This window comes from Harpia harpyja, unplaced genomic scaffold (assembly GCF_026419915.1).
Source record: "Harpia harpyja isolate bHarHar1 unplaced genomic scaffold, bHarHar1 primary haplotype scaffold_241, whole genome shotgun sequence".
NCBI classification, from domain to species: domain Eukaryota; kingdom Metazoa; phylum Chordata; class Aves; order Accipitriformes; family Accipitridae; genus Harpia; species Harpia harpyja.
The window spans coordinates 62,177-132,274 of NW_026293231.1; the positions used below are offsets into that span (position 1 = coordinate 62,177).

The 70,098-nt window shown below is 50.5% G+C and overlaps 2 protein-coding genes and 1 long non-coding RNA gene across 3 annotated transcripts; 1 reads left to right on the forward strand and 2 right to left on the reverse strand.

Moving 5' to 3' along the window:
• Positions 1–17,453: 17,453 nt before the first annotated feature.
• LOC128138284 (adenylate cyclase type 10-like) lies at positions 17,454–35,225 on the reverse strand (the record flags this gene model as incomplete). The annotated part of the gene is made up of 23 exons (XM_052779580.1): positions 17,454–17,631; positions 18,313–18,491; positions 18,649–18,756; positions 19,143–19,357; positions 20,155–20,493; positions 21,191–21,445; positions 22,481–22,606; positions 23,478–23,608; positions 24,232–24,515; positions 24,963–25,049; positions 25,578–25,770; positions 26,491–26,644; positions 28,074–28,126; positions 29,038–29,227; positions 29,531–29,607; positions 30,245–30,366; positions 30,481–30,672; positions 31,259–31,347; positions 31,665–31,758; positions 32,196–32,401; positions 33,124–33,267; positions 33,915–33,953; positions 35,099–35,225. Coding segments are annotated over 23 exons (3,582 nt in total), but the record flags the coding sequence as incomplete, so codon positions are not given.
• Positions 35,226–37,801: 2,576 nt separating this feature from the next.
• Positions 37,802–39,207, reverse strand: LOC128138288 (uncharacterized). Its single transcript, XR_008233985.1, has 3 exons — positions 39,100–39,207; positions 38,450–38,580; positions 37,802–37,882 (listed from the first exon to the last, which is right to left on the reverse strand). It is a non-coding gene; the product is annotated as an uncharacterized LOC128138288 (long non-coding RNA).
• Positions 39,208–48,417: 9,210 nt separating this feature from the next.
• LOC128138285 (uncharacterized) lies at positions 48,418–58,985 on the forward strand. Its single transcript, XM_052779581.1, is given in 8 exon segments — positions 48,418–48,475; positions 49,419–49,450; positions 51,433–51,539; positions 53,915–53,972; positions 57,983–58,055; positions 58,456–58,600; positions 58,779–58,938; positions 58,941–58,985. Coding segments are annotated over 8 exon segments (678 nt in total).
• Positions 58,986–70,098: the final 11,113 nt, after the last annotated feature.

Here is a 70,098-nt window from a genome sequence, read left to right on the forward strand (position 1 = left end):
GGTGAAGGAGGTAAGTAATACTTGAAATGGTGCTTCCCACTGCGGCTCCAGAGTTTTTTCTGTAAGAGACTTCATATACACATAATCTCCTGGTTGTATATTATGTACAGGCCCATCCAAACCTCTCCCTCGAGTCCCTACCACATGCTTCCTGATTTTATTGAGTTGTTTACCTAATGCTACCATGTAAGAAGTCATAATTTCATCCCCCGCTTGTACAGACACCCCTCTCTGTATCCCATAGGGTTGTCCGTACAGAATTTCAAAGGGGCTCAGTCCTTCCCTCACCCTTGGTCTTGTTCGTATACGCAGAAGGGCTAAAGGGAGAGACTGAGGCCATGTCAAATTTGCTTCTTGTCCTAATTTCACAATTTGCTGTTTGATTAAGTGGTTCATTTTTTCCACTTGACCACTCGACTGGGGGTGATATGGAGTATGAAGCTGCCAATCTATACCCAAATAGCGGCTAATTTGTTGTACTATTTTTGAGACAAAATGTGGTCCTCTGTCAGAGGATATGGTTGCTGGAACCCCAAAACGTGGTATTATCTCTTGCACCAGTATTTTAGTTACCTCCCGAGCTTTAGCCGTTCTTGTTGGGAATGCTTCTGGCCAACCTGAAAAGGTATCCGTTAATACCAATAAATATTGATACCCCCCTTTTCTTGGAAGTTCTGTAAAATCAATTTGCCATTGTTGTCCAGGCCCATTGCCTTTTCCAATCTGGCCCATTTCCAGCTTTGGGGTATTTTTAGGATTAGTCTGGAGGCAAAGGTCACACTATTGAGTCACCTGTCTCACCGTGGGGTATAAATTTCTAGCCACAATTTCTCTTATCAAATGATTATACAGAGCCTCTGTTCCCCAACGTCTTTTCCTATGTTCCTCCCGTATCAAATGCCATAATAAGCAAGAGGGAACGATTAGCTTTACTTGTGGGGTATGAGCCCACCCCTCTTCATTATATGACCCTTCTAAATCTGTAATGAGCTTCTGATCTTCCTTGGTGTATTCTGGCTTACCTTCTAGGGAAATCTGCCTATCAGGAATTAAGGCCCCTTCTGTTTTCACCTTTGTTTTGGCCACTTGTTCTGCCTCCCTGTCCGCCAGCTCATTCCCTCTTTCCAAATCTGAGCTCACTTTCTGGTGTGCCTTAATATGCATAATTGCTACTTTCTTAGGGAGCTGGACAGCTTCCAGTAACTTCAGAATTTCTTCTGCGTATTTGATATTTTTCCCTTGAGAACTCAATAGTCCTCTCTCCTTCCAAACTGCTCCATGTGCGTGTACAACTCCAAAGGCATATTTTGAGTCTGTATAAATGTTCACAACTTTGCCTTGGGCCAATTCCAGGGCGCTGGTTAGAGCAATTATTTCTGCCTTCTGTACAGAGGTGTTCATAGGCAAAGCCCCTGATTCTATTACCTCTTGGCTGGTGGTGACGGCGTATCCCACATGTCGATTACCATTTAGGACGTAACTGCTTCCGTCTGTGAACCAAGTTTCCCCGTTTTCCATGGGGCTGTCTTTCAGGTCTGGGCGGCTTGCGTATGTTGCTTCGATGGTTTCCAAACAGTCATGATGTACCGGTTCTCCTGTGTTCCCGCTGAGAAAAGAAGCGGGGTTGACAATGTTAGTGACTACAACCTCCACATCATCCTGCTCTACCAATATAGCTGGATATCTAAGGAATCTTTGCGGAGAGAGCCAGTGTCCACCTTTCGCTTCCAGTACTGCTGATACTGTGTGAGACACCAAAACAGTCATTTTCTGGCCCAGAGTAAACTTTCGGGCTTCCTGTATATTCAATATCACAGCCGCAACCGCCCGCAGGCATCCAGGCCAACCTTTTGCAGTCGTGTCTAACTGCTTAGAAAGGTAGGCAACTGCCCGTCGATACGGACCCAGGTTTTGTGCTAATATTCCCAGGGCAATGCCCTGCTTCTCGTGGGAGTAAAGAAGAAACGGCTTACTCACATCTGGGAGTCCTAAGGCCGGGGCCGACATCAAAGCCTTTTTCAGTAGCTCAAAGGCTCGTTCGGTCTCCTTGTCCCACTCAAGGTGTTTCTGCTCAGTGGCTGTCAATGCATACAGTGGTTTAGCAAGCAATCCATAATTATAGATCCACAATCGGCACCACCCCATCATTCCAAGAAAAGTCCGTAACTCTTTTACTGTCTGAGGTCTCCGAGTTTGGCATATTGCCTCTTTACGGGCCTGTCCCAAAGTTCTTTGTCCCGCACTAATTTCATAGCCCAAATAATTCACTTTGCGTTGCATTACCTGTGCCTTTTTCTTGGATACCTGGTACCCCTGGAGTCCCAGGAAATTCAACAGACTCACTGTCCATGTCATACAGTCTTTCTCTGTTTTGGTGGCGATCAGGATATCATCCACATACTGCAACAGCTTCCCTTCCTCAGACGGGGCTTCCCAGGATTCTAAGTCTTTTGCAAGCTGATTGCCAAAAATGGTAGGACTATTCTTAAATCCTTGTGGCAACACTGTCCAAGTGAGCTGGGTCTTTCGACCACTCTTGGGGTTTTCCCATTCAAATGCAAATAATTTTTGGCTGGCTTCATGGAGAGGGAGGCAAAAGAAAGCATCCTTCAAATCTAAAACAGTAAACTAAGTCAATTCAGCTGTTAATACAGTCAACAGGGTATATGGGTTCACCACTACCGGGTAAAGATCTTCAGTTATCTTATTCACCGCCTGTAAGTCTTGGACCACCCGCTATGACCCATCGGGCTTCCGAACAGGTAATATAGGGGTATTGAATTCAGACTCACACTCTTTTAATAATCCCAACTGCAAAAATTTTTCTATCACCACCCAGATTCCTTCTCTGTCTTCCTTCTGTAGGGGATATTGTTTAATTCTTACTGGCTTTTGGCCTTCCTTGATCCTAACTTCAACAGGTGGAGCACTTTTCGCTCTTCCAGGTGCATCGGTAGCCCATACCCCCAGGTACACTTGGTTTAAGGTGTCCTCGTTAATGCTTCCTTCTAGGGGGAGACTGGTTAAGGTTAGGCTCAATATTTGAATATATTGCTGATCTTTTACCTCCAGAGTAATTTCTCCCTTTTTGAATACAATTTTTGCTCCCAATTGTTCCAACAAGTCCCTTCCCAAAAGTGCCTTTGGGGAGTTGGGCATATATAAAAATTTATGAATGTCCCACTGTTTTCCTAATTTATATTCTAAAGGTTTACAAAAATATGCCTTTTCACTTTGGCCAGTCGCTCCTTTCACCATGACATAATCATCTCCCAGGGGCATCAAAGCTTGATTCAGAACCGAGTATGTTGCTCCTATATCTACCAAAAATTCTACCTCTTGCTGTGTTTTCCCTAGCTTAATTATAACCAGTGGATCCGCTAGGGTAGATTCCCCAGGTTCCCGTCAATCTCCCTTCACATGGGCTACCGTTCCTCCTGTTTGAGCCCTCTGATCCTCCGTCTTCCTTGGGCATTCCTTTTTCCAATGACCGAATTTCTTACACAAAGCGCATTGATCCTTGCCCAGTCGGGGCAAGTCTCGTCTAGGCCCTCTTCCTCTTTCTTCCTGGATAACAGCCATTAATTTCCTTTGCCCTTGACTATATCCTTCCTCTCTGTCACTAAATACTCTCCATGCTTCATCCAACAATATTTCTAAATTCCTACTCTCTGTAGGCCATAATTTCTGAAGTTTGCGCATTATATCCCCTGTAGATTGCCCCCAAAACAGGGAGACTAATTGTTGTATTCCTACCTCTGACCCAGGATCCAGCGGTGTGCTGCGGTGCATTACATCCCTCAATCGATCCAGGAATTCAGATGGAGACTCGGAAGGACTCTGTTTAATTGCATATAAAGCTGACCAGTTTATAGTTTTGGGGATTGCTCTCTCTGTTCCTTTTGTAATCCACTCCTGATACCCCTGCAATCTTTCCATATATGCAGATCTATTAACATCCCACTTTGGGTCTTGGAGAAGGAAATATTCCTTAATGTCCCCTCCTGTAATCTTATAATGATCTTCAGCACTGTTCCCTGCCGTTTTTAAAATTAGCTGTTTCTCCGTCTCAGTCATATATTCCAATAATAGCTGTATATCCTTCCAATCAGGGTTATGCTGTTTTACAATAAATTGGAAATGCTTAGTTACACCTATCGGATCTCTCCTATAATGTTTTGCAACCTTTTTCCATTCCCCTAGGTCAGCAGTAGAAAAGGGTACTTTGATTAACATCGTCCCACCATCCGGCCCCACCGCCTCTCGGAGAGGTACTTGTAAAGCTGTTGAGGTAGTTTTCTTCCTAGTACGGGAAGATACAGGGCTGTCCGGGGGGGTCGGAGTTCTATCCGAGTCTGCATCCTGTTCCTGTGGTCGAGGGGGAGGCTTAAACAAATCAGTTAGATCTTGTTCTGGTGCCTGATGGATTTTATTTGTCTTTGTACATCTTTGTCCAATACTACATGCCGAACAACATCGCCTCAGTTTACCTCTAAGCTCCTTGTTGTTCTCTCGCTCAAGTGCAAACACCATGGGGTCCTGTGGGGGTACCATTCCACAGTCCCTTTGCCACTCCGGGTGGTTTTGGAGGGTGAGAAACATGTCTGCGTATGAAACCTCATCCCATTTTCCTTCTCTCCTTAAAAACAGCATTAGTTGTAATAGAGTATTATAATCTATTGACCCATTAAGTGGCCACTTAGCATCACCTTCTAACTTATACAACGGCCACCATTGATTGCAATATTTAATAAGGTTCTTTTTACTTTCCGTACCTCCGGTCCCAACAATATCTTTCCAGTGGGCAATTACACAACCCAGAGGACTCTTCCTCAATACTCCTCCTTGATTGTTTCCCATTTTAATACTCTTCCTAATGATTCTTAAGTTTGATTGTGGCTTCTCCTTTTAATAAGCTTCTATGCAAATTGTTCCTTACACTTCTTTATAGTCTTCCCCCAGTTTCCCTCCCACATGTCCCAAATTTCTGGAATTAAATTTTCCTTTACACACCAATCTCACTATTTCGGATTCTTAGTGAACTCTTTCCCAATCATAAAAGTGTGGAATTTGGGGAAAACACTCAAGGCAGTCTGTTTTCCGTCTGCTACAGTACCACCTTCTCCCACAAGAGTTACACTTCAACAAAACCCAAGCCGGATGCTAATTACTATATAGTGCAGTTACAAGCCCACATACAAAGCAGGGAATCACCCCTATTAATACGTAAAGACATTCACACATTAACAAACATACATACACCTATAAATTTCAACATATCATTTCCACACACCCACACAAAATCTTTAACCTAAATTTCCAAACATTCACATCATACAATCATCGCTCCGGTTGACAACCTTTCAGCAGCTGCAAAAATAAACCAAGCGCAATTGCGAGGGGGTGCGCCTGCCCTTCTCCTGCCTCTTATATACCAGTCATCGACAGGTCCGTCCTGGCTCCCGACACTGGGATGCAGCGGTCACCCCGGATTTGCTCGATCTACCCCCAAGATCGCTAGCGGCCGCTCTATCGGTCAGCAAATCCCCCCTTGTTACCGTCCAGGGTACCCTCCTCCCATACGGGGACTACGCTGCACACCAGACGTCTCTGCGCGATTTACCAGCTGCCCCGGCCCGTACAATTTACAGGCTCCCTCTGAGACACATACCGTTTGGTCCGCAGCTTCAGGAGGTTGTTGTCTGCTCCCGCGGTGAGCGGCTGGCAGCGGAGGCTCCTCCGAGGAAAGCGCTCGGGGCGCGCCGAGGGGCGTCCGCTCCGCAGTCGGTCCCGCAGCCGAGCAGAGAGTCTCCTGGCTGGCTCGCCAAACTGACGTGCGGAAAACAGACTCCACAGTCGGTGAGATTGTAAAGTAGGTATGTTCATTCAGCGCTGGGCAGCGCGGGGGTAGTCCCACCAAAGTCGTGCGCGCCTGACTCGGCAACTTACTTCAAATTTAAACAGTCAAGTGTTACATATACATAGAGTTTTGCAATGCGCCTATACATAGGCATGATCTATCCCCGCTTCCTATTAAAATTAGTTCCAAGAAGTCACAAGGCCGGTCTTGGCTGCTTCTTGGGGTCGACTGCTGCTTCTTATCAGGGCCTATCTCCTGCCCCAGCCAGCCTCAACAATGCAAACGTTAAGCATCACTTCTCATCCCCTTGGGCCATGTCTACCTCTATTGAAATTTCTTTAACTTCATTATAAGCTAGATAATTATTAAACAGTTCTTATCTACATCCATATATCTACTGTTGAAAATATTTTGATAAAGAAATTAAAATCTAATTATATAAGAGAGTTTGGTTTGATTAAGAATTAGAAAATTGTGAAGCATAGGTAGGGGAGTGTTAAGTTTGAAATGTAGTCATAGGAACTTAGGAACTTTAGAAAATGTACTATGTGTGACTATAAGAATTCAAGTATTGTCTAAAATCAGTTAACCACAGAAACTTTGGCAAAGATTTGTTGGTTTGTAGTGTTTTGTTTTAGGAAACTAGGGAAACTGTTATGGACGCCAGTTTGCTGCCTGGAAACCCCTTACCCTTCCCACCTCGATCTAATTATCGAGGATTCCAATCAGTAGAGTTAAGTGAGATTAACCAAAGATTGTTTTAACATAAGACTATTAATAAGATGGTGTGACTGAAGGACCAATTATTAGAAAGGTTAAATTTAAGAATAGGCATAGTATGCATTTTTATGTAAACTAATATAGATGATGGTGAGAATCGTACTGCGCAGAATCACCGAAGAGAGGTCAAGAAGCGGACAAGTGAGGAAGACTATGGAAGACCACCAGAGACCAGAGACCTTCACTGCGCTTGCGTAAAGGACATTTACATATGTTAATAGTTTCCCGGAAAACTAATGATTATGTATAACATTTCTCAGAAATGTAGTGAATATGTATAACAGGTGTGCATTTAACCTGCATAGTTAAACCAGACAGATGCACACGATAGGTGGAGCGATCCCCCGTGTGCCCAGCGCTGCAAGAAAGGAGTGCCTGCTTCTTAACTTCTCATTGCTGTTAAGGAGTTTTATTCCGGATTTCGGCAACAGTTTTGGCGACCCAGATGGGACCTTGCGAGTGAGACTGGACGAGATCGAGTGGTGATGGAACTCCAGCCGGCACCGAGGGATTCTCGGGGGGGAACCATCGCTCTCGACTCACAAAGCTCCTCGCAACGTTCCCTGGAGAAAGGGTAAGGCACTTCTTCTTTGAAATTTGTTTGGATAGCCTGCCCGTAAGGCGCGGCAAAAGCTTCGCAGGGTTGGGGCTCAGAGGGTACCCGTTTGTGTAGAAGCCTAGGCGTCTGCCCGTAAGTCATAAGCGAAAGCTATTGCTGGGTTGGACATTTGTGTATTTGGGACAATTGTCATTTGCATTTGTTTGGTGTTTGGTGTTTGGTATTTGATACTTGATACTTGATATTTGGCATTTGATATTTGGTTATTAATATTTGGAACTTTGATATTTGATATTTGGTGCATTTGGTATTTGATATATAAGTATAATGGCATTAGCCAAATTATTTAAGAGTAAGAGTATGGGAAATATAACCACTGATGAAAAGATACCAAAAACATCACCATTGGGATGTTTATTGGCACACTGGAGTGAATTACATGATGATTTACGTAAAAGTCAAATGATTGAATATTGTAATCATTGGTGGCCTTTGTATGTTTTGGAAGATCAGGAAAAATGACCAACAAGTGGAACTTTAAGTTATAATCCTATATTATAGTTAATGTTATTTTGTAGGAGAGAGGGTAAATGGAGTGAATTGCCATATGTGGATCTGTTCTTTTATTTGAGGCAGAGAACGGATTGGCAAAAAGAATGCAAGTTAATTAGTCGAGACAATTTGGTGATGACATTAACTTCAGAAAATAAGAAAGCTAAGAGTTGTTGTTCAGCTTGTGATATTGGAAGGAGGTGCATTAGATGTACGGTACCAAAAGAAGATGAAATGGAACTAGAATTAGAAATAGCCCCACCAAGGGAGGAGCAGGATCTCTCTCCCTCACATTCACGGGAGAGGAGTATTGAGTCAGGGAGAATAATTTATTGGATAGTACTGAAAAACAGATGGTAATAAAAACTGGAAAAGCACAAGCAGAGGCAGCACTTATGAATGAAAGGCTCTCTGGAACTTTGGAACAGAGTTTTCCTTCGGGAGATCCCCAGTGGGATCCAAATGACCCTGTACACAGGAGAAGGTTAACTCGATATCAAAAATAGGTATTGTATGGAGTAAAGCATGCAATGCCGAAAGCTTCGAATTGGTCTAAATTATATGAGATAAAGCAAGATAAAAATGAACCTCCCTCTGTGTTTTTGGAAAAATTGAAGGAAACTGCTAGAAAATATACTGATTTGAAATTGGAAACAGAGGCAGAACAACAACAATTGGCTTCGATTTTTTATGGGGCAGTCAGCACCTGATATAAGGCAAAACCTCCAAAAATTGGAGGGAGAGGATTCAAGAAATTTAAATAAAATGTTAGAAACAGCATGGAAAGTCTATAATAATCGAGAGAAGGAAGAAAAGAAAAGAAAAGAAAAGAAAAGAAAAGAAAAGAAAAGAAAAGAAAAGAAAAGAAAAGAAAAGAAAAGAAAAGAGAAAAGAAAAGAAAAGAAAAGAAAAGAAAAGAAAAGAAAAGAAAAGAAAAGAAAAGAAAAGAAAAGAAAAGAAAAGAAAAGAAAAGAAAAGAAAAGAAAAGAAAAGAAAAGAAAAGAAAAGAAAAAAGAAAAGATCAGAGACAGTAGATTAATAGCTGTCTTAACAGGGAATGCAGCAAGAGGAAGAGGATGAGCTCGGGGAAGAGGAGGTTTTAGAAACTTAGGTAACCGGGAACCTAATGCACCTCTAGGAATGAATCAGTGTGCATATTGTAAGGAGGATGGCCATTGGAAAAAGGATTGCCCTAAATTGCAAACAAGCCAGCAAGAGGCTGCAAAAATGATGACTTTAAATGAATGAAGGGGGCCGGAGGGGAACCCAGCTGAACCTCTGGTTACAATTAAGCTGGGAAATGATAAAGTTGAATTTTTAGTTGATACGGGAGCAGTATATTCTGTTTTGAATACTTATAAAGGGAAATTGGGAAATAAAACAGCTTAACATAATTGGAGCGACTGGGAAACAGGAAAATAGACCATTCTTTCAACCCCTTGATTTAAAATTTGGAAATAAGGCAATTATTACACATGAACTTTTGTATGTGCCAGGATGTCCAATACCCTTGTTGGGTCGAGATTTGTTACCCAAATTAAATGCACAGATAGCTTTTGCGGGAGGAGAAATTCTTTTAAAAATACCAGAATCAAAGACAGGAGAAATATTGATGATACAGGAGAAGGTTAAGATTCAGGAGATGCCACAAGAAGTTGATGATGCTGTGAACCCTACAGTTTGGAACACAGAGATACTTGGAGAATCTAAAATGACACAGCCTGTAAAGGTAGAACTGAAGAAAAATGTGAAGCCAGTGAGATTAAAGCAGTATCCAGTTAAACCTGAGGCTAGATTGGGAATCAAGAAATTAATTGATAAATTTTTGGAATATGGAATTTGAGAGGAGTGTGAATCTGAATATAATACTCCAATTTTACCAGTGAAAAAGCCATCAGGAGAATATAGATTAGTACAGGATCTGAGGGCGATAAATCAGATAGTGAAAGATATACATCCTGTAGTGGCCAATCCATATACACTTTTAACAGCTCTAGGGGAGAATCACCAGTGGTTTACAGTGCTTGCTTTGAAGGATGCTTTCTTTTGTATACCCGTGGAAGAAGGAAGTCGAAAATTATTTGCTTTCGAGTGAGAAAAGCCAAAAAGAGGATGAAAAACACAATTGACAGGGACAAGATTGCCGCAAGGATTCAAGAACAGTCCAACAATTTTGGGGAGCCAATTAGCAAAAGAACTTGAGATGTGGAAACGAGATGGTCCCAAACCTGGACATTTGCTCCTACAGTATGTAGACGACATATTGATAGTGACAGAAGAGAGATCAGCGTGTATAAAGGTAACAATTGATCTTTTAAACTTTTGGGGGCTAAGCGGATACAAAGTCTCTAGAACTAAGACCCAGCTAGCAAAACAGACTGTGATATATCTGGGTTTTGAAATCTCACAAGGGCAAAGACAGTTGGGAACAGACCGCAAAGAAGCAATTTGTAGTATCCCGGAGCCGAGAAATACCCACGAATTGAGAACCTTTTTAGGAATGACTGGGTGGTGTCGGCTATGGATAATGAACTATGGTCTGTTGGCTAAACCATTATATGAAGCTCTTAAAGGTCCACCATTTGAATGAGGTCCAGATCAGCAGAGAGCTTTCAAGAATCTAAAACAGGCCCTGATGACAGCACCAGCCCTGGGACTTCCGCATCTGACTAAAGACTTCCAGTTATTTGTACATGAGAAACAACACATTGCACTGGGAGTGCTGACTCAGAAGATGGGAAGTTGGAAGGGACCAGTTGGATATTTTTCCAAACAATTGGACTTTGTAAGTAAGGGCTGGCCTGCTTGTTTGAGAGCAGTAGCAGCCACTGTGATGATAATACAGGAGGCTCGAAAATTGACTTTGAGAAGAATGATGGTGGCATATGTGCCACATAGGGTGATATCAGTGCTGGAGCAAAAGGGGGGCCATTGGCTATCCCCGAGCAGAATGCTGAAATATCAGGTAATTTTAATGGAACAAGATAATGTGATTTTGAAAACCACTAACTTAACTAATCCTGTAGTTTTTCTGAGTTCTATACAGGAAGAAGGACAACTGGAACATGATTGCCCGACTACCATTGAGTATGTATATTCCAGTCGAGAGGATCTGAAGGATGTACCTATGGACAATCCGGACTGGGAATTGTACACAGATGGTAGCAGTTTCGTCGAAAATGGAATCCGCTATGCAGGCTATGCGGTGACAACTGAAAAATCAGTTAGAGAAGCCAATGCTTTGCCAAGCACAACTTCAGCTCAGAAGGCGGAATTAGTGGCTTTGACAAGGGCTCTAGAATTGAGTGAAGAAAAGAAAGTGAATATCTGGACTGATTCGAAATATGCATTTGGTGTGGTCCATGTCCATGGGATTTTATGGAAGGAGAGAGGATTATTATCCTCTCAGGGGTCCAACATTAAATATAAAGAGGAGATTTTGCATTTATTACAAGCAGTTCGGAAACCAACTGCAGCAGCAATCATGCACTGCAAAGCACATCAATCAGGGAATACAAAAGAGATTGTAGGGAACAGATTAGCAGATAAATCAGCTAGGGAAGCAGCCAAAAGGAATGCCTTACAAATGGCATTAATTCCTACAAAAATTATTGCATTACCAAAGGAAAAACCTAAGTATTCAGAGGAGGGTGAGAAACTGGGGAGATTATTAAATGCAAGGAAGATCTGAAAGGATGGTGGGTGACATCAAAGGTCAAGTAGTAATCCCACCATTTGTAATGAGGGAAACAGTACAGACAAAACATAAGGAATGTCATTGGGGGGCAGAAGCATTAGTAACTCTTTTGAAAAGGCAAGTGGTATCAATAAAAATGCTAGAAATAGCTAAAATGACAACTGCGAAATGTGAGATATGTTTAAAAAAAAAAAACAAAAAAACAACAAACCAATGCAGTTGTAAAGAAGAAGGTTCAAATGGGAATATTGAAATCAGGAATGGAACCAGGGGATTATTGGCAAATAGATTTTTCAGAGTTACCTCGACAAAATGGGTATCGATACATTCTGGTGGGGGTTGATACTTTTACAGGATGGCCAGAAGCCTTTCCCTGTCGCACCAATCAAGCAAAGGAGGTCATTAAATGGTTATTACAAGAAATTATCCCGACATTTGGAGTACCAATTGGAATCTCTTCTGATAGAGGTTCCCATTTTGTTGCAGAAGTGGTCCAGGGTGTTAGTAGAATTTTGAGAATTACATGGGACTTACATACACCTTGGAGACCACAATCTAGTGGGAAGGTGGAAAGAATGAATCAAACATTAAAAAGACAAATTAGTAAAATATGTCAGGAAACTAATTTGAAATGGTCTCAGGCACTCCCACTGGCCCTTATAGGAATTTGGGTTCAGCCAAAGAGTGGGACATTAATCAGTCCCTATGAGCTACTATATGGTAAACCTTATGAATCTCTTGAACCAAATCTGAGCATACATTTAAAAGGAAAACAAGATGTATATAACTATCTGCTTCCTTTAGGAAAAACTTTAACTGCACTTCGGAGTGCGGTTGTTTGGAACAGACCTCTATCTTTGGAAAATCCAGTACGTGATTTCCAACCAGGTGATTATGTCTATGTGAAGACATGGACTTCTGAACCTCTTCAGGAACGCTGGAAAGGACCCTTTCAAATATTGTTGACTACTTTCACCACTGTCAAGATTGCTGAATCAGATGCATGGATCCACTATACTCGGGTGAAGAAAGCTCCATCATCTTGGAAAGTTGTATATAGAGACCCTAGAACCTTAAAACTGACTTTGAAGCATGTCTAATCTTCCACATCGTTTTGGAATCTGGGGGAAATGGATTTTGATTTGGAAAATAATATTGGTGGGGTTCCGGTCTGAGATTGTGGCTAAACAACAAGTAACACTGAACTATGGAGGTACTTTGGGATTGGGATGTAATTTTACTCAGATTCCAGAATTTAATCCTGACAAATTAGAAATTAGTTAGATGAGAGACAAAGGAAAAGGCGAGTATCTACCAGGACAAATTGAACTAAAGAAAAAGACAAGAAATAAGAGACAAGCTGAACAATTAATTTACCTCCCAAAGAATTCCACCTTTAGCAGCAGCCGTGAAGTATGGCTGCTTGTGTAGAGGACTTAAAAATGGTCTCCAACTGACTGAAATCTTTAAACCTAAAACAGGAACAATATTTAGTTGTAGAAAAACTATGATTCAGAGTCCAGGACACTTAGTCTGGGCAATGAGTGATGGAACCTGGACAACCCATCTGCCTCTTGATGGGAAGGTAAAACTAATCACTTTGGGAATGCCAACATTATGCCCAATTTGGAAAAAGTCTCCTTTTAGAGGATCATTAGAAAATTTGAAATTGGAACGGGCGAAAAGGTCAGAAATAGATGATGAATAGAATGAACCCTCCACCGGAGTTAGAATTAGGTAAACCCTAGAACCTCTACTAACCCCTTTGGCAATATATAGGAATCGAGACTGGCTGTACCAACTAACAAGACAGGTACAGAAACTGGCCAATATGACCAGAAAAGGATTTAGAGATCTAAATATACAATTACAGGCCACTTCCAAAATGACTCTACAAAATCAAATGGCTTCAGATATATTTTTATTCAAAGAACACGGAGTGTGTGGATATTTAAAAGACAGAATAGACCATTGTTATATACACATTCCGAATGTAACTCAGAATGTAGAACATGATTTGGAATTATTGGGAAAAAAATTGAGAAAGACACACATGAGTTGCAACAAGATATACAAGAGAGTTGGATAGACAGGATCTTTAAGGGATTGGGTTGGAATCTAAGTTCTTGGATCAAATCATTGATTAGTACAGTATTAACTTTGTTGATAATTTTTGTCATGATCATTTTATTATTTTTTGAAAAAGCAAATTACTTGTAAAACTTTTAATCGCATGATCATCCAAGCTGTTGCAAGACAGCAAGATGAACAAACAATCCCAGAGTTTCCTCCAGCATATAAGGAATGATTAGTAAAATTATAGTGAAAGTATTGAAATGATTTTCAAAACGTTCAAAGGGGGGAATGTTGAAAATATTTTGATAAAGAAATTAAAATCTAATTATATAAAAGAGTTTGGTTTGATTAAGAATTAGAAAATTGTGAAGCATAGGTAGGGGAGTGTTAAGTTTGAAATGTAGTCATAGGAACTTAGGAAGTTTAGAAAATGTACTATGTGTGACTATAAGAATTCAAGTATTGTCTAAAATCAGTTAACCACAGAAACTTTGGCAAAGATTTGTTGGTTTGTAGTGTTTTGTTTTAGGAAACTAGGGAAACCGTTATGGACGCCAGTTTGCTGCCTGGAAACCCCTTACCCTTCCCACCTCGATCTAATTATCGAGGATTCCAATCAGTAGAGTTAAGTGAGATTAACCAATGATTGTTTTAACATAAGAATATTCATAAGATGGTGTGACTGAAGGACCAATTATTAGAAAGGTTAAATTTAAGGATAGACATAGTATGCATTTTTATGTAAACTAATATAGATGATGGTGAGAATCGTACTGCGCAGAATCACCGAAGAGAGGTCAAGAAGCGGACAAGTGAGGAAGACTATGGAAGACCACCAGAGGGCTTCTGAAGACCACCAGAGACCTTCACTGCGCTTGCGTAAAGGACATTTACATATGTTAATAGTTTCCCGGAAAACTAATGATTATGTATAACATTTCTCAGAAATGTAGTGAATATGTATAACAGGTGTGCATTTAACCTGCATAGTTAAACCAGACAGATGCACACGATAGGTGGAGCGATCCCCCGTGTGCCCAGCGCTGCAAGAAAGGAGTGCCTGCTTCTTAACTTCTCATTGCTGTTAAGGAGTTTTATTCCGGATTTCGGCAACACTACTATATCTACTAAGGTTCCTTTGGCTCCCCGTTTCAACAGGAAGAACAGCAACTGGAGGAGCAAAGTGAGGAAATGACAAAGCAATTCAAGGGCTGGCAATGGATCAGAGTGGGGTACAAGCAGGTGAAAGCCCTGCAGGATATATGTCCTGTTGCTGCTTCTGAGAATACCTTAATTTGGAAACTTGTCGTAGGAAAACGAGGTTGAAGATGCAGGGTGGAAGTGTGAGGGTCTAATGCTTCAGCATTGTGTGTTTCCGAGTTCTTTACCTTCTCAGCCCACTTAGTTTACAGTTTAGCTAAAGGAGTTTTGCATTAGAGTAAGTCTTTATTGGCCTCGTGTCAAACAGATGTATGACAGTGGTGTCAGACTGGAGAATGTGAAAGGTTTTTAATTTCAGTCCTCATAGCTGTTGAGATACTCTTGGATGTGTGAATCTCTTACAGCTCAGCTGAAGCATGATTTTCCTGAGGCTGTGGACATCCTGAGGTGTGCCTGTGTCTTCCTAATGAGCACTTCTGGTGCCAGCTTTAGGACCTGCAGGTGACACCTGCAAGTCTTTGTCTTAGGTACTTAAGTGTTGCTTTTGTGGGCATGGGGCCCTGAAAATCAGGTTCGGACCCTCAAAATTTGAGATTAGAGACAAGGTTGTGGACCCCGAAATGAGGCTCTGGAGCTTCTAAATAAAGCTTTGGACCATCAAAATGAGGATTTCTTAACAAAAATAAGAGTTGGGACCCTAAAATGAGTATTTGGACACTCAAAATGAGGCTTTGGGACTGAAAAATGTGTATTCGGGCCTTATAAACGAAGCTTTGAACTCTACAAAGTGGCTTTCAGTCCTAAAAATGAGGCATACTACCCTAAAAGAGAGATTAAAACCCTAAAAATGAGTCCCTGGGCCCAAAAAGTGAGGCTTTGGACCATAAGAAGGAGGTTTTCAACCCTGGAATCGAAGTTTTGGACTCTAAAACTGAGGCTTTGGGCCCTAAAAGAGGGGTTTGGAGCCTAAAAATGAGGGCTTGGAAACTCAGGATGCAGCTTGGACCCTCAAAGCAACGGGCTGGATCATACAAATGAGGCCTTGGAGCTTGAAAAGGCGGCTTTGGAAACTAAGAGGGAGACTTTGCCAACTGCAGCAGAGCCTTCAGACCACCAAAATGAGGCTTTGGAAGCCAAATCTAAGACTTCCGTGGATCCTTAACGTGGTGACCCCCAAGCCTGGGACCTCCCAAACCCGGGCCTTCCAAACCCCAGCAACCCCCAACCAAGGAACCCCCAAAACCAGGATGCCCAAACATGGGAGCCCCCAAATCTGGCAACCCCCCCAACCCTGCAACTCCCCCAACCCAGCATCCCCAAACACTGGGGACCCCCAAACCCCAGGCACTCCCCCAAGCTTGAGACCCCCAAACCTGGGACCCCCAGACCCCTGGAGCCCCCAGATCCCAGAGCCCCCAAGCCCTGGGGATCCCTCAACCCTGGAAACCCCCAAACCTGGGACCCTCAAACCCTGGGGACCCCAAACCTGGGACCCCTGTGAGGGACTGAAAAAGTTAACGTCTCAAACATTGTGGTGGGGCAAGTTCTGCGGGGACATAACAAGGAACTCTGCCCAGCAAGGAACCACAGGTGAAAAGCAGCCCATCAGCACCCCAACAGGAGGGGGAGGAGAGGGCATGCTGGAGGGTGCACAGCTCCCTGTTCTGATACGCTGCTCTTGATGTGCTGAGCAGGGCAGCTCACCATGCATGGCAAAAGGTCACATCTGCAGGCAAGGGGAAGTTACTCCCCAAACAACCCCCAAGCCCACAGACCTGTTTCCCAAAGGCTACCTAATTAGTGTAAGGAGTTTGAGTGCCCGCCCAAAGGAGGGGCAAGGATGACAAAAGGACGCACAAACTGAAGCCCCAGGTGTGCAAGCCCACTGCAACGGGACCCCTCAGCTGCCTGGACCCCTCGGCTGACTGAACCAATGCTGGACCCAGGACTGGTGAAATCTTCTTCTCTCTTCCTCTCCCGCCCCCTCTCCTTTTCCATAATGCCTACATCTTATCCCTTTAGGCATAAACGGTTGACCAGGTCTGGGACTAAGAGTGCATCCAGCCGCCCCTAGGCTCCTCTCTGAGAAGGAGCCTAGAAAGCAAGGGGGTCTGCTCTGAACCTCGTGACTCAACGGGAGGGCTCTCCTCATTGTCTTCCCCGAACTGATTCCCAAATGAGCAAGGCCTGTAGTGTATGTTTGGTGATGTACGGTTATCACATGTTAGTTTACCAACATAGTTTCATGCCAATTTTTGTTGGGAGCATGCGAATTCTTGCGGTGAGCATGCCAATTCTTGTTGTGAGCGAATAAAAGTTGAGTTTTGTGAGTTAAAGGATTCCTGGTGTTGTTTCACCTTAATCCTGACCTGGGAATCGGCAAACCTGAGTCATTGTCCTGAGAAATTGGGACGCGACACCCCCAAACCCTGGGAAGCCCTCCCCTTTAGCGGGGGAAAGACAGGGAGCAGCAGTAGCCAGCTGACCGTACGTAGGTGGTGAGGAGCAAGAACAACAGAGAGGGCTAGGGTTTGAGAGGTCTCTGGTTTTAATGTGACCTCAAATCAGAAGCGTCTTCCATCAGGAGTCTGCACCAGGGCCTGCGAGAGAGCTGTAGCCATCGCTGATGGAGCCGCAGTAGCCATCAACAGAAATGATAAGACAGTGTATCACTCCGTGCCTCAGAAAGAAAGAAAGGCCCGCCAGCAAAGGTCATAATAACGGAGCTGCTAATGAGGTAACTTCATTGCCACCCTTCTGTTGTAAGTCTATCTGTGGCAGGAGTCTGCTGCTTGGTAGGAGTCCACTGTCCTGTCCGTGTTGGCCTTCATGCGCGCTGCCAGGAGGGAGAACGTCTGTCCGCTGGAAGTGCCCTCCAGGCTGAAGAGGTGCTCCAGTAAGGAAAGACAGCAGCTCTGCCGCAGCAGCCAGGCTAGCCTCTTCCTCCTGCCACACGAGAGAAACTGCTTGGCCCGGAGGCTCTAGCTGTGCAGTGCTAAATGGGACAGGGCCGGGGGAAAGCAGGGCGGCGGACAAGCCAGGTGCACCTCCTCGGAGGAAAGGGAGCTGACGGAGGGGCGGCTGCTGGAGCGGAAGGGGGCAAACAACGAAGCGGTGTCAGGGGAAGCTGACCGCCTGAGAGGGCGTGTTGGCACTGCAGTGCCAGGGGGGCCAAGCAAAGCTGGGAACCGGCAGGAAAAGGGGTATCACCCTCTGAGCTTCCTCATCCTCACACCTCACCTCCACCTACTGCTCCTTCCCCACGTCCTGGTCCTGCCTCCAGACCCCCTGCCCCTCTTCAGCCTCTACTCCCCGTTTACAGCTCTCTGTTGCCAGCCACCACCAACCCCCTGCCACAGCCGCCACGTGCCGGCAGACACACCCCCAGCTGCAAGCTGCTTTTGACCCAAGGGCGTGCTTTGTTCCCGTGACTGCGCAAGGAGGGAGGGAGTGTGGGGCTCTGGCGTCCCCCGGTCTACCCGCACGTGGCTCCTTACTGCCTCGGTCCTGCTAAGGCCTATGTGTCAGGTTCAGGGTGGCCTCAAGCCTAGGCAGGTTGGGCCGGGATGCCTGGGACCAGGTGGGAAATGGCTCTTCCTCCCCTGGCTTCTCAGTTCTGCTTCTTACCGGGCCTCCTGCGGAAGGGAGGATGCTCTTCTGGCAACACAAGTGGCACACGGCAACTTTTCCACCTGAGACCTGACAAAGGTTCCAGTGGAGGTCTGGGGGAATTGTCTTCCGAGCAGGCTCAAAGCCTTCCTGAGCAGTTTCTCTGCCAGCTTCATGTGCCCCATATGCCAGCAGACCTGCAGAGGAAAAGGGAAACATCCCGATATGGACTAGTTGCCCAGGAGACTGCAGGAACCTCCAAGTGGCTGGAGATGCCAGGGATATCCCCTGCAACCGGGGAAGGCATCCAGCTCCGTCCCCCAGGAGATCCCTCCAGACCTGCCCGTCTCTTACCTCCCCTTTGAGGCTGAAGAAGGTGGCCTCTTCAAAGCAGGCGATCACATTTGCTTTCTTCTCCAGCGAGTTCCTCAGGACCTCCGCTTCGTTCAGCTTCATGAGGGCCTTTGCGCAAGCACACAGAGAGCAGGTGAGCGTGGGTGCAGAGCCCATGGCCAGCCTTGTCCTCCCTCATCATTGCCTCTGGCATCTGTCTTAGGAGGGCCTGTTTCTCCCCCTGGTGATGCCCGCCCAAACACAGTCACACTGTCTCAGAGCACAGACAGGCACCAGTGATCCTTCAGACTGCCTCCCTGCTAATGCCCCTCGTGCTAAGGGCACAGTGCCTTGTGTCTCTTGCCACAGAAGAGGCAAACCAGAGGAAAAAGTCAGGGTCTGACCCCAGCATTTCCTTTCCGAGGTCCCGCGAAGGCACGCCCTAGTGCAATGGCCAGGCAGGCAGGCAGGCAGGACTCTGTGCACAGTGGGTGCTGGCAAGCAGGGCAACTCACCATGTAGCTGTTGGAGACATGCAGGTAGGCAGCCGCAGACTCCAGAAGGTAGTAGAAGGCTCTGGCAGCATCGCCCATCGCCACGTAGTGGCGAGCCAAAGGCACAAGCACCGATTCCACGATGGCTTTGCATTCACAGGAGCATGTACCGCTGTGCTTCCTGTTGGTCTTGCTGGGCAGCTCAGCTGTCTGTTCGCTCTTTGCCAGAAACCATCCTGCCACACTAGTCAGAGGACGGTTCCCAGGAGAAGAAGAGAGCAAAGAATACACGGGCATCACCTGTACTGCTCTTTCTCCCCACAGAGACGGCATCAGAAGCCCTTTGTTCAAAGCAGAGCACGAGGCCATGGGCACGTATGACCCGTACAGGTGCTTTGTAGGCAGGGAGAAAGAGACAAGCTTGGGCTTTCTGTCACCTCTTCCCACAGGCAAACCACTCGAGTCCCCGGGGCAGGTTTTCCCCTGCAGATTTTGCAGTGCTACTCTGTAGGAACCGGAAAGCAAGGGCTGCTCCAGTGTAGTGTGATGATGGCTCTGAGCCCACGGGCTTCCTCAAGCACTCCCTCATCTCCATGGCCATCTCCTCCCAGCTCCCACCCCACAGAAAGCCTCTTCCCTAAGCTGCAGTCACAACCGGCAGCCAAATGGCGGCGCTTCCTTTGTCTCCTCTGGACACCCTGAGCTCACTGCCTTCCAAAATCATCAAAATCGTGTCTGCTCACCCAAAATCCTCCTCCAGGAAAGCCTGCTGCTGCTGCAGAGCACCTGCAGCATCAGGAAAGAAAACAGGCGGTTAGACACCTCCTCACATACCACAGGGGAAGAGCTACTCTCCCTCTCCCAGCGGGCTCGCAAGGATCCTTGCAAGGGTCCCGACACACTGCCGAAAGTCTGCAGTGGCCATCCTCACCTCCTGGGCTCGTCCCTAGCAGATGTCCTCCCACCCCATCCCCAGCACAGCCCCCCTGGGGTCCTGGAGGGCCCAGGCTGCGGAGCATGGTGCACAGCATACCCTCAGGGCCGTGGGTCCTATCCCTCTTCAGCTGTTCTCCTGCCAGCACCAAGGCCTCCCAGCTGTGAGGGTCGCCCTGCTCAGCAGGGCCCTGACTGCTCCCTCCCTCCCGGGTGCTGGTGACGGTGAAGCGGTGGAAGGCAACAAAGTCCCCTCGGCCGCAGCTCTTGCATTTGTGCGCGTGCCGCTCCAGGAAGGCGGCGCACTTGCGGTGCAAGGCGACCCGCTGTCTCTCGGGCCACAGCTCGTAGGCAGCCTCCCGCAGCAGTGGGACACGGAAGACCAGCACGCCAGACTGCCGCTCCGTGGTCTTCTTGCTCGGAGAGGGTCTCTCCACACCTGCAGGGCAAAGGGCCTTTGCATCAGCCTGAGCTGGGGCCAGGCCTCAGGGCCGTCCCAGCCGGGGCATGAAAGTCGTGCCTTGGTGAGCATCCTTAGCAGCAAACCGGCGCTGCTGCACACCGAGCCTTGCAGGACGAGGCGAAAGGGCCCGCCTTGCCTTGCTGATGCTAGCACAGCCCTGGGGACACAGCGCTCAGCTGTGCTCCAGACAGGAGCTGGGGATGTTGCCGCCAGCCGAAGCAAGCCCCGGCCAGTGCTTTCTCTCCGCTCTTGGCAAGGCAGTCCCCAGCCTCCTGAGCTTCCCCTGCTGCACCACAGGGGAATCAAAGCTGAACAAAAGCCTCTCAAAGGCCCTGGGGCACTTTGGAGGGCATCTTTGATCTGGATGCCGCAGGCAACTGGGAGAGGATATCGGTGATTCCAGATGCCCTCCCGTGCCTGCGCTACGAGCAGCACTTGAAGGCAGAGGAGCAGAGGCACTTGGGACGGCTGGTGGGAACTTCCCTCCAGCGCAAAGCTAGTCTTCTTTGAGATTGACTTGTAAGATCTTTGAACAAGCCATCCCGAACCCCCATGCCTGCCTGAGCTCCACCCAGCCATTACTGGGGCAGAGGGGGGAAGTGCACCATGCCCTGGGGAGCCCCACCAGGACACAGCTGGGAGCTCCCTTGGCCTCTTTACTGCTACCACTTACCACTCCCTGCCTGCCGAGAGGTGCCTGGCCCCTTGGTAGGATCTCGGACATCTTCTGGCACCTCTGTGGTTTTCAGCCACTTAAGGATGCTGTCGCTCACCAGCATGTCCAACAAGCAATTCGTCTTGTGCCTCATGCCGTCAGGAAGGATGTGCGACAGCAGCTGGGTGGTAAACACTGGCCCGATGACAGCTGCAAACTTCAAAACCATCTGCTTCAGTGGCTTTATCCGGTCCAGCTGGGCCAGCACAATCTCTGTCAAAAAGAAGCAACACCTCTTTCTCTCTTGCCTGTTTCCCATGCTGAGGCTGGAGAGGCTGGAAAGTCTCAACACATGAAACGGGGTCGACTTTGGCCTCTTCTCCTCGGCACCGCACCTGCTGGGCAATTGCAACCCAGGGCAGGCATCTTCAAAATGGCTCCGCACCTGTTGGAATCGCAGGCCACAAGGCCTGGGGAAGAGCGAGACGCTCAAACAAACACTCGCCCACCTGGGGTGAGGAGGGCAGGATCCAGCAGGTACATGCATCCATGATGCGCCCTACCGCAGCTGGAGTAGGCTTTTGCCCAACAGCGCACACAGAAAACAGAGAACCTTCCCCAGCGCAGAGGTGGACGCAGAACTCCCCACAGTGGCTCTCTTAACTTGGCCAGACAATACTATGCCTTTCGTTTGGTTTTCATTGTTTTGGGGGACAGGACGGGACGGGACAAAACAACTTAATAGCAGGAACGCTTTAGCATGACGTTTCTTCAAGGGTCATACAAATGGCTACGGCTAGAGAGGAGGGACAGTCGTTGACGGCTCCCCCATCCAGCTCCCCTGGCTATGGGGGGATTTCCGTGCCAATCCACAGAAAAAAACCAATGGATTTGGTTTGGATTAAGTGCCTCGAGAGCACCGTTAGCTGGGGAGCTTAAGAAGAGAATAGCGAGGGCAAAGCCGCGATCACAGCTGAGTCAGCGGCAAGTCAAAGACTTTTCCCAGCAAAGCATTTGTTTCTGTGAGAAAAGGGAGCCATCCTAGTGTTGCACCAATAGCCTTTTCTCTCCTACCTGCTGCTGGAAAGCAGCCAGCAGGCTCACAGCTGGTCCACGCCCAGGAGGGGAAAATGGCTGCCCGCAACCCCAGGCCTGTTTCTGGTTGCACTGGAGCCACCTTCCCAGCAGAGCCCCCAAGCTGAGAGGGTGACTCTGCAGCACACAAACGCCCAGCCTCCCTCTAGCCAATGCCCCGCCAAGGGGCCCCAGCACAGCCGCGAGCCGGCAGAGCGGCTCTCGGTCCCTCACCTTTCAAGGTGGTGGGCAGCACCGTGTTCTCCGGGTTCACGTCTGGTCTGATGATGCAGACCCTGCCATCATTCCCCGCGCTGGAGCTCGAGGTTGCTGCGAGGGGTGAAGCCTCAACTGCAGAAGCTGGGTGGAGCAAGAGAACACGAATAAGGCAATGTGCAAAGTAACTTGCGGCTTGCAAATGTTTCAAAATTCGCCTGAGAGGGGACAAGTCCCACTTGACGTGGCCCAGTGCAAGCGCAGGGACCTGCATGTGCTGAACGTGGTCATTAAGCACAGCAAAACAGTTCCCACTGCAAGCATTTCTTTGCATAGCCCTCCCAGGACAGACAGGTGTTCTGCCTTCAGACCAGCTTTCCCAAACAGCCCCTCAGTCAAAGCTTCTGGAGTGCCTAGGGGGCAACTGAATGCCCCGCGACAGAAAGCAGCAGCATTGCTGCCTTCGACAGGGCTACCTCCACAGCCAGGGAAATTGCCAGGGATCATGCAAAATGCAGCATCAGCCCTGGCTGTTCCCAAGGCCACAGCACTCCGGCTGGCATGGCGTGCTCGGTGGCATTGCCACCGTTTTCTTCCGTTACCAGTACCCTTGTGGGGATTTATGGTTTTGAATTCAAGTTTCCCGGGCCCGTCCCTCGCCTCAAGCTGGGGTTTGTTCTCAAGTGAGCTGGCGTTGGGCCAGGGTAAATTCCGTGCCCATTAGAACGCCTAAGAAACACTAGAAACACATGTGCTCTGGAACCATTTCCCCTGTTGTTTTAGCCCCCCAGCCCCCGCCCCAAGAATTTAGGCCCCTCCAAGCCACCAGAACTCGCTAGCCCCTGCTTTGGCTGTCCCAACAGCAAGGCACGCAGGAGCCCACGCCTCCGCCAGACCACGTTCTGCACCGCTGCAAGATCTGACTCTGCCCAGACCCGCGGGGGAATGATGGGGCAAGACTGTGCTGCGGAGAATGCGCCGCAGCAACTCGCTAGTCAGCAGCAAAGGTGCTTACTGATCAGGCTCTCCCAGTTGTCCTCTGCTTTTTCAGCCCGCCTCTGGGTGCGGAGCATGTCGTTGCAAAGAAGGCAGCCCAGCAGCTCCTTGCAGTAATACGGGATCCCCGAGCTTCTTTGGATCAGGAACCTGGACAGGAGCAGACGCGGCAGTGACCACCACAAGGGGAGTAAGGTGAAACACGGTTCAGGTGGGCAGCGAGTCACTTGGGCAATACAGGGTAGCCAGCATCTTTGTCACAGCTGCACCTCGCCTTTGAATGGGACAGTCCTCTGCTGGCTTAGGCTTTTGGGCCCCCCTGAAGCTCCAGCCTTCGCTCAAGTCCATGGGAAAAGAATCGTGGACAACGGCCAAAGCGCAGAGCAGCGAGCCCTGCCTTTCCTCTCCTCAGGAGCCTAGATCCTCTCTGGCAGCAGGGCAGGCCTCTGCCCCAGGGCATCTCCCCCACAGCCCGGCCACCTAGACCAAGGCCTTTTCACAGCCCAGCCACGCCTGGGCTCAGGACTCTTCCTCCCTTCCTCTCTGTGCAGCCGCGAAGGGCTGACACCTCCCACGCTCTGTGTCTCGGCAGTGGCCCACTCTCAGCTCGCGCCTGCCAGGACAAGGCATAACAAGCAACCCAGCTCCTAGAGTACTCCCTAGAGTCGGTGATGCTTCTAGTGGCCCTGCGCTCCCTTTCCTGGGGGCTGATTCCCGTCCGTGGTCTGCATAGGTTCAAGCCCTCAGGAAGAGCTCCCCCGCCTCGAACTTACCTCGCTAGATCCCTGGAGATGCTGTCCACTCTAAGGTTCTGGCAGACTGTCTGCACCACAGCTGAAGGTTTCAGCTCATCCAGACGAAGATAGGTGATTTTCTGGGACGTTGTGTTGTCTGCTGCAGCTTTGCAAAAGCCCTCTGTTCTTGCGTAGCCCGGCGCTAAGCTCATGACCATGAAGTAGGAGACATTTCGGAGCACGGGTGACATGATACTCCAGGAGGCAGGGTCGATGAAATGGGCATTGTCGATGACGAATATGCCAAATTCTCCTCCAATGGTCTGAAAAAAAGCAGGATGTTCTGAGGGCAATCCAGTGGAATCCCAAGTATCTTGCAGGGGAGGAGATTGAGCCTCTGTCTCTTGAGAGGATGCTCGGAAGTCTCTCCCCAGCCACTTCCCTGCTCAGAAGCTTACTGACTCTTAATTTCTTTGAGATTTTAAGGTCACACCTAACACCACCTGACCTGCAGAAGGAGGCAGCTTGGGCAAGGGAATGCAGAAGCCATTGCTCCTTGTCCAGGGTACACTTGACAAGAGGAAAGTTATGGGGTGTGTTTGTGGGGCTGCGGGGGGGGGGGGGGGGGGGCGTTCCTCAGGCCCTGAAGGGCGATGGCCCGGGCGTGTGGTCCTCCCACCCGCTCACACTGCTGTGGTGCAGAGCCCGCAGCCAGCAGGCTTGTTTTCCTTCTCTGACCCAGGAGGAAGAAAGGAAGGAGAAATGCTCACCTTCTCTAGCACTTTTGCCCAAGTCGAGTGCAACTCCTTTTTTCTTTCAATTCCACGCATCTCGCGAACCTTGTCCGAAACGGGAAACTGGCCAGAAAAGCAGAGTCAGGGAGGAGCATCGCTCTGGGGCTAGGCACACGAACCCACCAAGCAAGACCGCAGAGCAAACTGCCTCTGCTGGCCTCAGCACCTTACCTCTCCCCAGCACAGGTGCAAGGAGCCACAGTGGGGACTTCACCTGGAGCCTAAAGCAGAGGCCCTCTGCTGAGGGTCGCTGGCAGAGCTGGGGCTTGGGGGTGGGCTGAAGAGCTGGTTCTCTGGCTGTAGGACGCTTGGGCTGGCTGGAGCAGACCACTCGCCCAGCACCAGCCTCTCTCCAGTGCCACTTCCAAGGTGCTGAACAAGGCACCGGGCACCACCAGACGCAGCGTGGGACATGAACTCACCCCAGAAAGGGAGCCCCCCAGGGCCCAGGAATGGGAAACCTGTGCTATGACCCCCACGATTCCCAACCCTGAGCTAAGGCACTCCCAGCAGCGCGCCCACACAACATCAGACCCAGAAAAGCTCACGAGAAGGCCTTCTCCAGGGGCCAGAGAGGCCTCTTGCTCTCACCTCGACAAGGAAAATGTCATTGAGGAGGCAAAAGCTGCTCTCTTCAATTGTCCCGCGGAGCACTGTCTGCAGCGTGCGCTGCCTGGCACCGCAGTGTTCACAGTCCTGGAGGCCCAGGGCCCTGGCCATCAGCGTACGGATGGCACAGAAGGACTGCCTCACGTTGACCTCTAGCAGTTCCATGGCAACTACCCTGCCGTGCAAAAGCAAAGGGGACTGAGATCCCCAACAGCCCAAGCCTTCTAAGACAAAAGGGGTGCAGATGCCCTTGGGGGGGGGGGCTCGTCAGCCACTCGTCTCAAAGTGCTTCCCAGAGGAGGCCAAGCTTTTCGCTCCTCATACGAGAAAGGGCACAGAGGGGCAGTTGCTGCCAAGCCACCGGGAGAGCCGGGTCCAGACTCTTGCGTCTCCCCAGCGCCGGCCCAGGTCTCGCTACGTCCCCCTGCAGAGGAACTCATGGGGCTAAGGGGCAAGGATGGAGCAAGTGGCGGCTTTGCCTTTGGGCTCCAGACCTTAGCAGCCTGCTTCCCAGACCACAGGAAGGCTTTTCTGCCCCAGTGCTCCTTCTGGGAAACAGGCAGAGGGCAAGCAGGGCTTCCGAGACAGGCCACCCTGCTGTCTGTTGGGTCTGGAGGCAGATGAAAAGCATTGGGCTTGGGCTCTTTCTTTCTATCTGTGCCTGGCCCAGAAGTGAAGGAGGAAAGGGCATGGCTCAAGAAGCCACCTCCAACTCCCCAGAGATGTAGAGGCGGGAGCAGAGCATGCAGGTGCTCCTAGGGAGTGTCTCCAGGAGGCTTTCTCGAGAGGCTGCAGTCCAAGGGCCAGGCGCACCGGCAGAGGGGACGGAATGTTCTATGCCTGCCAGGTGATGGGCAGGGGCAGCGTCCCAAAGCTAGAGGTCAAAAACCTGTACCTGTGGCCAGCAGCCTGGCCTAAATAGGCCAGTTCGGTAAGTAAGTGGCTCTTTCCGGAGCCCATCGTGCCCTCAAATGCCAGGATGTGCCTTTGTCCTAAGTCCTCATAGGCTTTCAAGCAGCTGCCAAAGAGGTCAATCTCCTTCTCCCGACCTGTGAAGACAAACAAGAAAACCAGCTGCTGGGTGTGCTGAAAAGCAGAGAGATGTCACTTTGGCTGGCACCCTCCACCGCAGTTCCCTGTCCCGCCACCACTTCCACCAGCCTGCCTACAGCCAGGCCTCCTTCCTGCCCTCTCATCCCAGCTTTTTTACCTCTGCCTTCCTCAGAGCGGGAGGGGGCCCGCCTGCCCCACAGCGCAGCTCCTATGCCTTCTTCCCCGTCCCACCACCCTCTGCCCTCCCACAGGCACAGAGGTTCAGCTGGCCCCATGCAACTCCCCGCAGTGATCCAGCACAAGACTGGAAGAGATGATGCGAGTCGCTGCAGCATCTCCTTGCTGTAGCATGAGCCACAGGGCACTTCCTGGTAGCCGAGGCAGCATCTTCAGTGTCTTTTGGCTGGGCTAGAGTGAATTTTCTTCAGTGATAGCTCCTACGGTGCTCTGGTTTGGATTTGTGACCAGACACGGCTGTTGCTAACACAACGCTGTTTCGGTTATTGCTGAAGAGTGCTTGCACAGCGTCAAGGCCTTTACCATTTCTGACGCCGCCCCGCCAGCGAGCAGGCTGGGGGCGCACAAGAAGCTGGGAGGGGGCACAGCCACGACAGCTGACCCCAACTGCCCAAAGGCCTATTCCATACCATATGATGCGGTGCTTGGCAAGAAGAGCTGGGGGAAAGAGGGAGGAAAGGGGGGACGTTTGGAGTTAAGGCGTTTGTCTTCCCAAGTCACCGTTACGCATGATGCAGCCCAGCTTTCCTGGAAATGGCTAGACACCTGCCTGCCGATGGGAAGCAGGGAACGAATGCCTGATTCGGCCTTGTATGCTTGCACAGCTTTTGCTTTACCTATTAAGCTGTGTGTGTCTCAGCCCAGCACTGTTCTCACTTTTACCCTTCTGATTCTCTTCCCCATCCCACTGGGGGGAGCGAGTGGCTCTGTGGGGCTGAGCTGCCTCCCGGGGTTAACCTGTAACAGGGCCCAAAACCTCCAGCAAGACACCGTGTGATTAAATGCACCCCGTGTGTCCTGACGTTTCCATGTCTACGCCCAGATGATGCCAAGAAAGGATCTCTGAGGAGTACAAGGGGGAGAACCCACCACCGGAACTCTCCGTCAGTCTGGCAGAAGGCAATCTCTTTCCTGATCCCAAAGACATAGCCCCCAGGTGTGAGCAGCTCCGTAGCTGAAAGGTACCTTCGTACCAGGTCTGGAGCACGGCAAGGCAGCACCAGGCACCTCACCCTGCTTTCCACCCCAAAGAGATCAACCAAGTAGGGGCCAAGAGAGGCCGCACTTCCTTAGGGCCGCTGCAGGCAACACCATCCCCGGCAAAAGCTTCTCCCTTCCCAGCATGGCACTAAAAGTTACCGAGGGGAAGAAACTGGGCTTCAGAAGAGCAAGGCATTCTCCACCTACCCAGTAAGGGGGCGTACTCTGACCTCTTCTTGGCAAGACCCATGCCAAATATGCTAGAAGCAGGGGAAAAGAAAACACAGGTCAATTAGCTGGTGAGAAGCCAGGGGACACAGAGAAGCAGCCTGGCGTAGAGGGGCAGGATGTGCTCCTCGTGCACCTGCTTTTCTTCCGAGCAGCATGTTTTCCCCTGTATGCACCCCCACCCATAGTTCAAGCTGCACGCTAGGACAGCTTCAAGCATAAAGAAGCCCAACGGCCATGGCAGGACAGGAGAACGTATCAAGAGTCCACCACCAGAGGCCAAACCAAGAGACACCGGAGACATGTGAAAGGAGCCAGGGCGTGCTGTTGGCTAGCACACGCTGGCAAAGAGAAACAAGTGTCTTGCAAAGGAGGACTTGTGTCACTCAACGGGTTGGGATGCCAAGCACCTTAGCACCTTTGGCTCAAGTCCTCCTGTAGTTTCCAAGAGATGGCAATGTTAACATTCAAACCGTCATCCAAAGAGAAGGTCAAATCCTGGCCCAGAGGAAGAGCTGACATTTCAGCAGGAAGACATGAGGAAGAGTGTCCCCATGGTCCACATTTCCCCATGGGAAACAGGCTGGCCCAAAGCTTCCTGCTCGGAAGCAGCCGGGACAAAAACCTCCTTGGGTCAGCGTTACCAGGGCACGTGGTGGAGCAAGCACAGTTGAAAGCCATTTGGACAGAGCCTGCAAGGCCAGGTTGTGTCTGCCAAGACAGGCAAACCTTCCCCATCCCTGTGGCTTCGCTCCCGCTCTCTTAGCAGCAGGAGACAGCAGGGGAGAGAGGCAAAAAGCCTCCCGCGCCAGGGCTTCTCACCGTCTCAGCCACAGGCAAGGGAGACCAGCTTGGTCTCTCTCTGCCTAATTCCTCTTTGCTGGACAAGGCTGCACCCTTGATGCCACAATCCCCTCATCCAGCCCTCTCAGAGGTCACTCACCTCTTCTTGGTGATCCCCACATATTGATAGACAGTGCCAGGACGACTGAGGCCTTTCATCTTTCTCTCCGGCAGCTCCTTGAAGTAGTAAGGGGGCAGCCGAGAGGAGGCGTAGGTCACTGCATCACAGGACACCAGCCCAGGGTAGTGCACCATCATCCGGGCTGCCAAATTCACCTTGTGGCCAAGGACTGCCAGAGAGAGAGAGAGCGCGCGTGCGTTGACATCTCCGTGCGACCTGCCCCGTGGCGCCCTTCCAGGCCAATGGCTGCCTCACCTCCAGCACAGGCCAACCCCACAGCGGGATCAGCAGAACCCAGGGGAACAAACGGCCACAGAGCCCATTCTCCTGCCACGGGCCAGGACCTGCACTGCCTGGGCCGCTCCTGACCGGCTGCTGGGAAAGCCCTCTCCCAGCCCGCCTTCCTCTTCCAGAGTGCTATGCTTAAGCAGGCCCACGCCAGCCTCCCGTGCCTCAGAGGCACGCCTCCTACCTGTGTATTCATGCCTCAGAGGGTGGCCGGTGACTCCGCAGAACACCGTCCCACTGGTAACTGCAACAGACACCGCCCTGGCACACAGGGAAACAGCGCAGCTTCAGCAGCGCCCCAGGCGCAGTCCTGCCCGCCCAGATTCATCCCTTCCCGCACCTCCCCTCGGCGCTAGCCTGGGCCACCCGCCATCCTGTCCGGCCAGCGTGGGTCTTGGGGACGTGGAGAGCTCAGGGGCGCAACATACCCACGTTGCAAGGGACAAAGGACAGGGGTAGAGCGCACGTGGGATGTTTTGGACGCTTCCCCTGAGGCCACATTCCCTGAGCTGCAACCTGCAGAAGGCCACAGCCCTCTCGTGAGCAAAGAGGGAGGGAAGAAGGCACCCATGATGTCACTGCCTGCGATGGCAGCAACCTGAGATCAGGTGGCTGGACCCCATCCCGTTCGTGGGCCAGTCGCCCAGAAGGGCCTGCCTCTGGCACCAAGGAGCCTCTCGCCCTTGCAAGGGCTCGTTCCAGCACGGTGGCTAGCAGGGTGTGCTTGGAGGGACTCCGCCTGGCTGCCGAGGGCTAAGCCCGGGGCTCGCCTGCCACCTCTCAGGGCACTGGCCTCCTTCCTGCCAGGGACGAGGCAGAGCAAGCTAGAAGACGCGTCTCTTTCTGGGAAGCCCCCTTGCACCATCCCAGGCAGCATGCACCCCCACCACACGCTCACTTTGTTTCCATGAGCATGGTGGAGCAGGAATTGAAGATCTGAATAGCACTCTGCAAGGCATGAATGCTCTCGTAGGGCAGCTTTTCTCCGCCGAGGCCAAACACACAGAGGAACGTGCAGCCCTGCCAAGGACAGATGCAGCACATCTTGCTACAGTGCCTAAGAGGGAGCCTCTCCCTCTTGCTCACCGCCCACCCTCTCAGGGTGGGGGGAAGCGATTGCTCCCACACACTCACTTTATCAAACAGGACGATTTTGTTGATTTCGCCTTTGTGAGGACAGAGGATTTCCAGCATCATCCTGCTGGCATCGTGGACGACGGTGTGGACGGCCGCTGCGTTGATACCTGCAGTCAACTGCAGTTGGACGAAGAGGCTGGTGACTGGCCGTAGCTCAGAGAAGAGGTCCAGCGGCACTCTGTCATCAAGCTGGAAGACAAGAGCACGATGGCTTCACCAGCCTGCTCTCCCGGGGGCTTACTCCCCATACCAGATACCGAGGGAGAGCAGGCATACTGGCAATAGCAGGTACTACCCGAGGAAGGGCTAAATCCTCCTCTCGGTGCAAATGGCGGGCAGGCTGCCCAGCCTGTGGCAGGCGGATACCGAATCGTTAACGCAAATGACAAAGGAGAGAAAGTTGCTCCGGTAACACCCCATCCTGGGACAGGTATGGACATGAGGGGCGACCCGCAGGGATGCTCTGGGGACTTCCTTTATCCCACTGTCACTGTCAACCTCCCCTTTATCCCACTGTCACGACCGCAGCACATCCAGAACCATACCCACAGAAAAGACAGACAGACAGAAGTCTGCCTCCCACCACCCGTATCTCTCTGAGAACAACACACGCAATGGTGCAGCACCAGTGCCCCCTGGCTCAGTTTCCCCGCGTTGTCGTCTCAGGGTGCGTTTTCTTCTGTTTGTCTGTTCTCGTGAGAACTCCATCTCTGCAATGCACCACTTCTTCTGCCCTCCAAAAATGCAGCCCCCAGCAGTGGCGGCCTGGACGTACCTTCCTGAGAGCAGCTTCTGATATGTACTTGCTAAGCATGTCGTGCGCATTAGGGCCGCTGGGCAGGGGAAGAGCGGGCCTCATGGCACCTGAGGAGAGAAAAAGCAGGTGGTTGCTGGGAGGATGGGACTACGAGGTGTCGGAAAGCAGGGGCTGGCACTGGAAATGGGGGAGAAAGAGTCTTCTGCGTTTGCTCATGTTGCCACCTCCAGATGCTCACGGCAGTGCTGTCCCCTGGAGGGAGAAGGCAGCCGCAGCCACTGCCCCAGCTGATGCACAGGAGGGCCAAAAGCATGAGTGCTAACCGAAAGGAGGAAGAGGGCAGGGGTGGTTCCTCTCTGGCCCCTGAAGCAGCCAGGCCCCACCTTTCCAGGCAATCCGCGAACAAGGTGAAGTTGGCACTCACCTTCCCCTTCCAAGCGGCGGCTCCTTGGGTGTTGCACAAGCTCGCGTAAAGCGTCTTGGCATTCTGACCAAGACATCCGATCCATGCCTGTAACCTGAAGACACACAGCGTGAAGGCACTGCCACTGGCCTCCCCAGGAGTCCCAGGGGACAAAGCCCGCCCTCCACCGTCACTGCCCAGCAAAGGGGAGAACAAGCCCACCTGGCTGGATGGGACAGCAGTGCTTCCTCAGAAGCACCGGAGCTGGGCAGGCATCATCCAAGCATCCCCCAGCTGTCAACCACAGCGCCATGACCCACAGAGGACATTGCTGGTGGGGCCAAAACCCTCCCAGTGCCTCCCGACCCCTCAAACCAAGCAAGCCCAGCCCACCGTTACCCCTGAGATGGAAGGACAAGAGCTTCAGCTGCCTACCCACTTCCACAGCCCCAACTCTCTCCACATCCAGCTCCTCAGCCTTCTGACACCTCCCTCCTTCATGTCCAGGTCTGGGTCCTCAAAATGGCTCTACAGGCCATCCCATCCACCTACCTTCACAGCTCTTTTGCCTGCAAGGCGCCTGGTCCTGAGCCGGTGCTGCTCACAGAGCTCCCAGGAGGTGGCCGAGAGGATTACTTCACCTGCATTCGCAAGCTCTTCGGCCTCACGAACTTCATCCAGGGCCTGGCCACAGATCAAGAAGTACTGCCGCCTCCTGTCTCCAACTAGCAGGAGGTCCATGGGCCCTGCAGAGATCCCTGGTGAGAGAGAGAGGGAGAAGCAGCACTGACACAGGGAAGATTTGGAGCTCTACAGCCCCCAGCATCTCAGCTGTTCAGAACCTAATCTGAAGCCCAGTGGGGAGGGCATTATGGAAGGGGAGGGCATCCTCCATCCTCCTCAGGGGCATACTGACACAGGTCCCTGAAACGGGTGTCTAGAAAGAGGCAGTGTGTTGAGAGTGCCGGCTGTCTTAGCCAGCTGCCTGCCCAGAAGCCCAGCAGCCTGCCCAGAAGCCCAGCAAACCAGGCGGGCTTGGTCACTGCCTGCTCCACCAACATGCAGGCAGGTTGTAGCTGTCTGCTTGAGAACACACGACAGCCTGCCAAAGCCCTTCCCAGAGCCATGTGCAAAGCAGCTCCCCTTTGCTCTTTGTGAGAGGCAGGGGAGAATCCAGCAGGGCAAAGGATGCAGAGCTGCCCCCACCTGAAAAAATGGAAAGATAACTACCTCCCACAGACATCTGTGCTAAATCAGACATTCAAGGACCCTCATACTTGATCTGACGCCCGCTTTGCCTTTAAGCTTCCTCTGCAGCTGCAAACGCACGCAAACCCAGCAGGCCTGGTCTCCCATCCCCGCCCAGACTACGGCTGGCCCCTTAAATGCTCGCAGGAGATGCTTTCCTTTGGCACTAGCCCCAGTACGGATCCCCCCATTCCCTGCCAGCGAGAAGCACCCCGTGCCACAGCGCCCGTACCTATCTTCAGTCGGACCTTCTGACCCACGTGCGTGTCACGATTCCCATACTTCCTCTGGATCTGCCGGCTACATTGCAGCACCAGGCTGATGGTCTTAGCCAGCTCCTGGGATGGTGCTCTCCACAGCACCAGCACAGCATCCCCTGGGGAAAGTGAGGGAAAGGTAAAGGCTCTGCTGAGACCTGACTCTCCCCGACCTACGCTCAGCGGCAGGGACAGCAGAAACCGGCCGACGTGCTGAGGAAGATGGGCCCGTGGGAGGGCATCGTCCTGGAGGGCCAAACCCTGGGCACCGGCACACCGCTCCTCTCCCGGGCCAGCCACGGCGGCCGACAGCCGGCAGCGGTGGCACCCCCTGCCCCGAGCGCTCCTCTGCAGCTGCAGCACACCAGGGCCGCCTCCTCCCCTCGCAGCCTGGCAGCCCGAGCTCCGCCACCACCAGGGCCTCCCTGCCCCTCACCACCCCCCCGACACACACCTTTGGCTGTGCTTTCTAGGGGGTCTCCTCCTCTCAGTGCTTCCTTGCCCCCACCCCCAGCCCAGGGTCCTACCAGCAGGGGCAGAATGAGGGAGGCCACAGCCCTTGCCAAAGCCAAACCGGAGGCAGGCAGGCCCAGGGAGAAAGAGAAGCCTGGAGAAAGGGCACTGCACGGGGGGGGCGTGAGTGGCCAGGAAGCTGGCTCAAGGTGCTGCACAGAGCCTCTTGAGAAGGAGAGCACAGCAAACGGCCGCCACAGCGCTTAAATGCCGCAGGTCAGCACACGTGGGCATCGTCGTCCTGCGTACATACCAGCAAACTTAAAGATGTCTCCTCCAAAAATCAGCATCTCTGCGGACAGAGAGAAGGAAAGGAAGAGTCACGTGGGCACCTTCTTCCAGAAGCCACAGAGCAAGCCCCTCTACCCCGAGAGGAGCACCCAGGTGAGGGTGCACCGTGGGGCACAGCTCAGGAAAGCACCGCTCTGGCCTGCCTCCCAGGCTCACAGGGGCCACAGCCCTGGTACGTGCACAGCAGGCAGGGAGGCAGGGCTGCGAGCTGCCACCAGATCTCAGAAAGGTGGAGGCTGGAAGGGACCTCTGGGGTCCATCTGGTCCAACCCTGCTGCTCAAGCAGGGCTGCACAGAGCCAGCTGCCCAGGACGGTGGCTAGATCATTTTTTCAGAGCTCTAACGAGGGAGACTCCACAAGCTGCCTGGGCAACCTGTGCCAGCGCTCAGTCACCCTCACACTCTAAAAGTCTTTCCTGACGTACAGAGGGAACGGCCTGTGTTTCAGTGCATGCCTGGGGCGTGGCCTCTGCTCCTCACACTGGGCAGCACTGGAAAGAGCCTGGCTCTGTCCTCATTGCACCCTCCCTTCAGGTTTTAGACACATTACTAAGATCACCCCCCAAGCCTTCTCTTCTCTAGGCTAAACAGTCCCAGCTCTCTCAGCCTTTCCTCGTAGGAGAGATGCTCCAGACCCTTCATCATCTTTGAGGACTCTCTTGCTTTGCTCTACAGGTGCTGCCAAAGAGGTGGCCACAATGTGCTCACGGTCAGCTTAGAAGGGTCAAGATGTCCCCCGTGAAAAGGGGCTCGTGAGGGTGTCACAGACACACACACACACACACACACACACACACACAGACACACACACGTATATCAGCGCCAGCATCCTCAGGTCACTCGCGTGCTGGCGCTTGCTGGATGCCCCCAGCCTGCTCTGGGCACTAATGCATCACCGAGCCGGGTGTTCATGCCAGAAGCACAGAGGAAGCTGCTGAGAAAGCGGGTGCCTCCTCGGCCACAGTGGGGAGCAGAAAGGACCTGTGCCGGTCTTGATTCACCAGGACACCCTGGCTGTTCCTGCAGGCCACAGAAAGCCCCAGCCCTTGCAAGGAGGCAGGACCAGGCTGCCCAGCATGTCCACCTCCACCCTCCATGAGCAGCCTCACGGCCCGCTGCCAGACAGTCCCGCGGCACGGCTCTTACCCTCCAAAATGTCACACAGGTAGTCATTGAGGGTTTGCGCCAGCTCATCAGTGCCTCTGTCTGGGCCGCTCCTCTGGATGAATTTCTCTGACAAAGCAGTGAAACCTGTAACAGGGACACCCAGAAGTCAGGAAATGCCCACGTGGGCCAAAGGACCCGGCAGCCAGTTCCATGCTGCCCGGCCCGAGAACCTGTAGGTCACACCTTCCCACGCGCTGGCTCAGTGCTGGCGGTGGCAGCGGTTGACCGCCCAACATAACCCGTCCCCCTCTCTTTGGGCATCCCAGCAGAAGACCTCAGCAGTGACAAGACGGCCACTCTGTCTGAGGAGCCGGGGCAGGGCTCCAAAGGGCCTAGTGTGGCCCAAAAAGGCTCCTGTCCGTGGTTGCTCCTCCCTGCTCCCCCCACCTGAAATATCCGCAAAGAGCAGCACTCCGTGGACAGTCTGAATGGGATTGTCACTCCTGAGACAGTCCTCAACAATGAGACTGGGGAGGAAAGCTGCTGCTTTCTCCAGCTGTGAGTGGTAATGGTTCCTCTCCCAGGCAGAAGCCATCATCAGCGCCCTGTGGCACACGGGGTACCTCAGGAGAAGATGGCCGTGCCCAGCTGGGAGGACGAGGACCTCACCACACAGTGCGACTTGCACACTGAGCCCGGGGCCTCTGTGCGCGACAACTGGCCCTCCGCCCTCACGGCGGTGGTCACAATCACCCGGCAGTGACCTCCTCCGTAGGTCATCACTTACTTACCCATCCTCTGTCCTCAAGCAACACAATCAGCTAGCAGCGACATCCTCTGTATGTCATCGCCTGCTGAGCAGCTGCTGCCGTGGCCCAGTCTCCCTCCTTGACGCTGAGCCGCTGACTCGGAGGCAGCCAGCGCCACCCCACTTCTTGGAGGACAGTGCCGAAGGGAGGCTTGCGCAGCGACCCGTTGCTGAATTTGCAGCGACCTAACTAAGGCCTTGCACCCTAAGAATGGGTCTTTGGAGGCTCCAAATGAGGCTTCGTACCCTAAAGGAGGAGTTTGGCCCCTAAAATGAGGCTTCGGGCCCTCCGGATGAGCATTTGGACCCTCCAAATTGCAGACTGGATCCCAAAAAGGAGGCTTTGGAAGCTACAAAATGAGGCTTGGGGCTCTAAAAGTGGGGGTTGTACTGTAAAAGGGGGGGGTGGACCTTAAAAATGGGTATTTGGACCCTTGAAATGTGGCTTCAGGACCCTAAAGATAAAGGGCTGGATTGTAAAAATGATTCTTTGGACCTTGAAAATGAGGCATTGGGCCCTGAAAATCAGGTTCGGACCCTCAAAATTTGAGTTTAGAGACAAGGTTGTGGACCCCGAAATGAGGCTCTGGAGCTTCTAAATAAAGCTTTGGACCACCAAAATGAGGATTTCTTAACAAAAATAAGAGTTGGGACCCTAAAATGAGTATTTGGACACTCAAAATGAGGCTTTGGGACTGAAAAATGTGTATTCGGGCCTTATAAACGAAGCTTTGAACTCTACAAAGTGGCTGTCAGTCCTAAAAATGAAGGTTTGAAACCTAAAAATGAGGCATACTACCCTAAAAGAGAGATTAAAACCCTAAAAATGAGTCCCTGGGCCCAAAAAGCGAGGCTTTGAACCATAAGAAGGAGGTTTTCAACCCTGGAATCGAAGTTTTGGACTCTAAAACTGAGGCTTTGGGCCCTAAAAGAGGGGTTTGGAGCCTAAACATGAGGGCTTGGAAACTCAGGATGCAGCTTGGACCCTCAAAGCAACCGGCTGGATCCTAAAAGTAATGCTGCTCTATAAAAATGAGATACCTGCTCCTGTGCATGTGGCACCCCTGGTCCTGGTCCTGGCCCTGCTCCCTCCCTTGCCCCAGCTGCCCCTGGCCCACCTCTCACCTGTTTCTCCTGAGGCCGCTCAGCCTCTGCCCTCTCCGGCAGAGGAATTTGGCCACAGGTGACATCACAAGCATCTGCACAAGCCAGGTTCCTGGGCCTGCCCTGTCGGCAGTGACATAAACACCACCACAAGATCCTAAAAATGAAACTGTGGCTTCTTAAAAAAAGGCCATGGGTAATGAAAGACAGGTTTGGACCCTCCAAAGGAGGATTTCAGCCCTCAAAAGCAGGCTTTGTCACTGCAAAGAATGGGGGAGATGCTACAAATACGCTTTGGACCCTGACAACAAGGTGAACCTATTGGTTCCTCTGTGGCCCCCCGAAATGAAGCTTTGATGCCAAATACAGGGCTTTGAGCACTACATTTGAGGCTCAGAGCTGTGAAAGACGGGTTTGGACTCTCTGAATGAGGGTCAAGGCCTTAAGAATGGGACTTTGGTCCCTAGAAATGGTGCTTTAGAAATGAAAATGAGGCTTTGAACCCTGAAATTAGGTTTGGGGCCCTCCAAGGATGCTTTGGTACCAAAACCTAAGGCTTTGCACCCTAAAAATGGGTCTTTGGATGCTCAAAATGAGGCTTTGGGCCCTTAAAATTGCAGACCAAATCCTAAAAATGAGCCTATGGTCCATGAAAAGGAGGATTTCGTCCCTAAAAAAGAGGCTTTGGAAGCTAAAAATGAGGCTTTGGGCCTGAAATGAAGCCTTTGGACTCTCCAAACAGGGCTTGGCACCTTCATAATCAGACTTGAAGAAATCGTTACTCACAGCATTTAGTCCTCATCACGACCATCACTCTTCTGAGCAACAGAGGGGAAAGCTCTGGATGACAAAGGATATCAGGATGCGCTCCAGAAAGAAAAGATCAGTGCAAGAAGATCCCCATCACCTAACTGCAAAGGAATAATTCTAGCTCAGTGAAATGGGGACCCAAAATGAAACACACAGAACAGCATCCATCATTGAAACTCTTTCAGTGTCAGTTTTAACTGCTGCAGATCTGCAGGCAGACAAACTTACTGTCACAGGGCCCCAAAAGGAGTACTAATTAGCAAACAGAAACTCTACCCATAGCCCATATCTATCTAGCCTTTAAAGGTAAAACAGCTCAGCCTACAGCTCTGAAGGTATAGACCAGTCCACACTTACATCCTGGGTCTACCTGCTCCACGATCTGTCTAGAAACTGAAATCACAATCACCTTTGAAAGAGGAGGGAACCTGGGGGGAAGAGGGTTGAAAGGAAGACATTGGTGGAAAAAAGGAAAAGCGTAGGCATGCAATTCAAAATGGAAGGAGCCAAGTTATCCCAAAGACCAGCTCAGGCCGACTCGCTTTTGCTGGCAAAAAGCTGTGCAGCTTGGAGGAAAAAAAGCAGACTTTGGTGCTGGGATGCACACAGAGTTCAGATCTGAAACAGCAGAAAAACCTTGTCAGGGCTCCTTTCCACCGTCCTCCTACCTGGGTGCATGCTGCAACCTCCTTGTTTCCCTGAAGTCCTCCCAGACTAACAGGGACGTGGCATCTGTCCAGTCCACGTGCCACGACGAAGAAGCAGTTCTGATCGTGGAGCGGGTAGCAGATAACTGCATCTGCAGAAGCAAAGGGGCAGCCACGCCTCAGCTTCCGAGATGCCCAAAGCTGCCCCAGGAGCCCTCGGTGCCCCAGCATTTGCTTGGCCCTGAAGCCCCAGGCACAGAAGGGAAGGACAGTGGTCAGCCCCTGTGGGGAGAGGGACGGGGCTCCGTCCTTCCTTCTGGCCGCAGGAGGATGCCCTGGGCCACGCCAGGACAGGGTGTCTCTCCTCCTCAGCCCCAGGGGAAGGCGAGGCCTGAGGAAGGCCCCGGGTGCTGGGCTCAGCACGGGCGGTGTGACCGGGGCCAGAGCCCTGTCTCCTGCCGGGTGCCGGCCTGGCCGAGGCCAGCGGCTCCCGTCACGCAGCTCCTCCCGCCCGGGGCTGTGGCTGGAGCCCAGACAGAGCCGCCTTTTGGGAAAGACTTGCCGATCCAGAGCGAATCCAGAGCAGATCCCCTCCTGTCCTCTCACGTCCCCTCCCTGAGGGGGCCCAGACCCCACGAGCAGACCGAGGGAGGGCAGACCTGCGCACACACCTTGCGCTGCTGAGAGAACAGCTCCAGGTGAAATGGCCCCTCTTGCAGGCCGTCTCTCCGCAGGCCCAGTGTCCCGGCTGGCTGAGGAGCAGCTGCCCTGGCGGGGGGCAGCTGGCGCAGGGCAGCTCTGTGAGGAGAGGCCCGGGCTGCCCCTGCCCGCCCGGCAACAGCTGCGCCATTGGCCACGGCGGAGCCAATCAGCGGAGCCGGTGTTGGCCTGTCAGTCACTGCCGACCTGGGGCGGGGCCGGAGGGGGCAGAGGCGGAGTGGCCTGAGGAGAAATGGGGGAGAGACGGGGTGGGGCAGCCGGGGCGAGGGGGGGGACCAGGGCCAAGGCCAAGGCCAAGGCCAAGGCCAAGGCCAGGCCCAGGGCAGGGGCAGGGGCAGGGCCAGGGCCAGGGCCAGGGGCAGGGGCAGGGCCAGGGCCAGGGGCAGGGGCAGGGGCAGGGGCAGGGCCAGGGCCAGGGGCAGGTGGTCTCGCCGTGTGGACGGGCCCGGGGGAGACCTGGAGACCTCATCACCCGTGGGCCCTGCCGTGGCCCAGCTCACCAGCCCTGGGCCCGAGTGCTCAGCCCCAGGAACAACCCCAGCACCAGGGTCAGAGCAGCTCCTGCTGCTGCCCCGAGGGTCGCCAGCCCCGAGCCAGCGTGCAGGTATCTGAGCTGGGATGAGGTGGAAGTGGCGCGCGCAACAAACTTTGCAACTCGGAGAGTGAGTTCTAAAGCAGGCGTGTTTATTTCAGCGCTGGGTACACGGGGGATCGCTCCACCTATCGTGCACGCCGTAAAGCTCGTTAGTGAAGTTTAAAGACATGTGTGATATAAATATTCATCATATTTCCAGGAAACCTTATTCATTACATTTCCGAGAAATAATTAACGTATGCAAATGCCCTTCGCGCAGTCGCAGTTGTTGCCTTGGGTGGTCGTCGGGTGTTCTTCGGGGGTCTTACCATCCTCTTCCTTGCTTAAGCGTTCTTTACCCTTTTCAATATTTCCATATTAAACTTCTGTTTTTCCTTTGTTCTTCTTGTATCTTTCATGCCAAGTAATCTTTGACCTCCAAAAGTGCTGTTCTCATGCCAACAAACCACCCCTTATCTTCTTACTTGCATGCTTAGTTTCCCTCGTCCTTGAGTCCATATGTCTGTTTTCCTGCGTTCTCACAAATCTATCTACACATCCTTTAATTACTTTTGAGTTACAGGATGTCTTATCTCGTTAAAGGAAACCATACATTCTGCTTATACCTACTTATTGCTTACAAACTACAAAATATGATTGACATCTGGAATATCTCTCAACTACCATCTATCAGAAGAGACTGGAAAACAATTCATGGAGAGGAGGCGATGGAAGAAGGTACAGTGTATGTGGCACCTGGGATTAACTGGCACCCTCTGTTTCCTATCTGGGTCAGTACTGTACTTGCAGATGTGTTGTCCCACAAGCGGGGGTCGGTACCCGGTGTGCAGTAAGCCAATCTTACAGGCAGAGCCGAGAAATTTGTTTCTTTCATGTCTGCGCAGAGATGGGTGCTGGGGGGTAAATCCACAAAGCTGGCACAGCACACCAAAGAAGAACAATGTATTTATTCTGTTACAGGATTAGTAAAAAACCACCTAAATTTACATTCATTGGTTAGTAGTCGCCATCTCATCTACTGTTGGCCAGTTATATTTAAATTAGCCTCACTTGCTATGTAAACTAGCACGCATCCTCCTTGCAAGTGGTGGGGGGGCAAGTTCTTCCAGCCTTGAATTGAGTCGGTGGTTGTGATCTCCCCCTGCTGCCTTTACTTTTCCCCTAGCTCATGGTTCTTTGGCGATCATCCCGTGCCTTCTGGAGCAGGATGTTTCCTTTTTGTCAGTGTTTAGTTCCTTCTTCAAGGGTACAGTCCTTAGCAAAGCATGCGTAATTTATACAAAATAATCAGGCTTGCATAGTGAAGCTATGGAGTAATTGTCCTCCTTAAAGGCCAATGTATCATGTTTAACCCTGAACTGAGCAGTATCACCATGGCTAGGCCGTAACTCAAACGCATGACCGCACATGGACTGAGCCCCAGTTGCGAGCAGAAATTGGTGTTACTAATCCTGAGTGACAGAGGGCTGTTGCTGCTCTCTCTTCCCTGGTGTGAGCCGAGTGCGTGACTGCCCTGCCTGCTCCTGCCTCGGTGCTTTGGGAACTGGGGTGAAAAGGAAAGAGAGACTCGTGTAGTTACGGGATCTCTTGAGGTGTGCTGGGTTTGCTTTGCTAATCACTTGTGTAACGTTTCCTGGGCTATTCGCTAGATATGTGCATAGAGAGGCAAATTAAGCCATGAACTGGCTTTCCAATTAAAGGTTTCCTCTTACAATAAAACATGCTTCCATTTTCTCATGGGTAACAGCCTGAAAGATAGAAGCTGAAGCAGCATGTGCCTCTTGTGCAAATAGGTGACAACAGATGGTTGTATTCAGTTGATCCTTAGTTCCTGTGTAGGAAAATTGGCCATTAATTTAATCTTTGTGTATAGGCAGGGCCTTGCTAATGTCACTAGGTAGGCGGCAAGTAGGTGGATGTCCGGTTTTCCGCATCTTTGTGACTGATCTTTGTTGCTTCTTTTGATGAGGAAAGTCTTGCTGTGTATTCCCAAGGAATGAAAGCATTTCAAAGAACTGATGAAGAAAGAGCTGCCAATCAAGATGGGAGTGTTAGGTTTCAAATTTTCTCAACTGTGTTCTACCCAAAAGCCTGGTCTTAAACAATCAAAATGAGCTGGACCACTGGGTATTTGTCATCCCTGTGCAATTCTGTATCGCTACGGACTTTACCAGCCATGGTGGTGGACTCCGGACCTGTCCTGTAGTGAGGTCAAAGAGGGTATTCAGAAAAAAAAAGGGTACTTTTCCAAAAGGCTTACAAGACAGAAGGCAACAGCTGCTGTAGACAGGTGGGAATACACAGGAACGGGCAGTCTCACTCAGAATGAGGAACAGTGATGTGGGTACAGCTGTATTGTAACAGTTTTCATGGCCTTGAGCAGCACAGCAGGAGTTTTCAGGCAGCATGGCCAGGGTAGGGGTGTGTGAACAGCTCCTCCCAAGCGTGGAGATGGGCAGGGGAGAGGACAGTGCTGTTCGTGTTGGCGCGCAGCAGGGGACAGTTGGTGGAGGCTGCTCTCAGGACATATAATTAAGAGCTGTCATCTTGGTACTCAGTGGGAAATAACACGTTCCCAAAATAACAAGACATGACTTTCTGAAGTAGCCATTTTTCTAGGAGCTGCATCAGAGCTAAGGCAGATGAGAGAGTCTTGCCTGCTATTAGTCACTGAAGCTGATGACAAGTCACCCAGCAGTTTTGGCAAGAACAGGACAAGATCGATACGTATGTGGCTGTGTGCTAATTGCCTTCAGGTTTTGCAGGTTGTAGGTTTGGCAGGACCAATTGTGTCGTTAACGTGATGGTAACAGCAAAACCTGTAGGCATCTGTGTGGGGTATTTTGGATTTTATACGATTTGCAAGAGTACTTGAACAGTTTAATGTTATGCTGAGGTACGGTAGCTATAGTGCGATCAGAAGAAAGGGGAGGGAAGGAAGATGAGGATGGCAAAGATGCTCAAAAGCGTTAGAATCTTTGACAGCGGAAACGTGTCATTAACAGTTTATATGAACAGTTTTCCTTCAATGTACTGTTCTTTTCCAAGATTTACAGAGGACGTTTTGCTATTCCCATATCAGAACTCAGTGATTTTCCATTAAAGCTCTCCACTGAGATATAAAAAAATAAAAAAAAAAAAGACCAATGTGTCCTGGAAAGAAGAGTAATTACCCAGACTCGATAGTCTTACTCTTGTGGTTTTCCATTCTCCTTAAGCAGCAGGTGTGTGCTTTTTTGCTTGTGCTGGGGTATGATAAAAAAAAAAAAAAAACAAAAAAAACACCCTTTGAAACTTCCTCTGAAATTAGAGGTGGGTGCGACACATCACCTCCTCTGCCTTTTCCGCGATCCTGCATCATCTTAAAATTGTTTGTATCATTATTCTAAATACTTTGCTTTCTCTAGAGCCAAGACGACCTAAGATTTTTGTTTTCTGGCCGGTCATCTCCTGTCAGGCAGAGATATCCATGTAGACGTGCTTGGTCACAGAGGCCTTGCTGCAAAAGGACTAAAGGGTAGGTGCATGGTTAGTGATGGTTCTCCCTTATCAACAGTGAACAATGCTTTAGAGGGGTTTCAGATTGGTGGTAATTACAGAATAATTGTATGATTATTACTGCGCTAGTCTGAGGGTATAAGAGAAGGAAAGATTTGGGAGGGAGAGGATACTTTTTATTAGCCATTAGATTTTTTCCAGCATGGTGTTTGTTGGTCACTGACAAGATGACCAAGGAGGTGGTGGCTGAGGTTCTGTAGTGGAAATTCTTTTGTTCTGGAATTGAAGCCAAAATCGCACTCTGACAGTCTTTAACTACTTAATCTGGAAGTATATGCTTTCTTTTCTCAAACCTGAAGAGAATTGATTTAGAGGGAGAGGCTGTGTGGAAGTCTGAATAGTTTGGGGTCAGAGGCCAGCTGGGCCCTCGAAGGTGGGGGCTGTTTCTGCCCCTGGCTTGGCACTCACAGCTGGGAAGAGGATTTCCTAAATCCTGCTGGAAGGAGCCAGATGTGGCCAGCCCTGGCACAGCCTCAGGGTCTGCTGCCAGCCTGCCTTGAAATCTGCTCTTCCCAGCAGGACGCTGCCCAGGAGGAACTTTGAGTGTTGCTGTTCTCCTTCAGGAGGCATGGTACGCACCAAGCACACCCAGAGTTGCGCCTGTGCCAGGAGAACACTTGGAGCACAGCTGGGGGTTTCCTGGGTAGCAGCTGCAGACTCCTCCTTGGTAGTGGCCTGAAACCAAGAAATGTAACTTAACAGCACTTTGATGATACTGTTAAGCAGGTATTCTTTATTAGCAGCGCTGGGCAGCGCTGGGGATTGGTCCACCACAAGTGCTCCAACGAAACGATGGTTTCAAACAAGTTATATGTACAAAGTTGTCACATAGCCACGTTATCTTCCTGGCAATCTTTTACATAAACCTGCCTATTCTAAAAAAATGATGTCATCATGTTACAGTCTTTCATTTCGTGGACTTTGCTGCCATCTAGTGTCCCCTTTAAACATCGCAGCCTCTCTGGTGGTCCTTGACTTCATCTAGTGGTCGTATCATCTTCTTCATCATTTGTCCTTTAGTTGAAGTTTTCTTGTTGGCAGCTCCCGATGCATGCATTAGTCATTATTGCTTACATGAAGGTTTTACTTCTCTTTGTTCTGCTTATGGTTGACTTATCTGTTTGCACATCTGTGGGTTTTGGTTCCCCATATCATGAGAACATAATTATTCATTGTATAACTTCTACACAGTTTTTTGATCAATTACAAAACCTAATTACTTTTTTCATTAAAGTATAATCTAAACAATCTACTTTTAGATTAACTAAAACAACACTTCCCTGTCGGTTGCCTGAAACCAGGTTTCTTCATGCAGGCAGGCTTGTGTACGCACTTAAAATCTGGCAGGTGAGCATGTTGAAGCTACAGCCTGCCTTTGGTGACTGCAGGTAACAGTGAGTTCATAGGAGACCCTAAATTCAGACGGTGCGGGCTGCTCTTTTCCTGCCTTCTTTCACCGAGCGTGAAAGCGGTCACTTCCGAGTGGCTACTGCCCTTGGACAGGCTGAGCATCGGCCTGAGAGAGTAACGGGAGCTGTAAAAAGTGCTCCTGTTTCACTGCCGTGTGTGGATTTTGTGCTTCCGTGGGAAAAGAGGCTGGCTTTACTGATGGTATTTTGAAACTTTGTTTAAAGCGTTCAACTGAGAAGCTCTAGAGCCTTTGTAGTGGTTTAACCCCAGCAGGCAGCTAAGCCCCGCACGGCCGCTCGCTCGCTGCCCCGCAGTGGGAGGAGGGAGAGAATCGGAAGGGTGAATCAACTCGCAGGTTGGGATAAAGGCGGTTTAATCAGTCAAGCAAAAGCTGTGCACGCAAGCAAAGCAAAATCAGGACTTCATTCACTGCTTCTCGTTGTCTGGCAGGTGTTTTATTTGCAGGAAAGCAGGGCTCCATCACACCTAACAGTTACTTGGGCATGTCCCCCCTTCCTTCTTCTTCCCCCAGTTATATTGCTGAGCGTGACATCCTATGGTCTGGAATATCCCTTGGGTCAGTTGGGGTCAGCTGTCCCAGCCTCGTGCCCCCCCAGGTTCTTGTGCACCCCCAGCCGACTCCCTGGTGGGGTGGGGTGAGGAGCAGAAAAGGCCTTGATGCTGTGTAAGCGCTGCTTTCAGCACAAATCCAAGACGTAGCGCCGTGCAAGCTACTGTGGGGAAAATTAACTCTCCCAGTCAAAACCAGCACAGCCGTGGAGCTCTGTACTCAAAGTATGTACTTATTTCTTGGGCTGTCTGCTGTTAGCAGTGTGCCTTTCGCTGGCCTGGCAATCTGGCTCTCAAGTGTGGATGTGGAAAGAGTCTTTGGAAACTCTCACTGGCAGTAGTTGTTTGTTGTGCTCTTGGGATTTTTTCTTTCACAAGGTTCCCCTTGCGCTGCCACTCCTCTTTCAGATGTGTTTGTGACAAACCTGTCCTGTTGTTTTGAAACAAGAGCGTGCCTCTGCTGCAGGCAGAGGGGCTGAGCAGGACTTTTAGGATAACTGCTGTTCTCAGTTTCTAGAAGGCACTGTAGTGGCAAGCCTGAGAAACAAGAGTGAAGGGAGAGTGTTTTAGTTTGTGGTACTGCTGGCATGCAAGGCAGAGAAAGGAAAGCGGCCTTTGGGTGTGCAGGGGACACTGAATAGGAGGGTTGTGGGAGGTACCAGTTGTGTGGTAAGCCTCAAATGGGAAGTTTGAGTTAGCAGCCAGCAAAGTAACTAAAGCACAGGGTGCTGAGCAGTCTGGTCAGCGGGGGAAGATGTAAAACAAGTGAAGAGGATGGTCCTTTAGAAGTGAAACAGAGACTTTCCCTGAGGGTATTGCCCTGGAGGAGTCTGCTTGTGTCTGCTAGTCAGGCAGACAGAGATGATGGGCAAGTGCTTTTGTGAGTGGGCAAAACCTTGACCAGCTCACTCGAGGAGCTCTGGAGCTTTTAGTTTGAGAGGGGACTTGGAATCCCGGAGGCTGCGATCTGTAACAATTCCAGAAGTTTGAGCTGCTCTGAAAAAGGAGCTGGAGCCGCTTAGGTTTAAGGGTTGTATTTTTAAGCAGGTGCTTATAGATTGGGTCCTGCTGAAGGAGTGTTCTGTAGGGCTCAAACTTGGTCTGAAACTTTATGAGTTGTTGCTGTCTTAGCCTCTGATAAAAAATTAATAATGATAGTATTCATAAGTATTAATAAAAAAGCAGTGGCTCAGCATAATCTGGCTCCCTGTGTACATTGTTCCAAGGCTGTGATCGTCATCAGACAGCAGTTCAAGGCTGATGCCCTCAGAGGCTTTTGGAAAGTGTTCTAAACTGTTGAGGTTAAGTCTCTTTTCAGGTGGTGGCACCCATGCAGAAACTAGGACTGAGATCTTTTTGAGCCAGGAAGTATCCCTGCATCAGAGAAACAGAACTGTGTCGTGGCATCCCGAAACCCCTGTTTTCATGCCAGTGAGGTTTCAGCAGGGCTAAAATGCCATAGGCAACGACTCAAGCCTCTGCCTAGAGAGGGGTTTTAGGAGTGTGAGTGAATTTGCTTTTGCAATCAGATGTGTACAGGCACTGCCAAGGCCTGGGTTTACTGTGGAAGTGACTGTTGTTAGCTGCAGAAGAATTGAAGAGACTGTGCTATGGACACCACGCCAATTAGGCTGTCTCCAGACCTGAAGCTACATTAAATCTCGTGCCACACTAGTCTCCTTTTTCCTTTGGAGAAGTGGGCTGGGTCTTTGAAATTCTGCCGCATGAGTTTATTTTGGGATGAATTGAAACGCAGTTGTTTCTTTAGCTTTGCTTATTAGCATTCTGCTGGAATAGTGTCAGATCCAGGAGGATTAACCTTCCTCCTTGTTTTGTTCTCTGTGTTGATTTTGGAGAGGAAGGTGTGTTGTCTGTCTTGTGGTGTCGTGTGGTGTTCAGAAGATGCTTGAAATGTTGCTCTTGTCTGTGACCAAGCTCTTTCCCACAGTGTAATCCCTTTGGACAGCACTGCCAGTAGTGTGCATACGTTTCTGAACAGCCTGCAGGTGTTTGATCTCCTGATGGTAGAGCGAGCACTGCATTTGTTTGAGTTTGGCAGCCTGTCATCGCCCCTTGCTTTCTTCCATTCTTTCCACCCTCTTCTCCTCATTGCCGCTTCAGCATCCCTTCCTGAATCGTACTTTTGTGTCCCTGCTGATTCATGAAGACTTCATGACCACAGCGTAAGTCTTGGGTGGGTGATATCTGTCCTTCTGCTGTGGCGCGCTGTGTAATTCCTTTCATTAACTTGTTCCATGTTAAGCAAGGAGAGGGCCTTTCTGAAGAGGAAGGAAAGTTCTCATCTCTGACCGAGTTCTGGCTGGGGCCCCTGAATGTGGAGGATATGAGAATGGCTGCCTGCCAGACCATATACCAGAGAATACTTGCATGCCGTAATTCCTTACACTCCACCATATTTCCTTATTTCCAAGTGACATTTGTGCGACATTTGTTTACTTCTTCATGGGTTCAGCTTTTCTTTGAGACGTTCTCTCTCCCTGTGCATTTTATTGTTGGCTGATACCTAGCAGCAAACAACTTTTGAGAAGCTGGCTTACAAAAGGTGTAGTTACTAGTTGGGAACACAGTTTGATGCAGGCAGTACACAGCTCCCAGCATCACAGGGCCTAGCCCCAATGCCGTGAAGGCCCGTTCCTCTGCAGGTTTGCACTGTGGAGGGGATTAAGAGACACGTCCTGCCGGTTCCTTCTTTTAGTCCCTTGAGCAGAATGGCATTGCAATAGGCTGGAAGAGAAAGGTGCTGGTTTGAGGGCACCTTGTCAAAAACCCCAATCCTAAAGGTTACTGAGGATCGACTGAAAAGATCTGATCTCTGATCCTTTGTTTGCTCAGACGCACAAAATACAAAAGGGCAGAAAATTGCAAAGGAACAGTCCTTGTGGAAGAATGGATGTTTTTTAAGAACAATAAACTGGGAATTCATTTGCCTGCTAAGTATTTTCTCTGTGCAATGGGAATGATGTTTTGTTGTTGTTTAAACTCTTACAAGGAATGTAGCTCCATTGCTTTTTGGTTGGGGTGGGACTAACTCTCTCTGTTTGTTTCACAGCGCTCCGGATCTCGACACCACTGAAAGTGCTGTCAAGGAGTTAGAGGTAGGAGATGAAGCAGGTCCATGGGACCTTGCACTATGTATCTAGAACTCAGCTCTTTTCAGCAAAACCTATCTTGTGGTAAGTCACTATGGTTATGTTTGGATAATGTCTGGAAACATCTACGATCTGTGTCTTGCTTTTCCCTTTCCCTTCCTCCACTGTGTCTTTGAATTAGAGGGAGCAAAACTGTGTGCAGTATGGCTGTACCATGGATTTGAAAGAGAGCATAGCAATGTGTTCTCTTTTGTCCTGTATTGCTTTTTGAAAATGTCTAGAATTTCTCTTTGCCTTTTCACCCACTGCTGACTCTTCAGCTAGTATTTTTATGAAGCAATGCCCAGTGGCTCCCAGCCTTCATTCTTGAATGTCAGTAGCTAGGCTGGAGCCAGTACATACATATGGAACACGTGTTTTTCTTCCTTGTGCTTGACTACATTTGTTGACGTTGAACTTCACACTCTTTGTTTCTATTTTCCTAAAGAAAGAATGCATTTGTTTTTCTAAATAATGATAGTAATAATGGTACTAATGTCTTTTGTATAATTCGCAACTGTTGTCACCTCCCTAGTGTCTCATTTTCCAGGTTTTCTATGAATTCCCTGACCAGCCTCAGGCCCCAGCTGAGACCTCTGTGGGACTCTGCATTGAACCTCCTCTGTTGTGAAAACTGAGTGTTTTTTCTTACTGTTTCCTGTTCTGATTATTGGTCCCTGGGAGAAGCTGCTGCTGGTCTTTCTTGTGAGCGCTTAGTAGGTATTCAGATCTCCTTTATCAAATGGACAAGTAGTCCAAAGCAATTGTCCCCATCCCATTGGCATGTGTTATTCACAGCCAGGAATTCTGAAAGAGCTGTATTTGCAGTTCTTCAGTTTCAAGATATCATATGGAAGTCCAGCATTGTTTCTAAGTCGTTTATCTTGTTCTCAGGAAGTGAGGTACAATGCAAAAATGTCCTTTAAAGTTGGTTAAAGAAAGTCCAGTCACCAAATATTCACCAGATTTTATAATACCTCTGTTACAGGTAAAGAAGTAAACAAGGGCAGTGATGAGCTTGTAAGTTGCGTGTGTGGTTTTGTTTTGTGTGTTGTTTTTTTTTTTTTAAAAGTGATATTCCAAGTAGTCTGGAGAAGCAGAATATATTATATATCTAGGCAATGCTATAGTTCTCCTGTTTCAGGGTGTCAGTCAGGCAGTGTCAGGTGGGAGTGAATTCTCACCTCGAACCATCCAAGTTGAGGGAAACCTTCCTGTCAATTCCAGCGGACTTTGAATGAAGTCCTGCCTGAGGACGTGAGAGCCGTGCTGGCTTCAGTTAAATGTGTTTTTGGCAAGTCTGAGCTGAGCTGTCAAAAGGTTTCTTCACTGTGAGAGTCTGTATGAGGTCAATATTGCTGAATAATTAAGTAGTTTCCTAAGTGCTGTACGTGTCGAAAACAACAAAGTTAAGCTTCTTTGGAAAGTTGTTGTTTAGTGAGAGCTCAGGGTGGGTTTGTTTTCAATACAGGTAAGTGTCTGAAGATGGAGTGAATTAGTGAAGGTGTCCTGTCCAAATTCCCCCAGAGAAAATCCCGCTCTCTCTGCTAGCATTACGTTCCTGCTAATTACGTTCCTAGGCCCTCCTCTAAAAATGGAGCAAATAGGATGTCCTGGGAAGCAGTAGTTCTTGTTTAAAACTGTTGAGCATAATTCTCTGGATGGCCTCTCAGTGCTTACCTTCTGTTTGAATAAGGCAGCTAATCTTTTATTCCTGAATAATTTTTTGGGTTTTGTTGTGTAAGCCTGGACAATGTTGCGAAATACGGATGTATATTAAGTCTGACTTTTGTTCTAGAATAGAAAATTGTATTGGCTTTGTGTGGCAAGGTTTTGGTAGCAGCGGGGGGGGGAGTTACAGGGGTGGCTTCTGCGAGAAGCTGCTGGAAGCTTCCCCTATGTCCGACAGAGCCCATACCAGCCGGCTCTAAGACGGACCCGCCGCCGGCCAAGGCCGAGCCAATCAGCGACAGTGGTAACACCTCTGTGATAACATATTTAAGAAGGAAAAAAAAGTTGCTGGGACATACAGAAATGGCAGCCAGAGAGAGGAGTGAGAACGCATAAGAGAAACAACCCTGCAGACCCCCAGGTCAGTGCAGAAGGAGGGGGAGGAGATGCTCCAGGCGCCGGAGCAGAGATTCCCCTGCAGCCCGTGGTGAAGACCATGGTGAGGCAGGCTGTCCCCCTGCAGCCCATGGAGGTCCACGGTGGAGCAGATCTCCACCTGCAGCCCGTGGAGGACCCCACGCCGGAGCAGGTGGGTTCCCGAAGGAGGCTGTGACCCCGTGGGAACCCCGCGCTGGAGCAGGCTCCTGGGATCTGTGGAGAGAGGAGCCCACAGAGCAGGTTTTCTGGCAGGACTTGTGACCCCGTGGGGGACCCACGCTGGATCAGTGTGCTCCTGAAGGACTGCATGCTGTGGAAGGGACCCATGCTGGAGCAGTTCGTGAAGAACTGCGGCCCGTGGGAAGGACCCACGTTGGAGAAGTTCGTGGAGGACTGTCTCCCATGGGAGGGACCCCATGCTGGAGCAGGGGAAGAGTGTGATGAGTCCTCCCCCTGAGGAGGATGAAGCGGCAGAAATAACGTGTGATGAACTGACCGTAAACCCCATTCCAAAGTCCCCCTGTGCCACTGGGGGGGGTAGGTAGAGAATCCGGGAGTGAAGTTGTGCCCGGGAAGAAGGGAGGGGTGCAGGGAAGGTGTTTTGAGATTTGGTTTTATTTCTCATTACCCTGCTCTGGTTGATTGGTAATAAATTCAGTTAATTTTCCCCAAACTGAGTCTGTTTTGCCCGTGATGGTAATTGGTGAGTGATCTCTCCTGTCCTTATCTCAACCCACGAGCCCTTTTGTTGTATTTTCTCTCCCCCGTCCAGCTGAGGGGTGGGGGGGAGTGATAGAATGGCTTTGGTGGGCACCTGGCATTCAGCCAGGGTCAACCTGCCAGAAAAAGTCAAAACCAAATTTTATCAATACCACGTTTGCAATGTTTTGAAGGTCAAGAGAAGAAAAGAAGTGTCAGGAAGTGCTGCAGTGGAAGAAATGGTGAAGAGGAGAAGAGTGGAAGTCAGAGCAGAGGCCTCACGCCCACAGTCGGGTATGGGCAGGTCAGTTGACTACAAAGTAGCCTTCCAGGGCACATATCAATGTTTTTGATGTCTCTTGCGCCTTCCTCGTATTTCATTCCTGTGTAACCCTTTGGCCCATTTGTCTTCTTCCTTCTCTTCCCTAGGTGACAGAATCTAAGCAGCTTTGCCCATGTTTGGAGGAAAGTTCTCCCGTGCTTTCAGGTTCCCATGCCGTTAACTAGAGCTCTTCCCGTTTAACTCCTTTGTGTTAACGTTACCTGTAGAATCACAGCGGGATGAGAACTGGGCAGCTCGACAAAGCAGTGCACTGGCTTGCACAGCTGAGGCAGGGATGACAAGGGAGGAACTGGGAACAGTTTTCTAGCTGCCTCCCAGCCTGTTCCTCTGCGTCGGCTGATGACTGCTGCCTCTCGGCTTGAGGCAGAGATCTCTGTCTGTGGCTTTCGCAGAAGCATTGTGGTTTTCGGGACCTTTGATATCATCGAGTCCAACGCCTCCTGCTCAAGCAGGGTCACCCAGAGCAGGTTGCCCAGGACGTGTCCCCTCAGGTTTTGAGTGGGCTCCAAGGGTGGAGACGCCACAACTTCTGTGGGCAACCGATTGCAGTGCTCGACCACAGTTGCAGTCAGAAAGTTTTTTCTTGTGTTCAGCTTTAATTTCATGTTTTGCAGTTTGTGCCCTTTGCCTCTTGTCCTGCCAGAAGGCGCTGCTGAGGAGAGCCCGGCTCCCTCTTCTTCCTTCCCTCCCATCAGGTGTACATTGGTAAGAGCCCCCTGAGCCTTCTCCAGGCTGAAGAGTCCCAGCCTCTCCGCATATGAAGAGTGCTCCAGTCCCTTCATCATCTTTGTGGCCCTTTGCTGGGCTCACCCCAGTGAGTCCCAGTCTCGTCCTGGGGAGCCCAGTGTGGACAGAGCACACAGACTGGCCTCAGCAGCCCTGAGCAGAGGGGAAGGATCACCTCCCTCGAGCTGCTGGCAAAACTCTTCCTAACGCAGCTCAGGGTGTTGTTGGCCGCCTTCAGTGCGAGGGTGCAATGCTGGCTTGTGGTAGCTAACTTCAAGCTTAGTTCTTGATTACCTTTCAGAGGCAGGCCCATTGTTAGTTATAGTCTGGCAGCCTTCTTTCTTTCATGGAGTGTCGCTTTTAAAAACAGAAGATTCGTGTCTGTACTTAACATTCACAAGTATGTGGCAGAGAGTCCCAGATCCAGCGTTGTGGTCGGAAGTGTTTATGCTCACCTTTCCCCTTCCATGGCGACGTACAGACCATGTCAAATCATCTCCCTTGTTGCCTTCTATTCTACCCAATTCCCAAATGTATTTCATGCAGAGGTTATAATGGGAGAAGTCTGAAGCCAGTTCTTTTCCTGCTCATACAGATGTAGTCCTTTCATTCCCCACCCCACCCCCTCCATCAGTTTCTAGTCACAATAAAACTGCTGGACATGAGTGAAGAATGAGACCAGGATCCAGAATGCTTTCTAATCTCTTTTAGCCAAGGCGTGAGTTGTAGATTCATAAAATACAAGGCCAGAAAGGGCTATTTCATGGTCCAGTCTGGCAGTTCTCTCTTAGTCCTGTGTCTTGCCCCAGCAGTTAGCAGTTATTCCAGAAAAGATTAAAACAGTTAATAATTCTACAGTGTATTCTTGATTTCAAGATTAAACCGGTCAGGCATCAACTTCAAGCCTTCTGTCATTTTTTTCTGGTTACTCTGTTAGACTGAAGAGCTGAGCATTCAGTCTGAGCATTCCCCCACCCTGGGAAGGAGTTTGCCTGCTGTAGTCAGACCACTTCTTGATCTTTTTTTTCTTTTTGGGAAGCTCTTTTGCTCTTAAGTCCTCCTGGGGCATTTGGATTTGGGTTTTCTTGGAGTGCTATTGAGTGTTGAGCTATCGGAATCTCCAGGTGATGCTGATCAGCTCCAAGAGCACTATTTTGTGTGTGAAGCCAGGACCGGTTTTCCCCACGTGCTTCACTTTGTACCTCTCTGCCATTGTATTGCTCCACGACCGAGTCTTGTAACATCTTTCTACGGTTCTTTGCTACCTGCCCTTCTCTTTGTGTTAGTAATCTTGTAGGATTTGCAAGCTTTCTCACCTCGCTGCTCATCCCCCTTTCCCTGTCACGTCACGCTGTTTTTCTCTTTAACTGCTTGTTGGGCTTACTAGAAAAGCAGAAAGCCTAATACTGGAGTGAGTGCCTATTTTTATTTTTTAAATGAGACTTTGAAACATGAGTACAAATACAGATTAAGGGTATCTATCTTGTTGGCTTAGAGGGAGGTGCTAAACCCCTGCTTTCTAATGAAATACTTGAGCAGCCATTTACAAGACTGCTTCCTTTTTGTGACTTTTGGTAAACTCAGTTCTTACCTGTTTGACTTATTTTTCGAACTGGAGCCGGGCGTGTTTGCCATACGAGTAAAGCAAAGCATGGATTTGAAACGGTAAGCTACAGAATATTCAGAAAGAGGCAATAGCATCTGTTTAGTCCTAGATTCTTAAAGTGGCAAGCATAAAAATGCCTTCAGGTAACTTTTTTTCCCTTTTCACCTGCATCACCTGCATGGAGGCATTTGTGATTCCTGCTCATCAAACTTAGCCACGGGATGAGTTTGACCGGGAGCCAACACAGGCTTTTCTGACTGTGAAGCTACAAACTCTAGGGGTGAGCTTAGCCTCTCGGAGCTGAACCTGAAGGTTGCCCTGCCTTGTCTTCGAGAGGCTCCAGTCCTCTTTTACCTCACATGCTCCTTTGTGCAGAACTCCATGAAGGGCCAAGAGTGGGTGCTGACACCTTGACACTGGCTTCAGCGCGAGTACTTGCCACTCCTCACCAGTGTCCTTTCTCTGTGCAGATGGCTTTGCAGGCATCTCCCTCTTCTTGAAACGGTGTCATGCCTTTTCTTGCTATGTCATCAGAAGGCAGATTTACGACAGGATTGTTCCAGAGGGATTGGCAGTTGCTTTCTAAACCCACTGTTCTCCAGAGACCTTGTCAGGAGGGCGAGAGTCTTTTTCTTTTAGCCCACAAGCTAAAAGGCTGCTCTGACAGAGCTGCTGTTAGGCACACCCTTTAGGTAGGACGGTCTTCCCTCACCCCCCCTGTTCTCCTCCTCCTGGCTGTTGCCCATCCTCCCAGTGCATTTCATCCATTTTCTGGATCCTGATAGCCATTCTGCATTTAGTTCAAACCCCTGCCATGCTATTGCCTTCCTGGCCGCCTTCCCTCTCCAGCTCTTTGGAGAGAGTCTTTTCCGAGGAGGCAAACTTATTCCTCTTGGGGTTGTCCAGAAAGGAAGTTGCCTGGTGGTATAAAAGGAACAGCTGCTTCTCCCACCATTCCTTGGGAGGTGAACAGTTGCATCAGATGCCCAGATTTCTGCGTGTTTCTGCACGATGACGTGCTGCCCCCATTTCAGAAACCTTTTGGACCTCTCCACAACTGGCTGAGCCTTTACGCAAATATCGTCTGTGGGCTTGCTGCCTGCTGGCCGGGGCATACTGCCTGCTTGCTGCTGTAGGACTGGTTTCAGAGGGCCAATCTCAGCGTAATTGCCCTGCAGGGATCCCCTGCATATACAGTGGCCTGCAATTTCAGGTGCTGCTAGTTGCATGGTTACCTTCAGCCTGCACAGGTAAACTCCTGTATTGAAACAGCCCTCACCTTGTTGTAAGCCCAAAACTTTATTTCAGAAGAGGGGTTTTTGGCAGGTTTCTTGGATTTTCAAGATAGGAAGGAGACTGCCTGGTAACTCCTCAGGAGCCTCCAGTACAGAAGAACTTCTCTAAAACAAGCAGGCTAATTTGTCTCTAAAGCCTGTATCCCTTTTTATTCCCCTCGGCTCACCTTTGCAGGATTAGTGACAGGTGTCTCTACACGTGCCCTTTCTGGCTTCTTTCCTCAGGTGCCCCAAACACTCTGTTGGTGGGATAAGGTCATCCTCTGAAAGATGCTTTTTTTTATTCCCCGCTTTGCTATAATCGCTGTCCCCAGAATGCCTCCGCTCCTTGTACAGTGGCTGAATTTCCCAAACGTTAGGGTCCTCGGAAGCTGGAGCTCCAGGTTAGCATGTTGGACCCTGAGAAATGATGTGGTAGGTGGCAGACGTCACCGTAACCTCCTACTGTGTTAACTGATGTGGGAGGACATGTCCTGAGCTCTTTCCAGGTAAACTGGAACTAGGATGAGTGAATCATCAACTTGGTAAATACCAGTTCAGGTGAGAAGAACCTTCTCCAGAAGAGATGCTTGTGCCACCATGACTCGTAGCTGCAATTTGCACTAGTCAGGGCACTGTTATGCTGGGAGGGAGCTCCAGACACAAACTGGTGTCTTTATGAATACCAGACCAGATGTCAGGAGCACCGCATGGAATCCTGAGCAGATGACCTCTCCCTCGTGTGCTTTTTTAGGAGATCAGAGCCAGGTGCTTCTGTGACATGCCTTCCATTTGGTTTGCTTTCCATTTGTTTTCTTCTGGTATTCAGGATGAGAAGAAAGATCGGGTTTAGAAAAAACCATCTCAGTAGTGCCTGTACTTTCTCAGGATTCTTCTGGTCATTCCTCCAGGGCTCTTGTTCAGTTTATGAGCAGTGTATGACTTTGGATCCAAATCCAGCTGGTGTTCTAGAGTGCATCTCAAAAAGGGAAGGGTCTCGTTAAAACATGAAGGAAATCTGTCTGCTTAGTACACGTAGGACTGACTTTACAGCATCGGCAGTCAATTCAGAAGGAGGAGCATGGAAGTGCCGCAGTCGCATGGCTGTTGAATAGATTGCATTTTCAGCTCTCACCCAAATGCCTTCCAGGCCTGCGATTTTGACAGGAGGCTGTCTGGTCAGGATGATTGGAGTTGAACCTGTGCATCTTTCTGCTTAGCAGGAGCACCAGTAGAAGTCCAAGGAAGAAAGAACGGGGAGACGCTCAGCCTGTCACTGCAGATAATTTTGCTACCTTAGTTAATGCTCCGAGACTAAACTGCAAAGATCTCTGGCCATCTGAAGTTTGGAATTTCACGTGAACCTGAGCTTAGTGCAAGAGAAGCACCATCAGGGAGGGATCTATTCTTCTCTTCTCTTATCTCTGTGACAAAGTTGTTTTACTTTCTCCTAAAGAAGCTTACCTGGTGGTTTTGTTGTTTGTGGTCCTTTGTATTGCTGATAGCCTTGCGAATGGGTATTCCTGGCTCACCTCTTGCTTCTGGCACTTTTCACTTTTGTCCTGCCCTGTTACTCTGCTTCCTATGAGTGTGTCTTAGCAGAGCTGATGTCTAGGGGCCTGTATTGTCCAGCGGCTGTTATTCCCCACAGCACCTCTGTCGATGTTTTTTAAAATCTCTGTCTGTGCCATAGCTGCTGTTCCTCTTTCACTATCTATCTGCTATATTAAAGTCTAGTCCGTGAATTCCAGCTTTATGTTAGGCCTGGGAATGTCCTGAGGGGGGAGGGGTAGAAAGATATTGGTGAAGAAAGTCCTCATAGTAGCAGGAAAGAAATTAAAGTCACAGAACAAGAGAGTAGACCTTGCCTTTTAGTTCTTCAAGCAAGCAAGCAAAGAAACAAAGATCTCCCGTAGAACAGAATTTTACATGGTGTTGCCGAAATCCGGAATAAAATTCCTTAACAGCAATGAGAAGTTAAGAAGCAGGCACTCCTTTCTTGCAGCGTTGGGCACACGGGGGATCGCTCCACCTATCGTGTGCATCTGTCTGGTTTAACTATGCAGGTTAAATGCACACCTGTTATACATATTCACTAGATTTCCGAGAAATGTTATACATAATCATTAGTTTTCCGGGAAACTATTAACATATGTAAATGTCCTTTACGCAAGCACAGTGAAGGTCTCTGGTGGTCTTCAGAAGCCCTCTGGTGGTCTTCCATAGTCTTCCTCACTTGTCCGCTTCTTGACCTCTCTTCGGTGATTCTGCGCAGTACGATTCTCACCATCATCTATATTAGTTTACATAAAAATGCATACTATGTCTATTCTTAAATTTAACCTTTCTAATAATTGGTCCTTCAGTCACACCATCTTATGAATATTCTTATGTTAAAACAATCATTGGTTAATCTCACTTAACTCTACTGATTGGAATCCTCGATAATTAGATCGAGGTGGGAAGGGTAAGGGGTTTCCAGGCAGCAAACTGGCGTCCATAACGGTTTCCCTAGTTTCCTAAAACAAAACACTACAAACCAACAAATCTTTGCCAAAGTTTCTGTGGTTAACTGATTTTAGACAATACTTGAATTCTTATAGTCACACATAGTACATTTTCTAAACTTCCTAAGTTCCTATGACTACATTTCAAACTTAACACTCCCCTACCTATGCTTCACAATTTTTTACTTCTTAATTAAACCAAACTCTTTTATATAATTAGATTTTAATTTCTTTATCAAAATATTTTCAACAATGGTGTGAAAGTTCTTGGGTTCCTTTTCCTTTCAGAATTCCTCCAAAGAAGATGAGCGTGAGTTTAGTCCAGCATCCCTTACTGTGGGCTGTAACCGAGTGAGTTTGTGTAAGTAAGGAATTCCTGGCTTGTTTCATTCGAATTGGTCATACAAAATCAAAAGCTGCAAGGATGACATTGGCATTAGTTTTCCTTTAAAAGTGGTGTTTGGTATTTTCCAGCACGTGAGACTAGGAATTAGAACCACCGAAGAGCAGTAGGTCAGCAATGATTTTGGCTGTAAGCAATTCCCACCCATAGAGCCAGGCTCCGTAGCTCTTTCAGAGCTGGGCTGTGAGATGGGAGCCTACCTCCAAACCAGTCTGCACTGTGATTGCTTTGAAAGCTCCCAGGCGTGACGTCAGTCAGAGCCTGGACCCACCTCTCGGTTTCAGGGTCTGCCGTTGGGTCTGCAGGGAGTGTGGAGAGAGCGAGCTTGTGTTTTTGTTCTTGCTGCTGTTTCTTACAGGGGCACCTGTGGGATCTAACCTCGAACAAAGAACAGGAACCGGTCAGGCTGAGGGTGCGGTGCAGCTACTGCAGCAACTGGACCAAATGGTGAACAAAGGAAACGTGGAGTCAGAAGGAAGAGGTCTCTCCAGGTTCTGGAGAAGGTACGACTACTGCAGCTACGAGCAGGTGCAGTCCTGGCTCTGTCCGAGCCTGTGCCTGATTCTGGCAGTTCAGGTGATTCTCCGTTCTCTTGAAGAATGGGTACCTCTTTTCTGTGGTTAAACCAAAGTCTGCCAAGGCAAAGGAGCATTCAGGGGTGTCCTTTTGTCTTGTGGTAAGGTGCAACATTCCCAGGAAATGGTCCTCTTCTGAGCTGTCTTTGGGGAAAAAACTCCTCAGGGGAGAGTTGCTGACTGCAGTCACAGCCCTCATAGGCTGTGGCTTTTATCAGCTGAGGAGTGCCACCTCCAGCCCAGTTTCTAAAGGACTTTTACACACTGCCCCTTCTCGCGAGGCCTTCCTGGGAGGGACCTTCAGTCCCCTTAAGGCAAGTATGGCCTTTATTTGGCCGCTCAGCAACTGTGGCCTTTGTAACTTTGGTGTCCCAAAGACACCATTTCAAACCGAAATGAAAGGAGCCCCGCCAACAGTTGCTGGGCATTGCTGACTGAAGGAGTGCTCTAAAGCTGTCGAAGCTGTGTGCCGCAAGAGTGGTCTGTTCTCTGCACAGCACGTGTTGAACGTCGGCAGTAACTGTTTGATAGGTGGGTTAGTTTTGGAAGGAATAAAACGCCTTGTTAATCATAACGTATGCCAGTCCCCTTAACTATTGAGACTAGACCGTTACGGCACAGGTTGTTCTTTACGTTTCCTCTACTTTTTCGGTCTTCCTCTGTATTATTTTGTGCTGGGGTTGTGTCTTTCTGGTGGACAGAAATTACCTTGTTGTTACAATTCTCAGAGAAGTATTTTAGGTACAACATGGGGGTTTTTTGTTGTTGTTGTTTCCTCAGCATAATCTTCTCGCCACTACAGCATCTCTTTGTTGGAAAGAACTGACCTGGAAGTACTAATGGTTGTGGAAAGGTAAACTTGTAGCATGAATGTCAGGTTGTATTGTTTCTTTTGTAATTCAGCTTTACGCATTGATTGTCTCCGCTATTAAATGCTTTACAACGAAATTCGACTTTGTGTACGTTTTCAAATTAACGTACTGAAGATGTTGGGTTAGAATGTCTTTTTCTTCACAACCTAGAGGTTTTGGAAAAAGAGCAACAAGCTTTAAGGTGTTGATCCTTGAGTGTCATAAATCGGGAATTTTACATTTGAAAATCGTTGTATGAGACTCTAGTAAAACAAGCATCAGCTTGGAACTGTGTGTTATTTTAATCAGTCTTACCCTGGCAGAAAACACTCCTTCCCTCCAAGAAGAAGAAGTAGAGGTTTCTAGTATTGGATGGACTGCTGCCCTATGCTTCACAGCATTAAAAAGGTCAAAATTGGTGAAAATGTTTTGGATTAGATTTTACCACTCTGCTACAAGTTGTGTCATTATTTGTGCCTTTGATACGTAGTGGGATGAGGCTGGGAGTTAAGATTTCAGATGTGCCTAGGGCATGCTCAGGCAGCTTTTTGCCATCACGCTAGCGCATTTGCAATAAACCGTCATTCTTCAGCCCTCTCCTGAGCTGAGGCACCGTCAGCACGTACATGCACAATGCTGGTCTAACACATAACACTGTGTTACTGGTGGTTACTGCAGCAGTAGCGACGTGTGGCCGTCTGACGGGGTAATGTGTCTGGCAGAATGAGGCGATGCTCTAAATGAGTCAGATAATGCAACACGGGGTCTGTTTGGCTTGTTGCCACCGTGGTGCACGGATTATCCACCCTATACGCCTCTGTATTCTTTCCCGGACTCCCGTCAGCAGTGAAAGAATGCTTTCCCTCCAAGAAGAAATGGGGTTGAGAAACTGGTTCCATTTATGCCGTTCTCCTTAGGCCTGTCCCACAAACCGTGGTACAGGCTGAGTGCACCAGGGTTCGGTCCCTTCTGCTGGGGGGCTGTACAATGAGACGAACAGCGGTGAGGACCAGGGAATGGATAGAGAGTTGACCAGACGGAGAACAAGCCATAAATAAGGGAAGCTATCCGTGAGTTGATCTTCTTTAGCACTGGTTCTGTCAGGAGGAGGATGTCCCACTTCCCTGATCTTAGATGCAGCTGCATAAGAAAGGGCCTTTACCCTACAAGAGCTGGGCTGGCTGAGGCTACAACCTACACACAAAGACATTTTGATGTCTCAATCCGGAAAATGCCATTACAGAATTATGGGCAAGATGTGCATCCATTTTGGAAAAATCATTTTTGATGATAAAGAACATGGGTTAATGAAATCTAAACAAAAATGGTTTTTATTTTAACTGGGATGATAGGCATTCTTTTAACTTTGAGAAAGCACCTTGCTCTTTAAAGCAGTGGCCGCTTTCTTAAAGGAAAGGGAAAGGTACTTAAAAAAGAACAAGCAGAAACAAGCAAGCTCTTCCCTCTCTTCCCCTTGGCATCCCATAAAGGCTGGAGAAAGCCACACGCTTGCTTCTGTTGTCCTAAAAACGGATTCGGTACACGGTGTGCAAGAGAACAATCTCACACAGGCGGGAGAGATACTGTTTTATTCTGCGCAGGGTGCTCCGTGGACTTTGCACAAATCAAGCACGCCAGATTCATCAGTTGTGTCCCTTTTATACAGTAACAATTGCATCTAATTTATCAAACTACTCCTACCTAATACATATTCAAACTATCTGATGCATGTGCGTAGCAGGACGTAACCCTGACGCATCAGATGATGCCTTCTCCGCAGGCGCGGGGGTCTCGGCTGGTCTTCGGTGGTCTTTTGAGCAGGTATCCCCTCCTCGCTTTGACCGCTCAGTCGCTCTGTATCGGGTCAGTGGTTCATTTTCCTGCCAAGAGGGACGCACCATCCATGAGGAAGGACAGAAAGGATCAGCATTGGTGCTCCAGGTGAGGCATCGTTAAACAGGAAGACTGGAAAAGATCAGGCTGATCTTGGCTAACTGACTAAATTTAGAACAGGACTTTCCAATCTACCACAGGGTTTTCTGTACCTGACATCGCTTCCAGCGGTACCTGGGCTCATGGCACCGGTGCCGTGTTGTCGGCACTGGTGACTGTGGACCTCGATGCTCCTAGCTGCTGAAGTCAGTGTGATCAGGCCAGAGAGCTCGTGGGTGAGGGAAGTCGGAACTGGAAAAGGCTTCTCCGTTTTTCCTCCTCCCGCAGGATGTTTCTGTGCTACTTACCCACTCCCTCCCCAAAAGGGGGAATCTCCTCTGCCCCGGCGCTGCTTGTCCTGCTGCTGGCTTTGCTTTTTTTGCGATTTACTTTCTTGGAGATGATAAGTTTGTATCAAAATACTGCATAGACACCAGGTGCTCCTGGGATCGATAGTTGCTGTTACCGCTTGTTGGCAATTACAGTTGCACTAGCTCGAGAGAGAGAGAGCTAGCGAGCTAGATACACAGCCCCCACGCCCCCCCCCTGCACACACACACACACACACACGGACACTTGCTTTTTGAACCCCGGGCCCACTTGCTAGCGGGGACCTGGCGGCAACCTGTGGCAGAGCGGAGCGGTTCAGGGGAGGAAGCCCCCATGGCCGTGTGTCCGTCCGTTTCTTCTGCCTGGGGAAGGAAGGGGCGGCCGAGGGGGATGCGATGCCGTCCCCCAGCGCCTGGAGGGGGGGCGACACCCCCGCCCCGCCGCTGTCAGTCAGTCCGTCCCCCCCCCCGCTGTGAGGGCAGCGCTGTCAGTCCGTCCCGGGGCGGACCAAAGGGGGTCCTCCCGTGCCCCCCGCCGCAGGGGGGGTCGCCGCCAGGACAGAGCCGGCCCCGGCCCCGGCCCCGGCCCCGGCCCCGGCCCCGGCCCCGGCCCCGGCCCCGGCCCCGGCCCCAGCGCAGCCCCGGGGCTCTCCCGAGGCCCTTCCCGGGCCCCAGCGCAGCCTGCCGGGACAAGGGGGACCCGAGGACGGACGGAGTGGCGGGTGGCTCCCGGCGGAGAGAGCTTCCTCCAGAGGAGAACCCTCGTCTCCGGGAGCTTCCTTGGAGCAGCCTGGGGCCGCTGCCCGGCTGTCACTGCAACCGGCAGTCGGTCGCCGAGGCGAGCTGCCCCGGAGCCGGCCCGGCCCGCAGCGGAGCGGAGCGGAGCGGAGCGGCAGGTCTCGGCGCCCGGGGCTCTGCCGAGGCAGGGACACGCCGGGGCAGCGGAGATCGAGGCAGGGACACGCCGGCGCAGCGGAGAGCCCCGCCGGCAGCCGCCGCGAGGCCCGGGCGTTGCCAGGGCAGCGGCGGGAGGTTTGAAGGCGCCGGCACGGAAAGGAGCGCTCCGTCGCCCAGGGGAGCCGCTCCGGAGCCGGCCCGGCCCGCAGCGCAGCGCAGCGCAGCGGAGCGGAGCGGAGCGGAGCGGCAGGTGTCGGCCCAGGGGCCGCGCCACCCCCAGCCCTTTCCGAAGCGAAGGAAAAGGGAAAGGGAAAGGGAAAGGGAAAGGGAAAGGGAAAGGGAAAGGGAAAGGGAAAGGGAAAGGGAAAGGGAAAGGGAAAGAAAAGGAAAGGAAAAGGAAAAGGAAAGGACAGGGAAAAGGAAAGGATAGGGAAAAGGAAAGAAAAAGGAAAGGGAAAGGAAAAGGAAAGGAAAAGGAAAGGAAAAGGAAAGGAAAAGGAAAAGGAAAGGGAAAAGGAAAGGAAAAGGAAAAGTAAAGGAAAAGGAAAGGACAGGGAAAAGGAAAGGAAAGGAAAAAGGAAAGAAAAAGGACAGGGAAAAGGAAAGGAAAAGGAAAGGAAAAGGAAAGGAAAAGGAAAGGACAGGGAAAAGGAAAAGGAAAGGACAGGGAAAAGGAAAAGGAAAGGACAGGGAAAAGGAAAGGAAAGGAAAGGAAAGGGGAAAGGAAAGGGGAAAGGAAAGGAAAGGAAAGGAAAGGAAAAGGAAAGGAAAAGGAAAGGAAAAGGAAAGGAAAAGGAAAGGAAAAGGAAAGGAAAAGGAAAGGAAAAGGAAAGGAAAAGGAAAGGACAGGGAAAAGGAAAGGAAAGGAAAGGAAAGGGGAAAGGAAAGGAAAAAGGAAAGGAGGCGAGGCCAGGCTGGGGGCGGCAGGTGAACCCCCTCCTCGCCTTCCCAGGTGCCTGAGGCTCCGGAGGTGGAAGGCCAGTCCAGGAAGGCTGTGGAGCTCGGACCAGCTACGCCAGAGGTGTTGCCACGGTCAGAAAGGCCTACCCCCTACCCTACGACCGCCTCCCCGAGGAAGCAAAGACGGCTTAGGGGTGTGGGTGACTCCCTTCTGAGGGGAACAGAGGGTCCGAGATGCCGGACAGAGCCTCCTCTTAGGGAAGCCTGCTGCCTCCCCGGGGCCCGGGTTCAGGGCAGCACTGGGAAACTTCCTAGCCTGGGACGGCCCACGGGCTATTGCCCACTACTGCTCTTCCGCCTGGGTGGCGACGAAGCTGCAACGCGTGGTCCGAGGGCGATCGAAAGAGACTTTGGGGCCTTGGGATGGTTGGGAGGGGAATCTGGAACACGGGTTATTTTTCCCTCTCTCCTTCCAGTTGCGGGCAGCGACACTGGAAGAAAGAGACGGACCCGGTCTGTTAATACGTGGGTCGTGGCTGGTGTCCCCGCCAGACTTTTGGGTTTTTCGATAATGGGGTGGCCGGCACGGCCCCAGGCCTGCTGGTGTCAGATGGGATTCGCCTTTCTCAAAGGGAGAAGGGGGTCTTGGCTCACGAGCTAGCGGGCCTCCTTGGCAGAGCTTTAACCTACACTCGAAGGGATGTCACAGAGGCACGCACAATCAAATCCCACAGGTGTTAAAGCTCAGCTTTATTCTTTAGTAAAAAGTTAGTTAGAACTCTGGTAACATTTTGTAAACCACAGGCTCAATGATGTAAGGGGAATTAATACCACACAGCCAACTTAAGAATTCTCAAGATTTAAAATGATGACTCAAAATGCGCGTATCACTCACCTAAAAGATGAGGGCTCTCTACCTCGAGGAGTTACCTCGGGCGGTGTCCCGACCCAAGGGGGAGTCCCTGACTGCAGATCCGCTGCTCTCGGGAGGACTGATTCCAAAATGTCCTCTGGCGGGACCCTCTTTATACCCTTGTCGAATCGGATCTCCGGTCATTTTACTCCCCATTGGCCAAAAGGTCACTTCAGTATACCTGGCACGTCTCGATTGGTAAGTTCAGTTTTCAACCTGCGGCCTCTAGGGTTTGGGGTTTTTTCTCTCTTCTCCCTGTTTGGAGTTTTGTTTCCTGGAGGGGGTGTGTGTTTGTGTGTGTACTGCCACAAGGGGGAGAGGGATACTATCAGGCTCGCCCTTGACAAGCTGTGGGGCGACATGCCAAGATTAGGGGGACGGGGTGCTAGCGAGGACCCTCGGCCTGTTGCTCCAAGACGTGAGGGGTACACTGGAACACACTTGTGAAGTCTTAAGAGAGATGAGCCAGGGGCTCCTGAGGTAATGGGAGCCAAGAGGGAAACAACAGAGAAATCATAGAATGGTTTGGGTTGGAAGGGACCTTTAAAGGTCATCTCGTCCAACCTCCCCTGCAATGAGCAGGGACACCTTCAACTAGATCAGGTTGCTCAGAGCCCCGTCCAACCTGGCCTTGAATGTTTCCAGGGATAGGGCATCTAGCTACCACCTCTCTGGGCAGCCTGTGCCAGTGTCTCACCACCGTCACTGTAAAAAATGTCTCCCTTAGAGCTAGCCTAAATCTACCCTCTTTTAGTGTAAAAGCATTCCCTCTTGTCCTGTCGCTACAGGTGCTGCTGCAAAGTCTGTCCCCATCTTTCAAAGAAGCCCCCTTTCAAGTACTGAAGGGCTGCAGTAAGGTCTCCCTGGAGCCTTCTCTTCTCCAGGATAAACAACCCCAGCTCTCTCAGCCTTTCCTCACAGGAGAGGTGCTCCTCCCTCTGATCATTTTTGTGGCCCTCCTCTGGACCCACTCCACCAGGACCATGTCTTTCTTTTGCCGGGGACTCCGAAGCTGGATGCAGTATGCCAGGTGGGGGTCTCACCAGAGCAGAGGAGAGGGGCTGGATCCCCTCCCTCGACCTGCCAGCCATGCTTCTTTTGATGTGGCCCAGGATACGGTTGGCGTTCTGGATTGCAATGGCACATTGTCAGCTCATGTCCAGCTCTTCATCCACCAAGTCGTGCATGGGGCTGCTCTCAATCACTTCAAACCCCAGCCTGTACTGATACCGGAGATTGCACCAAACTGGGTGCAGTACCATGCCCCTGGCCTTGTTGAACTTGATAAGATACACATAGGCCCACTTCTGCAGCCTGTCCGGAGAGGTGGGTGGATCCTGGAGGTCAGAGCTTCCTCAAAAGGACAAAAATCATGTTGGGTAGCTGCCTTGGAGGAGTCTGGCTGTGACCCGAGATCTTCGGTACTTAAAGCAGATGCCAAAAGACTCTGAGAGACACCTGGGAGGAGTCTTGGGTCGATCCCGGAGAAGAGAGCTTCCTCCAAAGGACAAAAAACATCTTGGGTAGCTGCCTTGGAGAAGTCTGGGGCTGATACCTGGGATCTCAGGACCCTAAAAGAGATGTCAAAAGACTCTGGGAGTTACTGGGAGGAGTCACAGGGGGATCCTGGATGGGACAGCTTCTTCCAAAAAAGAAAAAAACCTCAAGGGTGGCTTCCTTGGAGGAGTCTGGGACTGAGACCTGAGATCTTAGGTACATAAAGCAGAGGTCAAAAAACTCTGGGAAGTACCTGGGAAGAGTCTTGGGTCAATCCCAGAGAAAAGAGCTTCCTGCAAAGGAGAAAAATCATCTTGCATAGCCTCCTTCGAGGAGTCTGGGGCTGCTACCTGGGATCGGAGGTCCCTGTAAGAAAAGGCCAAAAGCCTCTGGGAGTTACTGGCAGGAGTCACAGGTGGATCATGTAGGGAAGAGCTTCCTCCAAAAAAGGAAAAAACTCAAGGGTAGCTTCCTTGGAGGAGTCTGGGACTGAGACCTGAGATCTTAGGTACGTAAAGCAGATGTCAAAAGACACTGGGAGATGCCTGGGAGGAGTCTCGGGTGGATCCTGGAGGAAAGAGCTTCCTCCAAAGGAGAAAAATCATCTTGGGTAGCTTCCTTGGAGTCTGGGGCTGCTACCCGGGATCTCAGGTCCCTAAAAGGGAGGTCAAATGCCTCTGGGAGTTACTGGGAGGAGTTACAGGCGGATCCCGTAGGGGAGAGCTTCCTCCCCAAAGGAAAAAACCTGAAGGGTAGCTTCCTTGGAGGAGTCTGGGGCTGCTACCTGGAATCTCAGGTCCCTACAAGAAAAGGCCAAAAGACTCTGGGAGATGCCTGGAAGGAGTCACAGGGGGATCCTGGAGGGGAGAGCTTCCGCAAAAATAGAAAAATCATCTTGGGTAGCTGTCTTGGAGGAGTCTGGGGCTGCTACATGGGATCTGAGGTCCCTATAAGAAAGGGTCAAAAGACTCTGGGAGTTACTGGGATTAGTCACAGGGGAATGCTGGAGGGGAGACCATCCTCCAAAAAAGAAAAAACCTCACGGGCACCTTCCTCGGAGGAGTCTGGGGCTGATACCTGAGATCTTACGTTCGTAAACTAGAGGTCAAAACACTCTGGGAGACGCCTGGGAGGAAACCTGGATCGATCCCGGAGGAGAGAGCTTCCTGCAAAAGAGAAAAATCATCTTGGGTGGCTTCCCTGGAGGAGTCTGGGGCTGCTACCTGAGATGTTAGGTACAGAAAGCAGAGGCCAAAAGACTCTGGGAGATGCCTGGGAAGAGTCTCAGGTGGCTGTCGGAGTAGAGATTTCTCTAAAGGAAAAAAAAAATGTATCGAGCTACTTACTTGGAGGAGTCTGGGGCAGGTAGCTGGGATCTCCGGTCCTGAATGCAGAGGTCAAAACACTCTGGGAGACACCTGGGAGGAGCCTTGGGTCGATCCCGGAGGAGAGAGCTTCCTCCAAAGGAGAAAAATCGTCTTGGGTAGCGGCCTTGACCAAATCTGGGGCTGGGCATCCCCTGGGAGGCATGACCAGCCTGTGGGACCAGGAGGCAGGTCTTGCTCATGTGCTCAGGGAATAGCCGATCGCCAGCTCTGGGGTCAGGAAGGAATTTTCCCCCGGGGCAGATTGGCACTGGACCCCGGGGGTTTTTTGCCTTCCTCTGCAGCACTGAGCAGGACCACTTGTCAGGGCTCCTCCGGTCTGTTGTGGCTAGGTTACTGCCTGCTGCTCGTGCTCCACGAAGGTGGCCCTCGTGCCCCGCATCCGGGGGGAGGAAGCTTTCTGGCTCCCACGGCGCGCTCCAAGGGATGCTCCCGGGGGGTTGCTTCTTGTCCTCTGTAGCACTGAGCACAGCCCCTTGTCAGGGCTCCTCTGGGCCCTTTCGCCTAGGTCCTTGCCTGCTGCTCTTGCACCCCCGAGGCACCGCTCGTGCCCTGGCTCTCTCGGGCTCTCTTGCCCAGCGCAAGTCTGGAGCGGGAGCGAGCTCTGCTCTTCCCTTAGCTCCACTTCCCCAGGGGTTCTGGCTTGGGCAAAACAGCCTGTGCTTGGAAGGGCTCCAGGCTTGCTGCCCCATCAGGAGCTGCCACTTTTCACCTCTCCCTGCATGCAAATCAACTGCAGGGCCGGCACGAGAGCGCCTTTCATGCATCGTTGGCCAAGAAGCACAGCGGCGGAGCAAGTAGCCGAACGCAAAAATACGCTTTTCACCTCTACCTGTCATACTTTGGAAAATACCCCACGGTACCACACACCTCCTCCTCCTTCTTCTTCTTCTTCTTCTTCTTCTTTGGCGTGTGGTCGGTCCTGATCCTCATTCTTCACGGTCTCACTCTTCAGGATACAGGGACTGCTTGGCCTGTATTCCTGCTGCTACTTTCTGTAGCTCTGTGACTTGCCTTCGCCAGGCTGCAAAGAATGTCTTCTCAAGCTCAACTGAAGAATGCATCAGCCTGCTCTTGGCTACACGGGCACACCGTGTTAATGCTTGTGAGCATCGGCTCCGAAGCAGACTCAGAAAAATAAAAGTAATAGCCTGTTTCCACTTGTAACCTTTGTGTCATGTGTCCTTCAAAGTGTTCCGGGAGCTGAAAAGCCCCTGGCGTTTCAGGCAAATAACACTCTCATCGGTATTTGACTCATGGTGAGCACAGGGAACAGAGTAGAGTAGAATGGAATAGAACAGAACAGAGCAGAATAGAATAGAATAGTTCAGCTGGAAGGAACCTACAACGATCACCTAGTCCAACTACCCCACCATTTCAGGGCTGACCAAAAGTTCCAAGCATGGTATTAAGGGCATTGACCAAATGCCTCTTCAACACTGACAGGCATGGGGCATCCACCACCTCTCCAGGAAGCCTGTTTCAGGGTGTGACCACCCTCTTGGGAAAGAAATGTCTCCTCACGTCAAGTCCAAACCTCCCCTGACAGTGCAGCAGCAAATGTCCCTTGGTGCGCTGGTAAGGGAATGGTGAGGAAACCATGCGTGCTCTCTGCATCTCTGCAGAGTTCCTGCAGAGGGAACCAAACCCCCGTCTTTCACCTCTGGCATCACCACAACCAAAGGAATGTCTGTGGCATAAATGCCCTTATTTACATAGTCTGAAGGTACAGATCAATTTTGGCACCAACGCACAAAATGGCAAGGAGAGTACCTCTCTCAATCTCTCAGTACTCAAAATACTAAATCCTAAAGGAAAAGGAGACTTGCCAGGGCTTGAGGCAAGACCCGAACATCTTCCCACAAACCGAGGTAGGCAAAGAACTCTCGGAAAGCTTCAAGTCACAAAGGAGCTCTGAAGCTTTTACCCCGTGGCTGAAGCGCGTTTTGTATCCCGTATAAACACGGCCAACGGGGGCGTTTAATAGAGAGGCTGCGCAGCTTGGTTTCAGTGGGACAAGGGGATGTGACGGCGACAGCAGCAATGGGCTATTTTGACAGTTTGGAAGAGCTGCCGTTTGCCTGGCTGGGCTTTGGTCACGGATCCAAATGGTCCAGGTCTGAATACCACCAACCTTTCCTTCCACCACACCAGGCTCACCGCCGCGCACTTGTTTCTCAAAGCCTGGCTTACTTCCGTGGCGGGCTGTTGGCACCCACCATCCCAGCCTAGGGCTCTGGGTACACTTTGGCTTGCCTCCAGGCTGCAGCTGCCAACATCACCCCCCCTTTCTCCCCAGGAAAAGGGCTTGTGTCCAGCCACATCAAGTCCCCGCTCCTCCTGGCTGCGGGGCCGCATAGGCTTTAGCTCTGGCGCAGAGAGGGGACGGCTAATAGGGGCGGTCTCTGCGCTGCACGCTTGGTTTCTGCCATGGCCCGAGAGAAGAGGAACAGCACCAGGCTTGGCCTTGGGAGCCGAGTGGCAGAGCAGGCGTCAGGGACACCCAGCAGCTGGGCCCAGGGCATGGCCACCAAGGGCAGGCAGAGACCCCCGGGCCTCCTGGGCACAGCCACAGCCTGTGGAATGATTGCTGGAGGTGACTTGTCGGCATGACACACGCCCCCCGCCGCCCCTCCAGGGAAGGTGAACCTCCAGGGAGGAACGCAGCGCACACGTAAAGAATCGGTTCCATGGTAGTTCCCTAAGCGACATCATAACCTGC